This window comes from Eschrichtius robustus, chromosome 6 (genome assembly GCF_028021215.1).
Source record: "Eschrichtius robustus isolate mEscRob2 chromosome 6, mEscRob2.pri, whole genome shotgun sequence".
NCBI lineage: Eukaryota > Metazoa > Chordata > Mammalia > Artiodactyla > Eschrichtiidae > Eschrichtius > Eschrichtius robustus.
In genome coordinates this window covers 144,074,485-144,145,500 of record NC_090829.1, presented here as the reverse complement: position 1 = coordinate 144,145,500, position 71,016 = coordinate 144,074,485, and the positions used below count along the sequence as shown (strand labels likewise).

Genomic DNA, 71,016 nt, shown 5'->3' with positions numbered 1-71,016 from the left:
ATGTACAGTGATGGACGGTGCTTACTGCTGCTGTGTGATTAAGTCCACTCAAATTCCTTTTTTACACCAGTGATTCAGAACACATCGGATGAATAAAATAGATTTATTTGAAAACAATATTTAGAATTTGGATTATTAAGAGTATGTAAAACAAATAACACTAAGTTACTGGATTGTATTGCCTTTTGCAAGTGCAATATAAATCTATTTTTCATAAATCCCACAAAGTTATGAACTTTGACAAGTCACAGGATATGTTAAAGTCATAAACTGTATTATAACTGGGCTGTATTAGGTTTATTACCACAATAAAAACAGCTACTGAAATAAAATTATGAGCCATTTTACTCCGGGGATTCTTTTATTCATTTTTTGTGTGACCGCGATTTATGGAACAGGGTCTGGGTTCAAAACATTGCTCGGAGTAGGGCTTGGGCAGGAGCGGGGGCGAGTGGTGGACGCAGCACAGGGCGGGTAGCTCGTGTCCACCCCTACCATGTGACAGCGATGTGTACATGTGTCAGAGTAGCTCTAAGGCGCAGGGTGAAGGGGTGTGTGTGCAAGTGGGGCTGGAGAGGAAGGGGTGGGTGGTGGCCAAGGGGCTGTTGAGGGGTGGGCTGAGGATGGAGTAACCCACCTGGAGCTCAGGTGATTACCACCTGGACTCCTGGTGCCACTCCAGAATCTGGTTCCTACATCGTGGGCGCCTGGAGACGGTGTCGCTCCCAGCTGCTGTCCAAATAGACACCTCGGAGAGAGAGAAAATCACTCGAATACTGTAATCGCCCTAAAGACCCAAGGCACATTGCTCCATCAGGGGGCGCTAACCTCTCTGCACCTTCTCCAGAGGGCAGCTCGGAGCTGCAGCCTGCTTGGCCCAGGGTTAGCCCTGGGGGCTGTTACTGCAAGTCCTTACCCTAACAGGTGCCCCAATTTCTTTCTTTCTTTCTTATTTATTTATTTATTTATTTATTTATTTATTTATTTATTTATTTATTTATTTATTTATTTATTTATTTATTTATTTATTTATTTATTTATTTATTTATTTATTTATTTATTTATTTATTTATTTATTTATTTATTTATTTATTTATTTATTTATTTATTTATTTATTTATGGCTGTGCTGGGTCTTCGTTTCTGTGCGAGGGCTTTCTCCAGTTGCGGCAAGCGGGGGGCCACTCTTCATCGCGGTGCGCGGGCCTCTCACCGTCGCGGCCTCTCTTGCTGCGGAGCACAGGCTCCAGACGCGCAGGCTCAGCAATTGTGGCTCACGGGCCTAGTTGCTCCGCGGCACGTGGGATCTTCCCAGACCGGGGCTCGAACCCGTGTCCCCTGCATCGGCAGGCAGATTCTCAACCACTGCGCCACCAGGGAAGCCCCCAATTTCATTTTAAAAAATTAAAATATTTGATATCAGCTCCCTTGAGGTATACTTCATAGAAAATAAAGTACACCCGTTTTAAGTGAACAGTTCAATGAGCTTTGAGGAATGTACGCAACCATGTGACCCCCATTGCAGTGAACATGCAGACTATTCCTGTTACCCCAAAAAGGTTTCACGACCATTAGCAGTCAGTTTCCCCCTCACCCGGAGCCCCACACAGACACTGTTCTGCTTTCTGCCACCGTAGATTAGATTTATGCTTTCTAAAGTTTTATATAAATGGAATCAGGAGGTATATACCGATTTGGCTTTAGCTCAGCGTAATGTTTTCATTCACGTCATTGTGCGTGTCAGTGGTTCTTTCCCCTCTGCTGCTTGGCCAGTAGTATTTCACTGTATGTAACACTTTTGCAACTTTTTGCTTCTCTGTTCACATGTTGATGGACATTTGGGCTGTTTCCAGTTTGGGGCAATTTTGAATAAAGTATGGATTGAAGTCTTATCTTTTCCCATATGGATATTCAATTTTTTTCAGCACCGTTCGTTGAAAAGACTATCTTTTCTCCAATGGATTGCCTTATACCTTCGTGAAAAATCAGTTTTCCAAATGTGTGTGTGGGTAATTTCTGGACTAGCTATTTTGTTCCATTATTCTGTTTATCCAATTGGGTGCCAACAAACTATCTCAATTACCACAGCTTTATAGTACATCTTGAAATCAGGTAGCGTTAAGTCCCTCAACTTTGTTTTTCTCTTTCAAAGTTGTTTTGGATGTTCTAGGTCCTTCACATTTTCATGAGTCTTAGGATCATCTTGTCAATTTCTGCACACACATGCAAGAGCCCTGCTGGCAATTTGATCGGGATTGCTTTAAATCTACAGGACAAGTTGGGAAGAATTGACATTTTGCCAATGAATATGGCATATTTATCCATTTAGTTAGGTCTTCTAAAACTTCCCTGAGCACTGTTTTGCAGTTGCAGTACACAGACAGGTCTTGCATTGTTTTTTGTCAGATTTGTCTTGTGAATGAAGAATGTCCCCTGCCATACTAGTAAACAAAGGATGTTGTGGCCATCAAGCCGTCAGCCACTGCAGCCACCAGAGACTGTGCATCCTGAGGGGATTCAGGACGGAGAAAAGCAGGATGCTGGCCCTAGATAGTTAAGGTGCGTATCAAAGGAATGATTTCCATGAGCCCCGACTCTTGCATCTTCTCATACGTAGAAAAGTGCTAAATTTGATAACTTGAGATGTCTGGTTTCTTTAATTAACAGTAATCTTTTGATGTTCTGACTGCCTGGTTTTTGTTGCAGAAATTCCTATATACCCTTGATCCTCCCTGACCTCTTCAGAACCGTCCATCAGAGCTATCTGAGACCCCGTCCCCTGGGCTTAAGTCCTCAGTAAGTCTGCTGAATAAAACATAACTCTCAACTTTGAGGTTGTGCTTTTTTTTTTCAGTCAACAGTCTCTAAGTATTCCATTTTTTCTTAATGCTAAGTGATATTATTTTTAATTTTAACTACTTATTATTCTTTGCTAGTATGTAGAAATATAACTGATTTTTGATTATTGATCTTATATTCTTCAACCTTGCTAAACTCACTTATTAATTCTAAGAGATTTTTTGGTGGATTCCATTGGATTTTCTACACAGATGATTATTTCATCTATGAATAGAGTAAATCTTACTACTTCCTTTCTAATCTGAATGCCTTTTACTATTATTTTTCTTGCCATATTGAACTGGCTAGAATCTCCTGTCCCATGTTGCATATTGTTCCTGATCTTATGGGAAGAGCACTTAGTATTTCATCATCAAGTATTGTGACAGCTCTAGGGTTTTTCGTAGATGTCCTTTATCAAGTTGATAAATTCCCTTCTCAGTTTGCTCAGAGCTCTTGGCATATAAGGATGTTGGATTTTTGTTGAAAATTTGTTTCCTTCTCTATTGAGATGATCATACAGTTTTTCTTTTTAAGTTGTTCACATGGTGAGTTATAGATTTTTATTTTTGAATATTTGCAGTTTCTGGGATGAACCTCACTTGGTCAGGATATATCACCTTTTTATATATTGTTATATTTGATTTGCTAAAATTTTGTTAATACGTTTTGCAACTGTGTTTATGAGGGATATTTATTTGTAGTTTTCTGTTTTTGAAATGTCTTTCTCTAGTTTTTTTATCAAGGTAATGTGGCCTCATAGAATATGTTGGTAAGCATTCCCTTCTCTTCAATTTTCTGGAAGGGTTTGTTTAGAATTGGTATTATTTCTTCCTCATTGTTTGGTAGAATTCACCAGTGAAGTCTTCTGGACCTGTACTTTTCTTTGTGGAAAAGTTTTTAACTACAAATTCAGTTTTGTTATTAGATATAAGACTGTTCAGATTATTTTTTCTTGATTGAGCTTTGATAGTTTGCATCTTTAAGAAATTTTCTATTTAAGTTTTTGAAATTGTTGGCCCAAAATAGTTCATAATGTTGTCTTTTAATATCTGCCAACTCAGTAGTGATATCACCTCTCCTGATACTGGTAATTTGTCTTTTCTTGCTCTTTTTTTCCCTCTGGTTAGTCTGTTGGAGGCTTATACATTTTCTTGAATGTGTTCAAACAGCCAGCTTTTGGTTTCATTGATTCTATTAGTTTTCCTGTTTTCTATTTCATTGATAAATCCTTGGATCTTTATCATTTCCTTTCTTTTGCTTATGTTGGGTTTAATTTGCTCTTATATTGCTAGTTTTTAGGGTGGAAGCTAAGCCCATAGCTTTTAGACTTTACTTCTCTTCTAATAATGGCATTTAATGTGCTATAAATTTCTTTCCAAATTGTGCCTTAATGGCATCTAACAAGTTCTGATACCTTTATTCTCATTTTAACTCAGTTCAAAACTTTCCAATTACCCTTTTGATTTCATCTTTAATCCATGCATTATTTAGAGATGTGTTATTTAGTTTCCAAATATTCTAGATATTTTACTGTTATCAATTTCCATTTAATTCCTTTTTGGTAAGAAAACATACATTTAATGACTTGAGTACTTTTAAATTTACCAAGACTTGTTTTTTAGCCTAGAGTATGGTCTATCTTAGTAAATGGCCCACGCACACTTGAAAAAAATATGAACTCTGCTGTTGCTTGGTGGAGTGTTCTATAAATATTGATTAGGCCAAGTTGGTTGATAGTGTTGTCAAACTTCTATGTACTTACTTATTTTTGTCTACTTGTTTTTATCAATTATTGTGAGAGAGATTGAAATCCACGACTAGAATTGCAGATTTTTCCACAGTTGCAGTTCTATCAGTTTTTGCTTCGTGTTTTTGAAGCTCTGTTATTTGGAGCACAAATGTTTGGGGTTGCTATATTCTTTGGATGAGTTGACTCATTAATTATTATGATGAAATCACTTCTTTATCTCTGGCAATAACCTTTGCTCTGAAATGTTTAACATCAACATAGCCATTCCAGCTTTATTCTGAACGGAGTTAGCAGGGTATATCTTTCTCCATTCTTTTACTTCCAATAATTTTTAAAAATAGGCAAAAGAGGTTTCAAGTAGGTAGCATGCACTTAGGTCTTGATTATTTATCTTATCTGTTGACCTATGCTGTTTAATAGGTATGTTTAGACTACTGATATTTAATGGTATCATCGATAGGACTAGGTTTAAATACCAACTGTTATTTTATCACCCTCTCCCTCCTTTTTGTCTTCTTTTTGATTGTTTTTATGGTTCCCTTTATCTCTGTTCTTGGATTATTAGATATAAATCTTTGTCTTATTTTTTAGTAATTGTTTTAGGGTCTATAGCACACATATTTAGTTCTTCACACTCTGCTTTCAAGTGATAGTATACCAGTTCTTGTGTAGTGTAAGAACTCTATTTCATAATTTCTCTGTTCCCAGGCTATTGTTGCCCTATCTTTTAATTTACAAATATTACAAACCCCATCCTACATTGTTATTATTTTTGTTTATATAGCCCATGGTCTCTTAAAAATAACAATAAGAATAAATATTATATACTTATCCATGCAGTTAACATTGTAGATGCTCTTTATTCCTTTGTGTACATTCGGATTTCCATCTGTCATCATTTTCCTTCTGATGAAGAATTTTCTTAATATTTCTTGTAATGTGAGTTTGCTGGTGATAAATTTCTTTAGCTTTTTATACTTGAAAAAGTTTCTGTTTCACTTTTATTTTTGATGCACATTTTCCCTGGGTTTAGAACTTTATGTTGGCAGTTTTTTCCTTCAGTACTTAAAATGTTGCTCCACATTACTTGTATTGTTTCTGACAAAAAGTCTGCTGTTATTCTTAAATTTGTGTCTCTGTATGTTCTGTATATTTTTACTCTCTCTGCTTTTAAGATTTCTCCTAATTCCTGGTTTTGAACAATCTGATTATATTTTTTTCTCATGTAATTTTCATTCTATTTCTTGTGCTTGGAGTTTGTTGAGATTCTTGGCTGTGGGTTTGTAGTTTGCATCAGATTTAAAAACGTTTTGGCTATTGTTTTTCAAAAATATTTTTTCTTCCCCTGTCCCTTTCAGGGACTCCAGTTCTTCATGTACTAGCCTGCTCAATATTTTCCTACAGGTCACTGATGTTTTGTTTACTTCATTGTCAGTCATTTTTCTCTCTGTTTCAATTTGGTTAGTTTTTATTGTTATGTGCTCATATTCACCCATCTTTTCTTCTGCAGTTCTATCCAGTGTGTTTTTAGGTCTCAGTCATTATAGTTTTCATCTCAAGAAATTTGATTTAAGTAAGTGCTCTGCTGAATAATTGAAGTTTACCATCCACATGTCCCTGGAGCTCTCCCTGTGCCACTCTCTTGTCTGGTACTGGTGAATCCCTGCAGCCTTGTCTCTACAAACTCTCACCCCTCCTCACCTACTCAGGCAGTCTACTGGGCTTACCTAGGTTCTCCCTCTCTGTACTCTGACCTGGAAACCCTCTCTTCAGGCAGTAAGATGGACAATTGTTGCACTGCCCCTTGTCCAACATCTGAAAAAAACCTGTTTCATACATTTTTGATGAGCTTTCTAATTGTTCATGGTGAGAAGGCAAGTGCCATAGCAATTACTTCCAGGACCCAATTTCACTTTTGATACTGGATCTAAATGTTTCTAAACCTGTACCCATCTCTTCTCAGCTGGGCTCCATCACTTACAAGGTATTTGACTTGAGAAGCCACACCTTTTCGCTAATACTGAGATGGTATTACTCACTCCTCTTATAAAGTGTTAAAAGCATAAACTGAGAGAACAGAAAATGATTCAAGAAAATAAAAAGCATTCTGTAGAAGCTACTGTTATTTGGCATCTGGCTCTTTTCAGGAGCCATTTTTTGAACTGCTTTTCTCTTCTAAATTGCTCTAACTTTCTGATTACAACAAACTACTACTTTACCTTTTTGTATATAATTCTTTTAAATCCAAGTGAATAGAAAAATTGATTTAAATCAATTTTCTCAAGTTCTAGGTCCTGCTTCCCTCTCCGTTCACAATACCCCATGTAAATATCCCTTAAACACTCCACATCTATGCTCACAGGGCCCAAGTGGAGGAGGGAATCTAGAAAAAACCTGAATGGTTTTATTGGTAATCAAAGCTACAATATAAAAAATAACAGGGCTCCCAACACAAATTGAGATCACTGTGTTCTAGGCATTAAGCTAAATATTTTATGTAAAGAACATTGATTAGCTTCACCTCACAACAATCCTATGAAGGAGGTACTAACATATGTCCATTTTTTAGGTGAGAAAATAGAAGTTTAGAGAATTAAATGACTCCAGTTCACAAAGTAGGTGAGTGTCAAGTGTGGGCTTAACTCAGAGTTTTCTGACTTGAAACGTGTGCTCTTTTTAGCTCCTCTGCACCACAGCGACCTAATGACCAGATTGGGCCACTTCACATGCTCTGACGTCACCGCACCAATCACGGCTGCAAACAGTCCACAGAGGTTCCCCAGCTCCAGTGTCCTGCTCCATGCTCTATACAAGCCAGATGGAACAGGAAAATCAAGAAGCATAGACATGGCAAGATGATTTATGTCCTCCCCAGATGAGGTCCTGTCTGGGCCGTGCCTCTGCTTCCCTCCCTTGTCCCCTGGGCCTGCTGGCAGGGTGGCTGGTGGCCTGGATTGTTGCGGGGTGAGAGCCCAGGGTGAACGCTCCAGCCCCGGAGCAGGCCTGGCCCGGCTCATCCACCTCCCCAGCCCACAGATTCCAATGTGTCCTTCTTCCTGAGCCTCTACAGGCGACTGTCAGGTGTTATAACCAAGCCCCCGCCCCCTGCACTGCTCCTGAAAGATGAGTCCATCCACCCAGCAGGGCCCAGGACCAGGCTGGGTTTACATCCTGAGTCGAGAACCAGTCTGCTGTGAACAAGGACTGCTTGGTCCATTTTTCTTTCTTTATAATCCCTGGGCGGGGGACAGATTTACTCAGTTCACCAGGGTTCAATTTGGGGCCTGACTCTCTTTTTGAGCTTCATTTCATCTCTAGCTCATATGAAGTGACCAGTGTTTTCTCTCAGCCTCGTGGTTGGCCATCTTCCCGCTGCTTCTCAGGCCTCCTCGGTGGGGCTGGGCTGCAGAGCAAGAGGACACGACCGGGATGACGTTTATGTGACAGTGAATGGGCACTGGAGATGAAGGCAGACTTGATCAGGTGAGGTGGTCTCCTTGGGGCTCCCCAGACCCCCTCACGCCCCGACTATGTCCCATCGTTCGCTCACCCACGCATGTCCTGTGCACGGCAGGAGTTTCTGCGGGGCGGGGACTGAGTCTAAGTTTCTGTCTTCAGGGCCTCCAGCTGCCCATGTAGATGATGCCCATGTTCATCTCACATAAACTCTGAGGCTTCCGAGGAGGTCTTAAGGGCGGAAGAAAGCTTTCCCTCTAGTGGTAAAATATGGGATCACTTATCTTTTTTTTTTATTGAAGTATAGTTGATTTACAATGTTGTGTTAGTTTCAGGTGTACAGCAAAGTGATTCAGTTATACATATATTCTTTTCAGATTCTTTTCCATTATGGGTTATTACAAGATATTGAATATAGTTCCCCATGCTACACAGTGGGTCCTTGTTGTTTATCTATTTTATATATAGTAGTGTGTATCTGCTAATCCTAAACTCCTAATTTATCCCTCCACCCCTTTCCCCTTTGGTAACCATACGCTTGTTTTCTATGTCTGTGAGTCTCTTTCTGTTCTGTAAATAAGTTCATTTGTATCGTTTTTTTAGATTCCACATATAAGTGATAGCACATGATATTTGTCTTTCTCTGTCTGACTTACTTCACTTAGTATGATCATCTCCAGGTCCATCCATGTTGCTGCAAATGGCATTATTTCATTCTTTTTTGTGGCTGAGTAGTATTCCATTGTGTACATGCACCACATCTTCTTTGGGTTCACTTATCTTAAGGAATAAACAAAGGAAGAGAACTAGTTAGGAAGATGTTAGAGTAGTCAACTGGGACCTCAGAGGGTCAGGACGTGGGGATGGTGGCACATTTCTATCACAAACGCTGTGTCACCATCTCTGCTGTGTCCCTCTTCATCTTCTCATGGCACATGACATAATATATTTTCTTCAAGGCAGACAGCACCTCTTCACGTTCACTTCATGCAGACCCGCTGGTGACTGAGTCAAAATGCAGCTTCTGACCCAGCAGGTGAGTGAGGGGTCTGAGACTCTGCATTTCTAACACACTCCCAGGTGATGCCCATCCCACTGCATGTTTGAGAAGCAAGCTGATAGATGGCTTATTCAGGGTTCCTTGCTTTTCCTCAAAGGCTGGTTGTGTTTTCCCAGATAATAAGCTCTGGGACCCCCATTTTTAATAATGTCAACGTGAGCCAGGGTACAGGGTCCACCCTTCCGTCAGCACCCCGAGCAAGGAGAGCAAAATGGTCCAAGAATCACTGAAGGCAGTAAAAACGTGTACTTTCCAGAATCAACCACTAAAATCAGATGGGCTGCCTTTCTGGGAAGGGTTTTGGGGGAGAGCCTACCTGCAGCTCACTCAGAGCATTTCTCCTTTGGGATTTATGTGCTGTAGCTTCTTTGGAAAACACTTTGGCTCACTGCACTAGCAGATTCTCATCTTATTGTGAGTGGAACAGAATGAAAGGTAATGAGTTACTAGTTGAAAGAAACGCTTTTGGAGGGAGAAGGAGAAATCTGACATTTCCAGATCATTCATTTTTGGAATGATTTCTTCAAGAACGTCTTTGCTTCACTGAGAAGATCATGTGTGTGTATGTGTGTGTGTGTCTAATTCTTAGCTTTTTTGGGGGGCTTCAGCTTTAGAAGCAAATGGTATTCAACAGCTGGAAGTGGCATTTACTTGGAACCAAACAGGGATGAGAAGCTAAGGATTCTGGAAATTTTCTGCGGAGACTTGCAAAGACCTTTCGACACAGCTGAGTTCTTACTACCCTTTGATGTAGCATCCTGTAAAATCTGTGAAGTCTGTAAAAGTCAAGTTCAGCTTGGTAGTTTGCCACCTCCACCCCCCAGACTTTACTCAGTGCGTGGAGGGTGCAGGCTTTGTCTTGCCTTGGAGGAAGTGTGTGGTTTTCTCGTGTGTGTGGCGGCGCGGGTGGGGGGGGGGCAGCAGGTCAGGAGGGGGTGGAAGCAGGCGGTGTCCAGTTGAACAGGAAGATTGGGTACAGGCAAGCAGTGGGGCTCCCTCCAGGCAGGGTCCAGGCACCAGAGTCGCTGGTTGGACCCGGAACCCGGAAGAGACACAACCTTGGAGGGATCCTAGGAGCCAAACGTCTGTCCAGAGCCCAGCACACAGCATCTCACTTGATACCCCCTGGACCGGCTCTTCTGCCAAGTCTTTCCTCCCAGCCCAGGGCCATGGTCTCCTCACTCTCCTGATCTGGCCCCTCCTCCTGCCCTTCCCCCTCTTTATGAAAGAGGCTTGTTTTCTTTAGCAGGAAGTGGGCACCAGCCCGAAGCACATGGCTGCGATGGTGCCCGCAGGCCAGTCGAAGCCCCTCTCACTAAACCTGACCTCTCCCCACAGAGCAGTGGTGGGCTGGAGCCGGCTCACACCAGCTCAGGAGAGCGGCTTTTGAAATGCTCAGGCATTTTGTAAATCAACTGTTAAAACGCTGATGGCTCAGAATCAGGCACGGTGGGAGGAGCATTTGCATCGTGGAAATTGGCAAATGCCACAGACACCCCAGCTCAGCCCCCCAGTGCTCACTGCTAAGAGGGTGACATTTCCTCCAGAATACAGGGTAGGATGCTGTTACCCAACGCCAGGTCACAGTGGCGCACCCAAAACACACAGAAATGGTACCCGAGGTCACATGAGTAAAGGACAGAATTGGAGCTCAAACCCAGGTCTCCCAAACCCAATTTAATTCCTTTGGACAATGCTGGTGGTGACGTTGAATAATTAATGTCTCCTTCATTATTGGAAACTATTTCTTGCAATTCTATTAATTTTTTGTGTATCCATTGTCTGCTGGCCCTTGGGGTCTGGGGGAGGGAGGAAGTACGGGATAGGGATTGAGGAGAAGATTACTCTGATTTGGGACCATGCACTGTGTCCAGAGACTCTACAGCCATTGGGTGTTCATGGCAGACTTTCATATAGTATCACTTATACGTGGAATCTAAAAAAATGATACAAAGGAGCTTATTTACAAAACAAACAGACTTAGGAAACAAACTGATGGTTACCAAAGGGGAAAGGTGGGGGGTGGAATAAATTAGGAAGGTTGGGATTAACATACACAACTACTATATATAAAATAGATAAATCAACGAGGATCTACTGTATAGCACAGGGGACTCAATACTCCGTAACAACCTATATGGGAGAAGAATCTGAAAAAGAATAGATATATGTATATGTATAACTGAATCACTTTGCTGTACACCTGAAACTAACACAACATTGTAAATCAACTATACTCCAATATAAAGTAAAAATTAAAAAAAACAAAAACAAAAACGGACTTTCAAGTTCTAGAATTTGGTTGGGGGACTCGGTCAAATGGACTAAAAGACTAGAAACAAGGCTGGGTTGTCACCAGGTCTCGGCCACCAGGACAGAAAGACCCATTTGACAGAGCTCTCCCCCGTTGGTCTTGGCCACCCCTCAGTGCAGCCCCCCAGGCTCACACAGCTGTACACAGGTACCCGCGGGCTTCCTCTGTCCTGTAATGCACAAAGCCCTGCCCTTCAGAGCAACACAGGCTGCTCAGCTCAAGATAGGGACCTATTGGTTAAGGCATTTGTCTCCATAATAGCACGTGTACCCAGCAGGGGTTCCACCGGCAGGCCTGTGCGGGTCCTGGGGAGCCCGGGTGACTTCACGTGTCATCACCTGGGGACAGGGCTCTCGGCATCTCTGGGAAGGGGATACATCAGTGGTCCTCAGCTGGGGTGATTTTGCTCCCCCAGACACATTTGGCAATGTCCAGAGACGTTTCTGATTACCATAATGGGGAGGAGGGGTGCTTCTGGCATCTTACTGGGTCCAGACCAAGGATGCTGCTGGATGCCCACAATGCACAGGACAGCCCCCACAAGAAACAATTATCCCTCCCCAGTGTCAACAGTGCCGAGGTTGGGAAACCCTGGACCATGTAAACGGAGCAGGTTTGCAGGTGAATCACGGTCACAGAGGTGACCGGGTGCCACTCGCTGCCCAGGTCCTGGGCTTGCAGTGAACTTGGCACGTGGTTGCCGTTGCACCCTTTGAAATAAGCAATGTCTACACAAACAAGTGACAGCCAACAGCAGAGCGAGGCAGAGCATGGCTGAGGGCATCGGGGTCCCCGGGGTGCAGAGGGAAGAGGCTGGGTGGGCTGGGGGTCAGGTTATGCTTATAGTACTTTTAAATTTTGTACTTTCCCAGCTTGTACTTTTAAACTTTGTTTAAGGTGCTTTTTAAAGCAGATTTGAAAAATATTTTAGTTGAATTTATCTATTTTTCCTTTTATAGTTCCAGATTTCTGTGTCATGGTTACAAAGGCCTTCCCCCACCTCCCACTCTGAGATACTTTTAAAAAGTTCTCACATGGTGTCTTCTAGTACTTCTACAATTTCACTTTTTACATTTAAACCTTTGATTTTTTCTTTTCTTTTCTTTTCTTTTTTTTTTTGCAATGAGTGAGGAACGACTCCAACCTTCTCTTCTCCAGATGGCGACCCTACTGTCCCAACATCACTGACTTAATCATCTGCCCCCCCCACCCCGGTCATTCCATTACCCAGTTTAACATACCTAAGCGCCTATGTTTCAGGGCTGATTCCTGTCTTTCTATTTATACCTCTGATCGCTCTGCCTAAAATCCAGCGCTTCTGCCACACTGTTTTAACTACAGTAGCTTTATAATGGGTTTAATATCTGTTGGGGTTACTTCCCCTCTTTATCCCAACACTCCCTTTTGGATTTTGTTAGTTATTCCTCCTGGAAGTTTGTTTTTCCTCACGAACTTCAGAATCCACTCATTTCTCCCTCAAAAGTCATTTTCATGATTTGAATTTGATTGTGGTCACCCTGTGGCTGAATTTAGGAGATGGCATCCTTGTGATGTTGAGTCTTGCTTTCTATGGGGGAACATGGCGTGCCTTTCCAACCATTCCAGCCTTCTTCTGTGCCCCTCGGTGGTATGTTAAGTTCTCATGAGTCCTGTAAGTGCATTCCTAGGCGTTTCATGTTGTGCTGTCATGGTCATGCAAACGGGACATTCTCTGTGTCGTATCTCCTAAGGAAGTGGCCCTAAACAAAAGCTGTTGATGCTTGAACTTACCCATGAGCTCAGCCATGTTGCTGAATTCTCTTCCTGGGGTATGAGGATTTCAGTCCATTTCTTGGGGTTCCAGGCTTATGGTCCCAGCATCTGCAAGTACTGACAACTGGCTTTCGATGCATGGCCAGAGGGTGCAGGGTCTCTGCACGTGGGTGGGAGGGACACCTCTGTTCCCCACTTCCTCTGCCACAGCTCCTTGGACCGATCTGGGGGTCTGATGGAGTGGGAGGAGCCGTTAGGGCTGTTTGTAGGCCTTTGTGAGCCCCCGAGCCCAGGTGACAAAGGGACTTGGAGAGGATGAGACCCCCAGCCTGGCTCTGTGTAGGAGGTTCCGGGAGCGCGGGCCGTGACCCTAGGCGGGTGCCTTCCTCCAGACGGTAGGATGGCAAAGCCACTAGGGGCTCTTGAACTTGGGGGCTGAGAAAGGCAGTGTCCCACAGATCACTTCCCGAGCACCCATGCTCCCCAGAGGGCCCCCAGAAATAACTGGGGTGGGAAGAGGGGGTCAGCACAAATGTCCCCGGACCTCATTCTTCCCCAAGGCCAGGGAGGGAGGACCTTTAGGTGACCCAGGTTCCGGCCTTTACTCCTCACAAGACCTGCCCACAGGGAGTTAGATTTTTATGTTAACTGTTTGAAAATAAGTACAGAAAAAGTCGGGAGGGGTCGTGTATGGATCTGGATGCTTTAAACAGGCTCAGTTGATGGTAACATTTATTTTTATTTTATTTTATTTTTTAAAATTCCTGTGTTTGCAGTGGTCTTTTTTTTTTTTTTTTAATTTATTTAGTTATTTTATTTTTGGCTGTTTTGGGTCTTCGTTTCTGTGCGAGGGCTTTCTCTAGTTGCGGCAAGCGGGGGCCACTCTTCATCGCGGTGCACGGGCCTCTCACTATCGTGGCCTCTCTTGTTGCAGAGCACAGGATCCAGATGCGCAGGCTCAGTAGTTGGGGCGCACGGGCCCGGTTGCTCCGCAGCATGTGGGATCTTCCCAGACCAGGGCTCGAACCCGTATCCCCTGCACTGGCAGTCAGATTCTCAACCACTGCGCCACCAGGGAAGCCCCAATGGTAACATTTATTATGGGCCCTGTGCTGAGCTGCATGCCCTGGCCCGTAACCAGCCCTTCAGAAGTATCCATTTTTGGTGTTTGTATCAATGTTTTTTATGCTCTGTAGTAGTGTCTTGGGGCTGCCTTGACAAAGTGCCACAGGCTGGGCGGCTCAAAAAATAGTTGTTTATTTTAGTCTTATACTCTGGAGGTTCGAAGTCCAAGACTGAGGTGTGGGCAGGGCTGGTCCCTCTGAGGCCTCTCTCCTGGGCATGTAGATGGCCTTCTTCTCCCTGTGTCCTCACATGATTGTCCCTCTGTATGTCTGTGTTCTAATCTCCTCTTCTTATAAGGACTCCAGTCATCTTGGATTAGGGCCTACCCCAATGACCTCATTTTAGTTTTATCACCTCTTTAAAGACCCATCTCCAATAGAAGTCACATTCTGAAGTGCTGTGGGTTAGGACTTCAACTTATAAAATTTGGGGGGACATGATTCAACCCATAAAATTCAGCAACATGACTCATACCTAAAGCATCTCAAATTTGGTGCTAAAATAAGACTTGCTTCAGTGGAAAATCATGATGGCTCTTTCTTCTCAGAGAAACTTAGCAGTGTTTGCAGGGATGGGTGGCCCCAGACCTGTGGCTGAGGGCTTCTCCGTCACAGGCATGAGCTCAGGCTCCTCAATTCCTTCGCAGCCCAAGGCCAGCTCCTCCTCCCCCTTTCAGCCTCCTCTCATCTTCCGAAAGAGCCAAGTACTGGCCAGGAGCAACCCCAGTCATTGTGCCACAAAGTTCTTAAACAACGTTAACCTCCACCGTGTGGGGGGCAGCAGGCAAAACACGGTGGAGGGCTCCTTTCCAGGTTTGTTTTTTCAAGCTCACAGGTGAGGAAATCAAAGAGATAACGTGGGCGGGGTCGGAGGTGGGCGCCGGTGGGCACAGGACATCTATTTCCAGATGAGGTCAGCAGGGCTCAGACTAGGCTTGTAAACACCCGAGGACCAGCAGGGCCAAAGGAAAGAGGAAAGAGAGGAGTGCTCAGAAACCTTTCTTTCCTTCTTTTTTGGTTCCTTATTAGTTCATAGAGTTGAAAACTTACACCAAATAATGAAAAGCTTCCAAAGGCACCTCCATCCTTGCCCCTCCGCAGGACAGCTCTGTGCCCAAGGAAGCCCCGCACAGTGAGGGTCATTCTGGAAGCCGAGAATGACAGAAGTGGGCTTTTCTATCTTTGCAGCAGAAGTGGGGGGCTAGTCAGAAGAATTAGAGAATATAAAGAAAACAGTGTTTCTTGCACACTTGACTTCGAGCTCCGAGATTCAAACCCATCTTGTCATCCCGTGTAAACCCCCATCAGCAGCCCAGTGAAGAGGAGGTGGTTGTCTGCCCCCTTCATCACCCAGGGGCGTGAGACCCAGAAGCCTCCCCCCCGAGAGGGTGAACCCGGACATCTTGTGGACCACCCCAAAGCAGTGACCACTATGTAAACCCCATTTGCTTGATTGGTGAAGTTTTTATCATCATCGTGATTAAGAAGATCCATGTGGCACTGGGATATCCAGGAGCGAACCCAGAGGGATTGCGAGGTGGTGGTGTAGCACATCCAACCACGACTGTCCCCTCCCTCTGAGCACTTGGAGGACTTTTTCTTTTTCTTCAGCAAGGATGGGGTGAGAGGACACCGCTGGGGGCCCCCCATCGACTGCCTGGACCAGCTTCTTCAAAGTCAGAGCACCGTTGGATACACCATCTCTGGATACTTCACTGTGCCTGGTGGGCTTGGGGGTTCTCTGGTTTTTCCTTCCTGATAGTCAGGGCAGGACCCACTGCCTCCATTTGCAAAGCTCTCCTCCCCCCTCCACTTGATCAAAGGGAGAAAAAGAGAAGCTGAATAAGACCTGCACCAAGGGGGGATGTCACAAATCCTTACACACTGGCCTCTGTATAAGCAGCTGGAAGTGCTTAGAAGGATTGGGGGTGGGGTGGGCTGAAGACTGAGCGGCCCCAGAGATGTGCATATCGTAATCCCTGGACCTGTGACTACGTTACATCACATGGCAAAGGGGACTTTGCAGGTGCGATTAAGTTATGGGTCTTGAGATGGGGAGATATTCCCAGATTATTGGGATTATTGGGTGGGTTCAATGTAATCCCAGGGGAATTTACAAAAGGGAGACAGGAAGGTCAGAAGCAGAAGGCAATGTGACTGTAAGTAGAGGAACAGGGAGATCTGAAGAGGCACCACTGCTGCCTTTGAAGACAGAGGAAGGTGCCGTGAGCCAAGGAATGCAGGCGCCTCTAAAGCCTGGAGAAGCAGGGAAGCAGATTCTCCCCAGGGCCGCGGAAGGAAAGGAACCCGCTGGCCTATTTCAGAACTGCTGACCTGCAGGACTGTAACAGAGTAAACACGTGTGTGTTTAAAAAAGTTGTGTCTCTAATCAGCGCTGTGCGGTTACTTGTTACAGCAGCAACAGGAAACTAATACCTGGTCTGTGGTCACCAAGCCTGTTTCCCGGTTTTGATCTGGTAGGTGGTTTTCCTGCACCATTTTTTTAAAATTAATTAATTAATTTATTTATTTTTGGCTGTGTTGGGTCTTTGTTTCTGTGCGAGAGCTTTCTCTAGCTGTGGCAGGTGGGGGCCACTCCATCATGGCGCGCGGGCCTCTCACTATCGCGGCCTCTCTTGCTGTGGAGCACAGGCTCCAGACGCGCAGGCTCAGTAGTTGTGGCTCACGGGCTTAGTTGCTCCGCGGCATGTGGGATCCTCCCAGACCAGGGCTCGAACCCGTGTCCCCTGCATTGGCAGGCAGATTCGCAACCACTGCGCCACCAGGGAAGCCCTCTTGCACCATTTTATTCAATATTCCACCTCTTTTGGCCTATGTGGACATAGCCAAAGAGTGATTGAAACAGAAAAAGAAAAAAACAATTGGGGACTTGATGAATAAAGACATATAAAGTAAAGTAGAATTTTTTGTGGGGTCAGTGTCATGGTTCCTCATTCCCCTCCAAGCCACATGGCCAATGCACATGGTACAAGGTGGCATCCCCGCAGCTAAGCTCACAGGATGACGGTCTGCAGAGGGCAAACACTCTGGTATCTAAAAGTGCCTTTTGTGCTTCTACAAGTCATATTAGGGGAGACTATGATCTTTTCAAATAACAGTATCTTACAGCCACTGCGAAGTGTTTCCCCTCTTCATCATTGTGAATTATGCAAACATAGAGGTGGCTCTTAGTTGCCTGGGATCCAGTTACTCCAGTTAAACGCTGAGTTTGAGCCATGAGTCAGCGTCTTCACGGGAGGGTTCACCAACTCCCACTTTCCTTCCTCTTTGTTTTCTTCGCAGAAGCACATACCCAGAGAAGGGATCTGGAACAGAGTTAAATCACTTATTATTGTTTTATACCAGGTCCATGGATTTCAGACTTGTTCCAAAGCCAACAGCCTTGGAGGCTGGCGTGACATACCCATGATGCCTTGAACGCAGCACCAGCATCCAACACAGCAGCCCTCAGTGGGGGCTCCCCGCCCCTCCCACGGGCAGTGGGAAATGTCTGCAGACCTCACTCTTTGTCACAGCTGGGGGTGCTAAGGCATCTCAGGAGTAGAGGCCAGAGATGCTGCTAAACATCCCACAATGCACAGGACAGTCCCCATAGCACAGCACCGTCCTGCCCAAATGTCAACAATGTTGAGGCTGACAACCCCTTCTGTCTACCCTACTGCTTCAAGAGGGGCTTCCATTCTCGAATTCAGCAGCACAAAAAGATACAGGTATTGTGTTTTTAAACCCAAGAGTAAACGACAAAATGAAACTTGAGACCTCAATTCCCTGTAAAATAAATGGTTTGGAGCAGATCTTTGTTTTTAAGGCTTTGTTTGTTTACGTGTTCTGCTTTCCTTTTTTTCCCCTCTCTTTTCAATGTCCGGAAATTCCTTGGTTAGAAGAAACGTGCAAAAATTCCAACCTGGGGGGCAGGATCCAATTGGGGGCTGGTGTTGACTCTCTCCTTCTGTTTGTAGAGACTGGGGGGAGGGTTCGGGGATGAGTGTGATGGGGGTGGGCTCCTGAATGTCCGTTTTCAGCTGCTCCTGACTTTAAGGCCCATCCTTGGTTGGTAAAGACCTTGATGAATTTCTGATATTAACTGGCAAGTCTAGCTAACTTGGGGATGGGGTGGGGGGTGGACATCAAATCCTCAGTGTAAGAAAGTGGCGGGAGTTTGGAAGTTCAAGGCTGACGTCTCGAGAGAGGAGGCCAAGGGTCAGGGGAATGGGTGGGAATTTGGCCACAAAGACTAATGGGATTTTGGAACCGTGTCAACGTGCAATTGACATGCAATCTCAGTCAGCGTCTGGCGTGTGCAGCGCTGCTGTCTGCCTGGATGACGAGGACCCCCAGGGGGCCCCGGGGAGGGAAGGGATGCAAGAATAGGAGCGGCCACGTAGGAGTACGCGGGGACGGGAGACATGGCGATGTCAGCAGGAGCAAGGCCCTGCGTAGATTTAGGGGGCAGGGATGGGGGTGGGGTCTGAGCCCTGAGCTTCCCGCCTCCATTCACCTTGCCATCTGGATAAAAGCCACCTCTGCTTTGCCAGGTGGTGCTCCACAAGTTGGTCCAAAGTACCCGTTATCCTTCTCTACACATCCGTCACCTGCTTGCTTTTTCAGTATATGTTTATACGGCCCCGGCCCGGCACCAGGCACCCCAGCAGCTTTGACCAGCTCGTGTGTTCCGAGGCTGGATGACTCCAAAGGCAAGAGGGAGGGGCTCCCTTCTGTCCGTCAGCCCCCCAGTCCCCAGAGCAAGTCAGCCCAGCAATCGCCCTTTCTCTTCTTATCCAAATGTGTCACCCCCCACTGGACCAAGTGCTCAACTACGGAGTGACAAGGAATTATCATGTGACCTGATAATAAAAGTTCTCTGTCTTGTTTTTTATATTATGTTGGTAGCAAATGGCCACAGTTGCCATAATGAGAAAGATGACAAACCTCCCCCGTCAGCTCCCTGCCCAAGGCTGCCCTTTGCGTCAGAGCAGGCGGGCACGTTCTCAGGTGACAGGTGGGTCCCTGCTGCCCTGAGTTGTCAGGACTCTTGTCTTCGTTCTGAGAGGGGCGTGTGGTGACGCCGCATCGTCGGGCTGCCTGTTTCTGCGGCAGAAAGAGATACGAGGGGGCACGTACCTTCCTCACTAGCTGGGTGAAGTCTGTGCAGTCCCGGGGCGGCAGCCCAAGGAGTGGGCGGGTGCAGGAGTCCAGCGCCGAGCCGTGGCCCACGACCAGGATGACGCCCACTGTGGGAGGAAGGACACCCCGAGGTCAGAGCAGGCACAGAGAACGCCTCTTATTAGACGGGGAGGGGGGGCCCAAAGTTGTCGGGCAGAACAGGCTCGTGGTGCCCCGAGGCCTTGAGGGACCCCGGGTAGGAGGGAGGCGTGGTTGGTAAGAGCTGAACAACACTGGCAGTCGGCCTCTGGTTTGTGTAGAAGTTCTTCTGAGCCCGTCGCATCCTGTGCGGGGCTCAGGTGGCTGCACCTGCCCGCAAGCTCCAGGGATGCGAGGGCGCCGTGCGCTGAGCGGCCTCGTCCAGGCCTCGCCTGTGAGCCTGAGAAAGATCAGCTGCTCAATCCCAAAGGGGCCGCAGGTGACTCTCGCTTTACAGAAAGACCCCCAGAGTCCAGGGCCGAGTGAGTCTCCTGAAGGTGACAGGCGCGGGCAAGGCTGGGAGTCAGACCCGCGGGTGAGCCAGGGAGGCCCCGCGGCCGGACCCAGCCCACCACCTGAGGACGATATCAGAACCCGAGCTTCCCTGGAAAGCTGCGAGTCACAGGGTGATCTATTCATTTGCCCCTAATGTGGCTATAGATTCTCCGGTGTGACACCCAGAGCCAAGCCCCCACCTGCTTCTCCTGTGTTATTTCTGAGTAATTTCACACTCATTTCTTTGGCCTCCAAGGTCATGGTGAGGTTGCCGGACATGCAGGTTTGACCCCTGGCTTGTGCTCTCCAGCCGGGCTGCCTGGACACGGCGGCCTCCTAGACCCCCTGAGCTTCCAAGTCACATTGTGTCAGTGGAGGTGTATTTCAGATCGCACGGGAGGGTGAGGACCTAACAGGTAAAGCCTGTGAAGGGCCACCAGTGCCAGGGGATTGGCGGGTGTGAGATTTTACCCTCCAGCCCCGCTGGACTTTCCGTTGCTCTGTCCACTGATCCACACGCCCCTCGTCTTCCTGGCCTGCTCACGCCTTCCGCCTCCTCCTGGCCCAGCCTTTGCCTTCCAAACCCTACTCATTCCACCGCTCAGGTGCTGCATCCTGGGTGCCTCAGCCAATTGCCACAGCCATGGGTGGTTGGGTCTGCATCCCTGCAGCAGGCAGCAGCCACCTGTGTCACAGGCAGGGGTCAGTAGACCCCAGAGGTGAGGAAGCAATGGTTCTGCATCCGCTTCCAGAAGCCCTCAGGACCGTAGGGAGACGCTTGGAAGGAAGGTCATCCGTGGACACTGAATTTCAGCCTGGGTCAGGTGGACACAGGTGGGCCAGGGCGGGGCCTGGGTGCAGGAAAGGCCCTCATTTCATTCTGTCCTCTGATGGCCTGTGGCAATAACTGTGAGCAACGTGAGACTGATAATGAATCAAAGGCCACTAAGTTGTGGTTTCCAAAAGCACCTTCCCCAGGATGCCCATCAGTCAAAACAGGTCACATAGACCGGTCTCGTGGCCGGGTGTGCATGGGGTGCTGGACACAGCAAGGTTGAGGTCTCAGAGCACGTGCCCCACGGTGCACTGGGGACTCTGGGGGGAGGGCAGGGGCTCAGCTGTCCCTGAGGTCCTGGTCATCAGAGTCTTTGGTCCCCTGAGCTCCTTTGGACGAGGGATGGAAAGAACGATGGTGGGGCAAGTGGGCCGGGTGGTCCCTTATCAACTCCTTCTGAGCTCTTTTTCATGTTATTTAATATTCCTAATATTCCAGATGTTTGCGCCTTTTCCTCCAACAATATTCATACCCTTTGAGGGTAGAACGTGTGTCTTCTTTGCTTAGATTTTTCCCATGATGCTTTATTTGGTACCTGACACATTGCTGATGTTCAATACGCACTTGCTAACTTAAATCTCATAGGATTTGTTTTTCGAGTTTCACTATGGACATTTTGATATATACCCCAAAAGCGGGCCTGATGAATCCCCGTGTTCCCATCAGGGAGCTCCAACGGTTGTTGACATTTTGCCCATCTTGTATCATCTGTCTGCTACCCCACCCCCTTTTCTGTGAAGTATTTTTATTGTATTTTTACTGAAGTATAGTTTATGTACCATATTATACTGTATAAGTTACAATATTATATAAGGTGTACAATACAGTGATTCACAATTTTTAAAGGTTATACGCCATTTAGTTGCTATAAAATATTGGCTATGTTCCCTATGTTGTACAATATATCCTTGTAGCTTATTTTATACCTAATAGCTTGTACCTCTTAATCCCCGACCCCTATCTTGCCCCTCCCCGTTTCCTCTCCCCACTGGTACTCCTCGTTTGTTTTCAGTATCTGTGAGTCTGCCTCTTTTTTGTTTTATTCACTAGTTTGTTGTATTTTTTAGATTCCACATATAAGTAAAGTGTTTGTCTTTCTCTGTCTGACTAATTTCACTTGGCATAACGCCCTTCAAGTCCATCCATGTTGCTGCAAATGTCAAAATTTCATTCTTTTTTTATGGCTGAGTGATATTCCATTGTATATATGCACCACATCTTCTTAATCCAGTCATCGGTTGATGGACACTTAGCGAAGTATTTTAAAGCATATCCCAAACATCACGCCATTTCACAGGATGTACCTCGGTTTGCATCTCCAAAGGAGGACTTTTCATTCTTACACACAACCATGCTATTATCACACCTCACAAAATTAGCATTAATATTTCTTTTTTTTTTTAAAGATTGATTGATTGATTGGTTGATTGCTATGTTGGGTCTTCGTTTGTGTGCTAGAGCTTTCTCTAGTTGCGGCAAGCAGGGGCCACTCTTCATCGTGTTGCGCGGGCCTCTCACTATCGTGGCCTCTCTTGTTGCGGAGCACAGGCTCCAGACGCACAGGCTCAATAGTTGTGGCTCACGGACCTAGTTGCTCCGCGGCATGTGGGATCTTCCCAGACCAGGGCTCGAACCCGTGTCTCCTGCATTAGCAGGCAGATTCTCAACCACTGCGCCACCAGGGAAGCCCTAATATTTCTTAAATACCTCCATATTCAGATTCCAGATTTAAATTCCATGTTCAAATTTCTTTAATGGTCTCGACCATCAACTTAAACAGATGCTTTGTCCGAATTGTCATTTAAACATGACCCAACATTTGGCTGCTTGGTTCTTAGTTTCTTTTGTTTCCTAGGAAGTGGGCGTGGGTGGTCTGTGTCGACCCTTCTGTCTTGGATCCCATCAGCTCTTGGTTCCGGAATCAGGGGCCCCAGGGCCTGGGTCGGGGGGCGTGTGTCTATGCAGAGGCAGCGATGTAGCACTCCAGTGGCAGGGAAATGGGGCAGGGGAGGTTGGGGCACCCCTAGGTTCAAAAATCAATCATTTCCATCCTGGAGGTGAGAACCCAACCCCCAGGGAGGCTGGTACCCGAGGACGATGGGGCCACTTACCGTCCTGCGGGCGGGTGCTGACGATCTGTTCCATGCTCACCGCACACCTGTGCAAGTAATCCTCGTAGCGTTCGGCGGGCAGGAGGGAGGGGAGGGGGAAGGCCGGCCTGGAGGAGGGGGAGGGGAGCAGAAGGAGGGAGACGGCTCGCCTCTAGCCAGGGCTCACGGTCAGCAGCGAGCCTCCAGTTCTGTGCTCAAAACCAGCAAAGAGCTGGCGTTGGGCCTCCAGCGAGCCTTCTCCCTGAGCACCCGCACACAGGCTTGTGATGGCGCCGCCAGCCACGGGCAGCGGGAGATGCAGGTTCTCTGGCTGACGAACTCTAGCCAGACTGACTGACCCTCTTCTCAACGGGCCCGACCTGTGGGCTTCACATCCAACCTTGTGCACTCAGTTTAGCCAGAATCGCCCACCCGCGTATCTGACCACTCTGGATATCCGAGCAAACTCGGCTTCCCCTCCAACCCCAGGAGGCGTCTGATCCCCTGGACTGCCTGCAGCAAGGATCCTTTTAGGTTCCGTTTAGCAAGAATCACCCTGTTCTCTTAAGAATCTCCCATCGCCCCACCCTGCTCCTGGGAGGAAGAATCCCCACTTGGCCTTATATTCGGAGGGGAATCTGATCTTCCTTCCCTTCTACAAACCCCCCACTGCAGTGGTCCCTCTTGAATAAAGCCTTCCTTATTACCTTTAACAAGTGTCGTGAGTAATTTTTCTTTAACAAGAACGAGAAAACCCCAGCAGCAGACAACGTGAGGCGGCTCACCTATAATCCATGCTGACGTTGAAATCCGCCTCTCTCAGCTCTTCCAGGGTCATGAGGGTCGGGGTGGTTTTGCCAGTCTCCCATTTGGTCCATTCAAAGATTCCGGGCTCCACTCTTATCTTAATTTTCTTCTCCAGTTTGAGCTCTGGATTCAACAGAATACAAGTGTTTATCATCTTCGGTGTCTATTTTGGCTTTCTGTAAATAAGTCTCTTCCTAGGTCTAAATCAAACCTTTGGAAAAAAAATCTGACTTTTTTTTTTTTTGCTTGCTGAATATTGTCCTGTGATTAGGCACAGACGCACTATTTCTCAGACAAAAGCCACTGGGCAGTTGGAGGGTATGAGAGGAGTGATGAACTTCTGCTCATCAGGAAGGGCCAGAGTCTCTTGGGATCGGGGAGGTGCCACTGGCAGCGGCCTCCCTGGTGCTCATCCTGATGACCCGATGCAGCCCCATAGCACGCGGCCCCCCGGGCTCCTCCTTGGGTCAAGAAGGAGCCTGCACCTATGAGGACTTGGCTGGTCCAATGATCTGAGGAAAAGACGAGGGCAATCATGGAGCTTGTTAGCCACATGGAAGCGCCATCCTGGTAACCACTTACCCCAGACTGAGCTGAAGCGGAGGGTGGGTGGGAGTCACCTTCTGGAACATTCTATCTCTCACAACTTGCCCTTCCCTAGGATTTCTTTTTTAATGAGAAAAAACCTCCACTTTCTATTGTAAATTAAAAAAACTGGAAATGGAAGTCATGAATTCAGTAAAATCTAACTGGTGAAGTTGTTTTGGACAAAACTTCATATAATCATATTTGCATCTAAGTATACTTCATCTGTTTTGCCAAAAATAGTACATACGTTTGCTACAGAAAAGCACATTCCATAAACTGACATTTTTTTTTATACCTTCAGTAAGAGACCTGTAAACTAAGGCCACCTCATTTTGAGTGGGGGAAAAACAAGACCTTAATGTTTTTATTCGAAATGGAGAAAATGACATTAAACGGAAATGCTGGCAATCAAATCCATTCCCAAAATGTATTTCAGGCCCATGAAATGGGTTCCTTTGCAAAGCACATTTAGAAAAGAGAGTTAAGCCTGGCTGATGGGGCTCCTGGGCTCTCCCGCAGCCTGTGAGGAACTCGTGTCCACTGGGAATAGGTGACACGAAGAAAGAGTTTGGAGAGGGATGGATTGGGAGTTTGAGATTAGCAGATGCAAACTATTATATATAGGCTGGATAAACAAAAATGTCCTACTGTAGAGCGCAGGGAACTACATTCAATATCCTGTGATAAACCATAATGGAAAAAAATATGAAAAAGAGTATATATATGCATATAACTGAGTCACTTTGCTGTACAGCAGAAATTAACGCAACATTGTAATTCAACTGTACTTCAATAAAAAATAAATTGATAAAAGAAAAATAATACTCTACAAAATTTAAAAAAAAAAAAAAAAAAAGAGTCTGGAGAGTGTCCCAAATGGCGTTGGGCCCTCTTCCTGTTCTGTGGGTCACACTTTGGGAAATGGTCCATCTGGACATTCACTGACATGGTGGTGAGATAAAGCTTAGCATTCTGGAAAACAGGATGGTCATGTTTGAGGACATATGAAGAAGGCTGGGCATCCTGCTTTTCTTGATTAACACAGGGTTTATGAATTTATGTTCTTTAAACTGACTTCGTCCTCCTCCTCATCTGCATATAGAGTAAAAGTCAATGAGAGATCATGTTAAAGACATTGACATGATCATTGTCAGAAAACATTTTGGGGAGCTTTTATTTTAAATGCAAGAGACCCACGTAATAGAAGTCAGAGAAATTGGAACAGATATGTTCATAACGAGGAAACATGAATGATAACAAAAAGGGGATAAAGTTAACGAAAAATGTTTTTGAAGCTCTCAGTTATATTCGTTTAAGGCCAAAAGAATATTCCTTATCTTTTTTTTTTTCATATGTTGTGACAATGGCTGGGAGGCTGGGTGGGGAAAGGGAGCCTGAGAGCATCACTAGGAAAGGGCCTGGCGACTTGGAGGAAGTCACCGTCAGAGGCATCCACGTGCTGGCCTGGCTGGACACAGGCAATCTGCAGGTGTCACCCCCGCTCACCTGTGGGCTGCCAGCCTCAGATGGAGATTCAAGTGTTTTTTTAGGTTAGTGGAAAAGTATCAGCCTCTCGGATGGGTTAAAACAAAATAAGCTCAATTAAATGGCGGGTTTAAAGGCGGGTGGGGGGCACAGGAGAACCTGGGGTGAGCCTGTCACCTTTTATCCTGTATTTGTGCGTGTTTCTTGCTTTCTTCACATCTGATCGCTATAGTTGTTGGATTAATTACACATATATTGATCCTAAGCTATCCGGGCATAAAATGACTTCATATCTATTTTGCTTTCTTCTGTCCTATTTGTTAAGAGTTATCAAATGGAAACACTTAGAGCAAACACGGTGGGGTCCTGGGCCCCTCCCGGGTGTGCTTAGCAGCTGACATCATGCTTTAACCTGCCCTCGGCTCCATGGGTCCAGAGCCCAGAGCTGCAGGGAAGCAAAGCAATGAACATGCAAATCTCAGCAGCGGGGGAAACCACGGGCGTTTCTCAGTCTCAGGGACCCCAGAAACCGTGCGGGGGAGTCCGGGGTCCCCTGTTACGCTCGGATGAGAAATGACAAACGGAGGACGTCTGCAGGGCTGACGATGCACAGAGACGGCCTCCGAGTTTTAAATGTGTGGAAAGCGGACGGTGATGAAACGGGTTTCTACCCTCACAACTTAGCGAGTGGATCAAGAAACAGCACGTTAATGAGAAGGTAGGAAAGGACTGGATTGGCCACGAGCCCACACGGGTCCTGTGCAAGGATCAGGTCCATCCCCGGGAGGGATTCCCAGCTGCATGGCAGAATCGGGAAGGCACTTTGTCAGAGCTTCTCTGATCTACGTGGAGGAGATACTGGGGTGGTGCTTGGGCTGGCGGACCCGCCATCATTTCAACAGCTGCTCCCGTGAAGGTCTGCTCGCCGCCCTCTTTGTGACGCCGCGCCAGGCACGATGCTGTTATCTGCAAGACGGCTTGTCCAGCAGCAGCCTCTTTGCTCTTTCTCCCCCTCTTCCACTGATGTCCTTCCCCCCTGACCTTGAACTGGTAGGTCATTCGCAGCAGCTGCAACCCTCTCTAAGCTCAGTGCCATCCTCTTCTCTATCTCCAGCCAGCCTTCCTTTCTCTGTAGGCTCCTGTCCCTCGTATCTGATTCCAACCCTCCAGCCACCTCCCGGGATTTCACTCCACGGAGCTGACTCTTTGCTTGGTATCATTCGCCTCCCCCAGCCCCTAACTCCCTACCTTACACGGCTTAAAATCTCCACTCAATCCCCATGGCCCTCCCCCGTGCACCTTCAGCTCCTCGCACCCTTTCTTGCTTCATCATGCTTACTTCTCAAACCCGCCCGGGGTTAGCCCCAGTTCTGCCTGCTCCTCCTGGGCCACACCTGGGGGCAGCCCCAGCCCCGTTGATGGGTCTCCGTGTAAAGCCGTGCCCATGACCTCAAGTGGCCTTTGTGCTGCCCAATGGTCACCTTGTACTTCCCCGTCCCTGTCCTGGCCCCTCTCCCCAGTAAGCATGTCACACATTCAGTGCTGCCCTTTCTCATGCTCACCTGGTCACCTGACTTCCTGTGTCTCTGAGAAAGCAGAGGCAAGCCCCCTCCTCCACACGTGCCCACCTGCTGCACCTGTGTCCACACACTCTGCCCTCAGTCCCATCACTATGGAGGACCGGCCGTGCATGCATGGTGACCTAGGTCTTGTGTCCCCTTCCCCACACTGGGAGAGGCGGAACCAGGACCTCCAGGGCAGGCTGCCCATCTCTGGCAGGAACTTGCTTCTTCCTGTAGGTGGACGCTCGCTCAGAAGGGTCTGCCACTGGCTTCCCATCACACAGCAGCTTTTGATGGTGCTGAACAGCTCCCAGGAGCCGATTCGCTTGCCCAGGGAGTCCTGCATTTTGGACTTAAGAAGGGACCACAGCAGTTCTCAGCTCTCTGGGAACACCCTCACCCCCAGCTTTTTAAAAAACACATGGCAGAAGCAGGCCAAAGGCGAATTACAATCCTGACCTTCCAGAAATGCTAACTGGCTCAGTGCCTCCTAACAGTTCTCAAGGGCTGGTTCACAACTGTCTTGTGACTTTGTGTGGCCATTCATGGCCACCCACCCCAGTCTCACCTCTGCTCACTATCTTCTCCCCCCGGAGAAGAGTCATGAGGTCAAGGCCACATGAGAAGCTAGCTGCAGTTCTCACTGACCTTCCAGGATGTGTTTGGCTGTCTGCACACAGCGGAGGGCTGGGGAGGTGAAGACGGAGATGATCCTGATGCCACTGCCCAGCAGAGCTTCCCCTGGAAGACAGCAGGTGGAGAAGTGCCCTCTTCATAACTGTAGCTGCCCATGGTGGCAACTCCAACAGGTGGCTTACTACCCGTGGCAGGCAGGGTCTTAAGTGGCCCCAAGAATCCCCACCACCACCCCGTATACACACCCTGTATAATCCCCTGGTGTGTGGGTGGAAGCTGTGAATACGGTGAGCTAGCTCCCCTGTGACCAGGTTATGTTATAAGGCAGAAGGGAGATTATCGCAGGTGGGCCAGACCCATTCAGGTGAGCCCATTAAAAGCAGAGATTTCTCCAGCCAGTCACGGAAAAGAAGTCAGATAACATATACACACTACTATGTATAAAATAGACAACCAACAAGGTCCTTCTGCATAGCACAGGGAACTAGACTCAATATTTTGTAATAACCTATAAGGGAAAAGACTCTGATAAAGAACATCTATCTATCTATCTATCTAAAACTGAACCACTTTGCTGTATACCTGAAACTTATTTGATACTGTAAATCAACTATACTTTAATAAACAATTTTTTAAAAACCAAAGGTAGAGGGATTTGACATGCAATAAATTCTCTGGAATTTGCAAGGAATGTGGGTGGGCTCTAGGAATCCAGCAGGCCCTGTGCTGGCACCAGGCAAGGAAGTGAGGACTTCAGTCCTCCAACCACAAGGAACTGAATTCTCCCACCAGCCCAATGAATGTGGAACTGCTTCCAGGAGGCTCCAGGCGGGAAGTCAGCCCAGCCAGCAGCTTGAAATCAGAGTTGAGACCCTGAACAGAGAACCCAGCCATGCTGTGTTTGTGTTTCTGACCCACAGAACTGTGAGTTATCAAGTGGGTGCTGTTTCAAGTTCATGGTCATCTGCAGTAGTGGAAACTCAAGCCCCCTGAGGCTCATGGAAGGACAAGCATGTAAATCACATTTCTTCTTGCAAAATTAGAGGACCTGGTCTTTGGAAAAGAAGGAGATCTCTTCAGTACAAAATCTGCACGGTACCAACACCAGTGAGGTTTCCGTGGATGTTGTGATGGGCTGATTTCTGTTCCCTAAATTCATATGTTGGAGTCCTAACCCCATGCCTCACAGTGTGACCTTCTTTGAATGTAGGGTCTTTATAGAGGTGATCAAGTTAAGACGAGCAGTTTATGAGGACTGGTGCCCTCATATAAAGGGGAGATCTGGCCTCAAAGGGCACGTAGCAAGGGCTCAATACACGTGAGTGATAATCACTGCTACAACTATTGTTACTATTCCTACTAGAATGATCCTCAAACATACCTGCCATTCTGGACTGGAAAATTCCACAGGACGATAAAGGTGGATCGTTTTCAAAGTCTTTGATACCGCGGCTCCGTCTGGGCAGACTGCGAGGGAAGTTCAGGTCTGGCCGGTAGTATTTCCCTAAAGCATAAATAAGCACCAGATGCTCAGTTCCACTGAGTTAGTGCATATTTGTCCCACTAAACTCTTAAGATCAAGACCCACATTTGAAGCATGGTAATTATTTACATGGTGGTCAACTGTGTTTTTTCTTGAGCATGCTCTGTGATGTGGATTCAATTCCAGGAGGAAGTCCTACTCTCACCACCCATTCCCTCAAACACAGAAAACGTATGTTTCAGCCATAGGAACCATGAGACCTTCTTTGTCCTCTCAAAAACCCCCCCAAAGAGTCATTCATACAATTTTCCTGATTAAGAACCAAGACTGATTTCGCTTAACTTGATAAGAGTCTCAAATTGGTATTAATTAATTAGATGAAACTTAACCCATCCCCATAGCTTGAAGATGTCCCATTGCCTACGGGACAGAATACAGATAGTGGGAGAGGGTCCTGCATTGTGTATTATTAGTCAGCTGCTTGAGGCAGGACTGGACATCAGGGGACTCCACTGGGACTCCCCACCACCACCACCCATTCAGAGGCTCAGAGCACCTTGGTTCACTTTGAGTTTGACCTTGGGCTCGAAGATTGGACGATCTGGTGCAAATCCTGGCACCACCAGTTACTAGTTGTGTGTGTAGAGGCAACTGACTAATCTCCCTTATCAATAAAAATCGGGAAACAACAGAGTTGTCTGAACGAATCAGCAAGATAATGCTTGGAGCCCAGAGCCTGGCTCAGAGGTACTGGCCAATAGGGGCAGGTTTGATCTCATCCTCAGATTATCCATTTATCCCTGCGGATAAATGGACAATCACGCCACGCCACACCAAGCCCTCTCATCCTCCCAAGCGGCCCCCAAACCTCCTGGCTACAACAGATTCTAGCAGCCAACCTGCCTCTCCTGAGACCTGCCATACGTCACATGGCTGGCCTGTCACTTGCGCCTGAACATGCCACCCCAGCCTCCCAGAAGTTCACCAAGGGGAGGCAGGCAGTGGCTATTTGCATGCCTTGTGTTTTTAGGTTCCATGCAAGATATTTCTGGAAGCTACCTCCCTGGAATTTCCACTGGCAAAGACTTTGTTTGAACCGTAAGCTTTACAGACCTTTATTAAATGCCAAAGTGTTAGGTGTGTCCGCAGGGAAAGCTGGTATTTGTTTTTCATTCAAAGCGAAGGTCCGTCACTTGTGTCATATTCTCAAGGACATCTGTCATCCCCAAATGTGAAACTACTCCACTGAGGTCTTTTGCCCTCATTGATGCTTTATCTGTGATCACTTTGTGAGGCAGAGGGCAGAGCTCAGAAGAAGCCGAGGACCTGGGGGGTGGTTGGGTTCTGACGGGAGGACAGTCTGAGCGAATAGGGGTGCCCTGGGCCAGCGCCGCTGGGAAGTGAGGGGCCATAGAGGGTGTGGGTCCTTCGTGCAGAAGTGAGCAGAAACCAGGAGGGACGCCGGAATGCAAGGGGAGGCCAGCAGTGTCCCCAAATACCTGTCATTGTAATTGATCAAACACTGCAACTTGCAGAATTCAGACCAAGTAGACTGTCACAATGCAATTTACCAGGGCTTCCTTACCTGGTAAAAAGATCCATCAGCAGTTTCCTCTAAGCTGGGAATTTCCAGTGCCTTTAAAATATTTTCCCTTATAGGTGACTTGATCTTTTGTGTAGATGACCAAATATTTTCCCTCTTTTTATGAAGTCCAGTCACTCTTTTTGATGTTGGTTGTTTGGTCTGGTTCTCACACCACCACCACCATCATATGCATACTGACATGTGTGCCATTTCAGTCTGTAGTTTTAGTAATTGTTTTACTGCAAGAAGTGTCTTATAATTCTTTGAATGTCAATGCATCTTCAGAGCCACCTATTTCTTCCTTGAGCCTTTGTGCCTCTACTTGGTCTTGTTTTGTAGAGACAAGCGTAGCATTAGTTCTATGGGTTCTTGGAGATAGGTGTAGTCATGATGTCATTTGCTCAGGAATTTTCTTGTGCATTCAGGTCATCTGCCAATGCGTGCCCTATTCACTTCCCCCTTTCTTGGCCTGTTGGGGTCCTGGAGGGATCCCCAAGGGCTCAGCAAGTCCAGCCATTGTGAATGGATTTTATCACTAGGTTCATTCAATACTTTCATTTATATAATTATCCATGGCTTAGAAATAGTGGCACTCTGGGCTTTCCATTAGGGGATGTGTGTGATACAATTGTGGATCAGTACAGAGACTGTGGGTATTTTGTATCTACAAGCCCTGTTCTCAGTTCTTGGCATCCAGAGGGGTGAAGTTGGGGTAAGCACCCAACACGTTAAAAAATATGCCCTTCAGTTGAGTATAGCACGGCCAAACATTGTAGGGAAGCGACCACCACAGGGAAGACGACCTCAGAAAGATGCAGCTGTGAGATTGCAAGTTGGGTGTGTGAGGGTCAGTGACTGCGGCCAGAGTGACTTGCTCTCAAGGCAGTGCCGCACCCACTAACCAAGTGCCATGTGTGTGCTGCCAGGACACAGAGGGCTGTCCATGTGTCACTCCAGCAGACTTGTTTACTATTGAAAACCATTCCTCCATCTTCCCCAAAGCGTTTGAGGTAAGATACTTACAGATGCATACACGCTCACATGCACACATGTAATGCCTGTGGAGAGAGATGGAGCGTGTGTCCATCCCACATAAACAGTCTTTGCATGGTCATTCTGAAGAATGGTGCCCCAGGGGCTCTGGCTAAGAAAATTGAAATGTGATCTCATCTGTTAGCTCCGTCTAATTCCTGCGTCTGGATTCTGCCAGGACTGTACCTACCGTCGGAAGTGGAACATTGCTGCAGCCAGGACTTCCCGAAGATTTGGTCCACTCTCTCCCCGTGGCGCACCACCAGGACGCTTTTCCTCATTATGGTGGCCTGGAATGGTGGAAAGAAAGGCACGTGAGAGTTAACACCCACCTTATGAGACTTGTTCCAGCAGCTTCTCCCCCTCATCCAGTGGTGGCCTGGACACCACATCTCTTCCTTCCTTGCTCAGTAGCTACAGCCCGTTTTACCAGGACCATTATGATGAGAAGGGGCTAGGAATTGCAGGTGATCTCTGTAATTTCTTGCAACTTTTAATTTTCTGGGCACTATAGCACACATAGGAAATGAAAAGAAAGTGGAACGAATGACCCACATCATGGCACATCAGCTGTCTACTTTCTGTCTCTTCCAAGTCCTTATCCCTTGTCTTGGTCCATTCAGGCTGCTGTAATAAAATACCCTGGGTGGCTTATAAACAACAGAAATTTGTGTCTCACGGTTCCAGGGGCTGGAAGTCTCAGGGTGCCAGAGATCAGGCACCAGCACAGTTAGGTGAGGGCCCTCTTTTGGGCTAACATCTCACTGTGTCCTCACACGGTGGAGGGTAAGGGAGCTCTCTGGGGTCTTTTCCATAAGGTCACTAACCCCTTTCATGAGAGCTCCACCCGCATGACCTAAGCCCCACCTCCAAACACCATCACATTGATCAACAAGATTTCAACATAGGAATTTGGTGGGGGACACAAATAGTCACCCTTCCATAGTGACTTCTTAGGAAACGATCTGAATCTATCTAAATATAATAATATATACATTTATTACTTTATAATATGATATGTAATTGTAATTCAATTATATAATATAATTATAATCTTTATAATATACTATATTATAATATAATATCTATCATAATGCACTATATTATAATATATTATCTATTATAATATTATAGATTACATAATATCTATTGTATATAATAGATATATATAATAGATGTATGTATATACTATGTAGATATGTACAAATCTTCCTCAACGTAGGATGGGGTTACATCCCAATAAACCCATCATAAATTGAAAATATCTTAAGTAAAAAATGCATTTAATATCATTTGATATCCGCCCAATATCAGAGAGAGGATTGGACCACTTGTCACTTGTCTGGGAAAATTCAAAATTCAAGTATTCAGAATTCTACTGAATGCATATTGCTTTTGCACCATCGTAAAGTCAAACAACTGTAAGGCGAACCATTGTAAGTTGGGGACCATCTGTGTGTGTGTATCTATATCTATATATCTATATCTATAAAATCTATCTATTATCTACTATCTATCAATCATCTATCTATCTATTATCTATCTATCATCTATCTATCTATCTATCTATCTATCTATCTATCTATCTATCTATCTATCTATCTATCTATCTAATCTATCTATCATTTAACCATCCGTCCATCCATCCTCGTCTCCTCTGTTGCTGGCACTCGTTTTCCTCCGAGGGGGCCTCTGGGACCACCCCAGTGTTGGCGTGTTAAATGTGGTTCTCTGCTTAAATGTGAATCACCCTGTTCTCCAGGGTGCCAGGGCATGTGTTCATCTCTGGGCACCCAGGGGAGAAGCCCTGCATCTATCCCTTCTTTCTCCTTTCTTGCTGGCCCTTCTTTCCCATAGCTGGTGTTTTTCTGTTTGGCTGAGTGCTAGGGGAAAACAGCACTTTAGTTTACTTTATTTTGGGGAGAGAAAGGCATCGACAGGAGGTTATCAGGGTCCAGCCGTGGAAACAGCAAAGCTCTCTGGAGCTCTCCCCCTTTGCTTTGGGCAGGGGCTCAGACGGCCTTTGGGCCTCACAACTGCAGGGCTGACGTCCACCTTTGCTCTTGGGGAGGTCAGTGCTTTGGTGAATTAACCCAAGGGCTGCATTCCAGGCCGTGGCGTGGGGGGTCTTTGAGGAGGGGGCTCCTATGTGCGGGGTGGCTGGGGGTTTCCTCAGGGGAGCTGGGGCTGGCCCTTCTCGCTGTGCTGTGTCGGAGGGAGAGGTTGACCTCGAGAGGAAGCCTGAGCACGTTTTCTGCAAAAAGGATGGAGAGAATGAGGGAGAGCCGAGATGGACAGAGAGGTGAGAGTGACCTGCAGAGGCTGAGGGCGGAGCCGAAGTGGAGTCACCAGGACAGCTGTGTGGGGCACAGGCCTCCCCCGGGAGCCCCAGAGATGACAGAGAACCTCTCGAGGGAGGCACTGTGGCTGGGCCGGGACCCTGAAGGAGCTCGCCTCCCAGCCCCGGGGGCAGGGGCGGTGTTGCCCAGCGCCAGGCCCAGACCGTTCGGGGGACTCGACTCTGGAGCAGGATGGGAAATTCCACATCAACACAGGCCTGCTGCCTCTGGGGACTCGTGCCGTCAGGGTCTGGGGGCACGCGTGCCAGATGCTGGGACACAAGGTGCCGTCCACAGGTGCCCCATTTAGGGGGCCTCGGATCTCACTGGGGCCTCTGGACCAACATGGAAAGATGAGTCACAGATGGCAGAGGATGAGGGGCAGAGCTGACAGTGCCTGCCGCAGGAGGTGGGCTGGGGGGACTCCAGGGAAGACATGGGACTTGGTCATGCCTGGAGCCAAGGTCACCAGGGATGGACGGGCTAAGATTACCGGGGATGGTCAGGCCAAGGTCATCAGGGACGGTCAGAAGGGGGAGGACATCTGGACAGGAGACAGCTCCAGCCAGAGGTCTGCTTTGCCCTGACCACTCCTTTTCCTGAGGTGGACCCTTTCTCTCCCTCCCCATCTTTGGCCTCACATCCCTCTGAAGGTGGGCTTCGGGGTGAAAATGAGAGAGCTGATATTTTTGTATCCACTATTTTTTTCTTTTGACTGCTCTGCGCAGCTTGTGGGATCTTAGTTCCCCGACCAGGGATCGAACTCTTGCCCCCTGCATTGGAAGTGTGGAGTCTTAACCACTGGACCGCCAGGGAAGTCCCTGTATCTTTGCTATTGAGTAGGGTGAGGAAGAGGTGACGAGATGTGGCCCTCCTCAGTGTGAACTGCCATCACCAGACCCAGAATCACACTCTGGTTTCCTCCAAATCCTGGAGAGGAAAATGTAGGTATTTTTCACAGGTAAACACCCTGAGAGACACAGAGTTCATTTGAAACGTAGCCAGTGCTACTGAACATGCCCTTGGGATTGATTCTGCCGACAGAGGTGGGGCCTCGAGGGTCTGCACCTCTGGCTGCTCCCCCAGCACTTCTTCAAGTTCATCAAGAAGGACGAAGGGGCCCCAGCAGAGTCCCCGCCTGTTGGAAAGTGGTTGGGAATTGCTGAGAAGGGCAGACACCAGAAAGTAAGGTCTCAGGCAAACTGCATCTGCCTCACAAGTGCTCTTGGGTCCGGCACCACGGGCAGCCCCAGCCAGACCCTCCCAACCCCTTGTGGGGCCCGCCCACCCCCGGGGGATGCAGAATCTCCAGGTGCTTGACGCAGGGCTCTTCTCAGTGGACTTGACTACGTTCTGACGGGCGCCTGAAACGTGGTGTTTGTGAGCCGATGGGACGGTCAAGGTCTCCATATGTAGTTTCTCAGGGCCTTGGGGCCGAGTCTTCAAAATGGGCACATGGTCAAGGTGAAGTGAATACTGTGGTGGAGGGAGCCGATGTCTGGTTCAGGATGCAGACACCCACCTCCGGCAGCTCCAAGGGGAAGGTCGTCTTGCTGTCCTACATTTTTTTTTTAAATTGTTTATTTGGTTGCACTGTGTCTTAGTTGCAGCAGGTGGGCTTCTTAGTTGCGGCACGCGGGCTCCTTAGTTGTGGCATGCACGTGGGATCTAGTTCCCTGACCGAGGATCGAACCCCTGCCCCCTGCATTTGGAGCACGGAGTCCCAGCCACTGTGCCACCAGGGAAGTCCCGTTGCTGCCTTACGTTTTGAAGTGTGGCTGTGGGATTGCCTGCACTGACACCAGGACCCCTTTTCTATTCCATTCCCCCTGCCGAGGAGGGATCTTCCCAGTAGGTCACAGGACACACACGTGTTCCCAACCTGGATCTGCTCACTGATGGTCTCAAAGCACCATCACTGCCTTGGGCTGCGGTTTTGGATCGGGGGGCATTTTCTTCCCTGGAAGAGCACGGAGGGGTTGAACTTTGAAATCAGGAATATTTGCATCAGGAATATTATGATAAAGTGAAAGGTCTGCGGGGAATGGAATGGACCAACCCCTGGGTCCACACAACAGCAGGGCTGCATCAGATCTTTTGACAGAAGGTGCTGGATGCCTTTCCTGGGACTGCTGAAACAAAGCACCGACTGCGGGGGCTGAAAACAAACGAAGCTTATTCTCTTCCAGATCTGAAGGTTGGAAGTCCAAAATCAAGGTGTCGCAGGGCCAGGCCCCCTCAGAGGCTCTAGGGGAGGGTCCCTCCTGCCTCTTCCAGCTCCCGGTGGCCCCAGCATCCTTGACGTGTGGCCGTGTGGCTCCAGTCTCTGCCCCGAGGTCACATGGCTTCTCTCTGTGTGCCTTGTCTCCTCGTCTGTGAGCATCACATCCCCTGTTTCCTGTGGTTAGGTTTAGGGCCTGCAGGATAATCCAGGATAATCTCCCCATCAAGACCCTTATCTCAGTCCCACATGCAAAGACCATTTTCCTCACAAGAGGTGGCAGGAATTGGGACCTTACCTCTTTGGAGCCGTTCTTCAGCCCACTACGCGACCATAGCAAAACTATGGCCAGTTTTCCTTTCTCACTACCTGGATGGAGTGACCTCAGGCCAGGGGAGGTTCTGTATCGGGGACGGGTGTCAGGTTCTCGTCCATTTAAAGCACCAGCGGTCAGACAGAGGCCGAGCTGGGCTGAGCCTTGCAAGTCAGCTCCTCCCCTCGTTCAATCTGGAAAGGGGGGCTCGGCCTCAGGGAACCCATGGCCCCAGTCCAGGCCGGCTCCCCTCATTCCCAGAGAGTCTGGGGCGGGGACCCCATTTTCATCGGTCTGAGGCTGGCAGGCCTCTGGCTCCCAGTCCGAAGCTCCTCCACCCGGGCCGTTCACCTCCGAAGGCCCAGCTAAAGAGGTCACCCATTGTCCTCCCAGGCTCCCAGTGTCCCCTGCCCTGGGCTCAGCTCTTGTCTGAACTGGAGGCAAGCTCTGGGGGCCGGTGGGCTCTTGGGGAAGGAGCCAGCCGGCCGATGGCAGAGTTAGGGTGAGAGTGTGGCCTCCCAGGAGGGCTGGGTCCCTGTCCCTTACCTGCCCCGTGACCTAGTGCCATGATGACACGGGCCAGGCTCACAGTGTGTGCGTGTGTGCAGGGGTCACCCTCTGCCCGGGGTGGACGGAGCTGGGGGACCTGGGAGCAGAGAGATGGGCCCCTTGCTGGCCCACCCGGGTCTGAGCTCAGGGCAGCAGCGTCTGAGTGAAAGCTGCCCCGGAGGAGTCGAGTCTACCCGGAGTCGGCACAGAGTGGGGCTGTGAGCGGCTCATTTGACATCAGGGCCCCGTCACCTGTAGGGACTGCAGGCTACTGATGCTCCGGGTCATGGGCGGAGGCTGAGGGTCCCCGTTCCGTCTGCTGCTGGCTTCACCGTCCTTCCCGGAGCTCAGGTCGGGGGCTACACTGAAGGTGTACGTCCTGTGCGAGAGGAAAGAGGCCAGTGTCATGACGAGCCTGGGAAGCATCCGGTCATCACGTGATGGAGAGCATGCATGCGACACGACGGGTGGGTTGGGTCATCGTGAGGATGAAACGAAACAATGGTTCAGAATGACTCAGTGCCCAGCACATAGCAGCTCCTGAGCCAGTGGTGGTGGTTCATGTTCTCCATCACCACCTGCTACAGACTGAACTGTGTGCCCTCAGACGTATAGTCCTGGCCCCCAGCACCTCCGAATGGGACCCTACTTGGAGGTAGGACCTTTAAAGAGCTGGGCTTCCCTGGTGGCGCAGTGGTTGAGAATCTGCCTGCCAATGCAGGGGACACGGGTTCGAGCCCTAGTCTGGGAAGATCCCACATGCCGCTGAGCAACTGGGCCCGTGAGCCACGACTACTGAGCCTGCGCGTCTGGAGCCTGTGCTCCGCAACAAGAGAGGCCGCGATAGTGAGAGGCCCGCGCACTGCGATGAAGAGCGGCCCCCGCTTGCCGCAACTAGAGAAAGCCCTGGCACAGAAACGAAGACCCAACACAGCCATAAATAAATAAATAAATAAATTTATAAAGAGCTGATGAAGGTAAAATGAGGTCACTAGGGTAGGTGCTAATTCAATCTGACTGGGTCCTTTTGAGAAGAGGAGATCAGGACACGGGGACGACAATGTGGGGACACTGGGAGGAGACGGCCATCTACACACCCAGGAGAGAGGCCTCAGGAGGGACCAGCTTGAGCTTGGACTTCCAGCCTCCAGGGCTGCAAGAGAAGGGACACCTGCTGTTTAAGTCACCATGTCTGTGCTATCTCGTTACGAGGCCCGAGCAAACCAGTGCATCACCCTCTAAGAATCGCCTTCTGAAATAACCAAAGGTGTGAAGATGCTCGTGGTTGGGAACAGGGATAAGGGAGCAGAACAGACACATTAAACGCCATGGCAACACACAGGAAAGGCACAGATGCATTAATGGGCGTGTGGGTGACCACAGTGCCCGAGCAGGTGCAGGCGGAGAGGAAACTGCCGCTCAGGGGATCAAGAAAGGTGCCCCGGGTGGGCAGCCGTTTGGGAGCTCTGAGGACCACTGAGGGCGAAGGTCATGGCACACCAGAGCTGTGAGAACTCCAGAAGGTGAGCGGGTGCCGGTGCCGAGGTGAGGAAGAGGGGAGGGGCCCGAGGAGGAGTGAGAATGCGGAACCAAGAGCCGACGGTCATGGAAATCCTCCAAGAGCAAGAAAGGGCCAGGTTCCCAGGGGAAATTCTTTTTAGAAAGCGAAAGGTCATCTTTGTAAACTCTAGTTAAAAACAATTTACAAGCACCTCTGGTTCCCGTTCCCGTGGGATCTGAGCACCTGTCCTGGTGGTCGTAAAAGGAGGACTAGTTATACTGAAGCTGTCCTCACGAGGCCTGTTATAGCATGCGGGCTAGTTTCAAACAAGGCTGAGTGAAAAAGATACATACAATCAGAGGAGAGAAATGGACAGCAGCTAGAGAGGGAAATGGGAAAAAAAAGAGAGCTTGTGCTTGATTTTGTTTTTAAGATAACAGCATGTTTGCTTGCTGGTGGGAGCCATTGGGGAGGGCCTTGGGATGACAGATGATGCTGGCGTGATGCCCTTGGAGGGCATGGGATGCCCAGGAGGGATGGGATGCAACGCGCCATGAACAGGTGGCCTTGGCTAGGAGTTTGGACCGAGCATCACAGCGTGCTGGGGGGAGAAAGGCACGTGGGCCCAGAGGCTGCAGGCGACCAGAGCTGGTGGACACTCTTCCGGCGTTCACCTGTCCCGGTGGATAAGAGTGAGGAATGCAGTAGGTGGCCTCTGGGTTAGATGAAAAAATCAGACACAAATCAGCTGGTGGGCAGAGTGTCCAGGGATGCCTGGGCCTCCAGTTTACGGGGGAAGAGAAGGAGGCAGACGGTCCGCTCACGTGAGTGACTGGTAAGGGAACAACATCTTTATTACTATTTTCTGAAAAGCATGTTCTCATCTTGCTCTTTAGATTGTAGTATTCTTTATGATTTTTAACATACAGAAGGCTTACATTTTAAGCATTTAATAATCAGTATTAAAGACACATCTGTTAAGTCTCACCTTAAGATCCATTCCACTGCTTCTCTGCTTTCAAAGCTCTCCCCAGTCCAGAAATCAGAAATACAGTCATTTAAACTGCCTTCTATTTTAAAATGATTTTCTGTTTAATTCTTGACTCAGAATTAAATTGATATCAGTGTGTGCTGTGAGGTCATACAGAATACCTTTTATTTTACACCCATTTATTTTCCTATTTCTGATGCATTCATCAGATAGGAACCTCCTAATATACCAGGTCTCCTGCTCTGTTAGCTAGTCTGTTCCACGGATCTATTTTTTCTCTTTCCCTCAAGCCAGTACCATATTATAGATTTATAACATGCTTTTAATACCTGGTAGGGTAAATATCTCCTCTCATCACTTTTATTTTTCAAAGTGTTCTCAGCTCTTCTATTTATTCTCCCAGATAAACTTTTCAATCACTCAGTGAAGTTCCAACAAACGATCCCATTGGGATTTTCCCTGGAATTTCATTAAACCTGGAAATGGCTCTGGGAGGATTCATTTTGCTCCATCATGAACGTGGTGTGTTTCTACTTATTCGGCCCATTTGTAAATGTTTGCCTTTCTTTCCCACAGTGGCCCCAAGTCCCCCAGTTATCGTAAAGCTGATGGCTCCCAGGCCTCCATCCTGAGACCCTAACCGGGTCCTGAGCTGGGAGTGGCGTCATTTCTCCTGCATCTCAGGGGCCCACAGGCTCAGGCCACCTGCCTTTCACCATCACAACCGCACGCCCGGGACCCTCAGTGCCCACGCGGTGTTTCGATGTAGTCAACTCACTTCTGAAACTGTCTGCAAGTCGTACCTTCTCTTCCCATCTTGTTGCCTGTCCTGTCTTGAGCGGTAAATCCTACTGGCGGTGAGACAGGCTGGGACCTGGGACCTTTTGCTGGGACCTGGGACCCTTGGCTGCAGGGCTTGCACCTGGACACACCTCTCCTCCAGCAACAGAATACAAAGAAACTGTACAGGACTAAAAATAACTGCGTGCCTGCCCAGTTGGGTCAAATTCTGGACCCAAAAGATACAAAGAGACCAAAAAACCCAACTGCCACTTTTGAAGAGCCTGGAGCAAAAGCAGGGCACTGCGCGTGCCCCCTGCACACACCACCACCTAGGGGGTGGGCAGACCACCTAAGTCACCCCTCTGGCCTGATGCCTGGACACACCCCTGCCCTCACCCCATGTAAGGAGCCAGCTCAACCCCCCTCGGGGAGCGGGCAGGCAAGGGAACCTGTTGTTGGTTCCCACTCCCCCCTGTTGCAGCAGTGGTCCCAACAAAGCCCTGCCTGAATTTCTTGTCTGGCCTCTGATCAGTATCTATTGATTAAGGAAGCCAAGGACCCTGGTCAGTAACAGCGGGATCCAGGTCAAATAGATACACACAGCTCATAGTCTCACAGCGTCAGATGTCAGCACATTCGACGTCTCTAACTGGTCATAAATAGACAAGAACATGATCCCCATATTCAGACCATTGACATTTCCCTCTGCAAATGAGCACGCTCTCAGTATTTGCAGAGTCTCACCTTGACACAGGAAATGCTGGTGGGTTTCCCCTTCCTGAGGGCGAGGTGTGGCCCTCCCGCACCCTGCTCCTGGCCCACGGGGCAGATAGTGAAGCCTCGTTATCTATAAATAACATCTGTGAAGTTTACAGTTGGAGAGAAAAATTGAATTTTTTTTTTTTGCTACTCTTTCAAATGAAATACAACCTTGATTACCATGGGGATGTTGGTGATGAGAAGAGAAAGGAAAGAATGTAGCATTTTAATATTTCTGTTTTTCTCTTAAACTTCGGAGACCTACTTACTGCTTAACTTACACCATAGAAATAGATGTATTTAAATTCTCCCTGGCTTTTAAAAGGGGCACCGCTGCCGTCTGTGGGGTTGTGTGGACGGACTGTGTCTGCTAGGGATGCCATAGCGAGGTACCAGAGACGGGGCAGCTTAAGTAACAGATCCTTGTTCTCATACAGTCTGGGGGCTGAGTCCAAGATGGAGGTATGGGCGGGGTTAGTTCCTCCAGAGGGCCTCTCTCCTTGGTGTGTACACGGCCGTCTTCTCCCTGTGTCCTCACATGATCGTCCTTCTGTGTGTGTCTGCCCGGATCTCCTCTTCTTATAAGGACACCAGACAAATTGGATTAGGGCCCACCCTGTGATCTCATTTGACCTTGGTCACCTCTTCAAAGACCCATCTCTAAATACAATCACATTGTGAGGTGCTGGGGCTTCAGACATCAACGTATGAATCTGGGGGACACAACGCAGCCCATGACAATATCTCTATTATGTCTGAGCTACTTGCCAGGAACTTGCTCTGTGGTTTTGGAAAGTTACTGAGCATGTATTGCTCCAGGGTTGGTACTCTCATCTTGGCTCAAAGAGGACAAAGTGTTCTCTAAGCTCTGACATTCATGGCTCTTTGTTCGAGATTATGCTACGTGCATTCTTGTCTGTGGAGCATTGAACTCTGCTGTGATTCATGAGTATGCTCCATCAATATCACAGTGGTCACCTCTGATCTTTTTCTTCAAAGTAACAGGCAAATAACGTGGGGTCACTTTGTTGCAGAGACCCTGAACTATTGGCACAAAGGCTGAATTGTCGCATGGGTGATGGGTCACTGATGTAAGGCCAATAATCTTTCCTGCTTGGGTTGCACGTCCCAAGTGTGAATTCTGTGCTGACACTGTCAGAGATATTTATCCACTGCCTATAAACAACAGTTTGTCTGCCCACAGCTAAAGTGGCCTTGGGACGGTATCATCCGACGGCATTTCTGCTCAGCCGATTAGTAACGTGTCCAGACATTCTAGGGCCATTTTCTGAATTTAAAAGTTTGAACGTTTAATAAAGTATACTTTTGGCCATTTTAAAAGACTTAGCCAGGACAGCTGAGTCTGACAACAGTGCTGGTTCTCTGTCCTTCTGACCCATAATCGCATGTCACAGTTTGTCTCACTTCTTCCCCAGCACAGCTGGGGTGCTTCCAAAACACGGCCAATCAGACACCCCACAGCCCAGTCCAGTACTTAGTTTTCTCTTCTTTTGCTATAATTCTTGTTAATACTTATTAATTCCTAGGGGAAACTTGTTTCTAGAAGGAATAGCCCCAGAAATGTTCAGCTTAAAACCTGGAACCGTTATTTTGGTGACAGGTGACTAACAGATTAACTGTGAGGTGAAAGATGTAATAGCCACAAACTCATTTTCTCCAGAATCTTAGCTGCACAGTTCTAGAAACATCCAGTTTGCCGACTGCCTGGCGACGGTGATGCTCTCTCGTCCTGAGCAAGGATTGGAGGACTTGCTAAAGGACAGGGACCAGATGGGAGCCCACGCCACCTGGACCTCAGATGGTCAGTTGGGGTGGAACCAGCATCTGCTCCCTTGTTACTCCTTAAATGGTTCACTGGACCGGGCGATGGACTGAGCTGGTTCTAAAAGGAACCAAGTGCTTCCTTGATGGCGTGATGTCATCTGGCCCCTCCACCTCCCTGGGCCCAAGTGCGCTCAGCTCTCAGGGATGATGATCTACCTGATTATCTCTGCAGTCCCTCGTAGCACCAATGTCCTGTGACTTTGTTGTGGCCACTGGACACATGGCCATGCCCACACCCACAAAACCGTGCTTCCCCAGGACGACTGGTCTACCCACACCTGGGATGGCTGTGATCTTTTCGTGGAAGCCATATCCCTTTCCACGTTGGGTGTGGGAGAGCTCGGAGCCTGGGGCCCACAGCGTGCATGGTGTGCACAGAGCTTGGCCCTGGGTTTGTCTGACTTCTCTCCCTTTATTCTCTCTTTGACCCAATTTCCTTATATTCTTTTCTTTAAACTTAAAATCGATTAATTTAGATTTTGAATAAGTAATGCATTTCTATGGTTCACAAATTTAAAAATTATGCAGTGGTAGAGGGTGAAAAGTCTCCCTCCCATTCCTATTCCAGTCTCCCAACTCCCACCTTCAACCCTGCAGGTAGCCACTGTTAGAAGTTTATAGACATCTTCCCTTCCAGGGAACTTTTACGCATGAACGTGCGTATAAATACATATTGTGCATATATAAGTACAGATGATAATGTTTTAATGCATCTGTTCCCCACAGTTAGTACTATCCTATACACATTGTTCTGCAACTTCTCTTGGATTTTTTTATATCAGTACATAAAATACTTCCTCGTGATCATTTTTAAAAACCTCAAGTATTCTATTGTATGGATGTATCATAATTTATTTCACTGGCTTATCTTTAATTGAATTATCTCTTCTACGGTGCTTGTATGCTTCTATAATTTGTTATGTTCATAATAAGGAAGTGGTATTTTGTAGTCCTTTTGGGATTATGATCTCAGAAAAGTTTTGTAGAGTAATTGATGTTTTCTGAATGTTTTCAGTGGAAAACCACAAATCAACCAAGATATTTACCATATACCTGCAGGGATAATGTTGCCAGTATGGAGGAGGCAATTTTTACCAACAATGGAACTGTCTAGAAGCATACAAGCACCATGGCCACTGTTTCCAAAAAGTCGCTCTCAGACACTAAGTCTGAGAGAGGCGTCTGGGCTGCAGGGGCAGAGCGGCACTCACCTGTGCTTCACCCAGGTGTCACACTCGCTAGCTCGCTCCGTGTAGTTCTCGGGCAGGAAGCCCCGGCAGCCGGTCTGCTGCGAGATCCCAATCACCCAGCCCTCGCTGGCTTCCTCCTGCTGAGTGGGGTCCACGAAGATGTAGTCACCGGGACTGAGTGTGAGCTCATCCATGTTCTGGGGTTTGTACTGGAACCGGACCTTCAGGGTCTAGAATGGAGGAAAGTGTCTTCATGTCTCAAGCAAGGATGGGTTCTGTGTCTCCATGACACATCCAAGCCTCTGTCTGATGACAGTAGAATATGACAAAAGGATGTATACACTTGTTCAGGTATATTCAGAAATGAATTTTGGTATCTATCACCTGTCTCTCTAGTTATTATCTATTTATCTATCTATTTACCTATCTATCATCTATCTATTATCTCTCTATCATCTGTCTATACATATCAATCATCTATCTATCATCTATCTACCTATCTGTATCTATCAATCACCTATCTATCTAATCTATTATCTATCTATCTAACTCTTATCTACCTATCAATTTATCTATCTACCTATCTATCATCTATCTATCTCTATCATCTATCTACCTATTTTATCAATCTACCTATCTACCTACCTATTTATCTCTGTTTACTTATTTCTTATATGAAAATCTCAAAGCATAACCGGATGTTCACATCCGCCCCCCTTGGAGTGAGGTTATTTACAGCTTCTCCCACACCACAGAACACGGTGGATTCATTTATACTTGTTCCATGGGTCTGAAAGGAGCATAACAAGCTTTCTCTCTAAAGCAATCAATCCCATGGGGAGGGAGTCCTGAACCGAGGCTTCACTCAAATCATTATCTAAACAAATTAGCAAGCAGCACAATGTATTCATAAATCTTTGCAACCGTCCGTTTTTAATACCAGAAATGTTTCCACTTTTCCCCCAAATTTCTGTGTCTGCGACTCATATACAAAAGAATGTTAATTCCAAAATGCAGGCCACAGCATGATTTTAGGGAAGGGAGAGAAGTTCGCCCTTCTGCTGAAAAACCTCCATCCGAGGGCTCCTGGGGTCAGGGCTCCGTCAGGAGGGCAGCCGTTCACCTGTTCCCATGGCGAGTCCAGTCTAGCCGTCCGCCTGCGTTCGCTCACCTGGTAGTGTACAAAGCGCATGTCCCGGGAGTACAGTGCGGCCGTCCACTGGCAGCCGTGGCCGGGGTGGACGGCTCTGGCCAGCTGCTCCAGCGTCCTCTGGTGGTGGGGATAGAACTTGTGGGCCAGGGTGAGATGCAGCTGCTTGGTGCAGGGCTTCACCGTGCAGTCTGTGAAATCAGGCAAACGGGGCACCTTGACCCAGATGTCCGCACTGCACGCCCGGGTCTCCGCATCCGGGGTGGCCATGAGCCCGGGTTGGAGGTGCAAACGCCTTTACACACGCACCTCCTGCCTCTACCCATTCCCCTCCCCACACCAGCGCTCCCCCGACAAGACAAGGAGTTGGCCCAGACGGGCCACCACACAGAGGTCACCTCTTTAAGGAGGTAGCTGGGTACTTGAAGATTGTACGAAGAAGCAGGAAAGCAGAGGGTATAGAGACACAGGTTTTGTGTGTGTGGGGGGGGGTGTTTGTGGCCCATCAATTTGCAAGTTAATTGCCCCAACAATTGATTCCAATCTCCTTCATCCCCTGGGGTGTGCATGTCACACAGTGGCCTGCACGGGTGGGCTCACGCTGCAGTCAATGGCTTTTTGTTCAGTTGCAGAGTCTCTGGAAGAAAATGCCCTAAGCAATGCGATTCCATCAGACGTCACAGTGCCTCTAATATTCTGCTGACTTTGGTGAAGCAGGAAGCCCTTGGAGTGGCCAAGGCCCTGGTCTTTTTGAGTGACCTCTGCCTTCATGGCCCCAGCCCTCCTGGACCTCATCCCAGGGCCCTCAGGTCAGTGGGCAGCAGCGTCCCCGAAGCAGCCAGGATCCGATTTCAGCCGGGTCACAAAGCAGCTTTGTTCTGGGGAGGCGGCGATTAATGGAACTACACAGACTCTGGAATCTGATAGACCTGACTTTAGACCCAGCTGCCCCGTTTGGCAGCTGACTTTGGGGACCGTCTTGGTCTGACTCAGCTTCAGTTTCGACACCAACAACTTGAGGATTGGACAGACTGTCCTGGGAAACCGGCCTCTCAACTGTAAGGTCCCCGGGAAACTTTCAGTAAATCTTAGTTACCTGCTACCTTTCTCACGAGCAACACTTAGCAACACACAGGATCCGTCTTCCCCCTGAAAAACGTCAAGGGTGATGCACCCACTTCCTGGAGCCCAGACTGGGCAACCCCGTCGATGTCTCCCATCCTCTATCTGAGCCTTTGGTAGCAAAAGAGAAACCGGCGAGGTCTCCAGGCCCTGAGCTGCGGGGGTGAGGAGCTCAAAGCAAGAGAGCATGTGGGTGGCGGGGAAATTCCTTTTCTCGGGTGTTCCAGACGAGGTGGGGGGACGGCCTTGCCGTGGATGAGTCAGCGTGGCCTGGGAAAGGCCCGCTGAGGTCGTCATCAGAGAGATCACCGAGTCACCTGATCTGAATGGGCGCTTGTCTTTTTCTCTGTGTGGCCCATGTCCCTGGGGACCGTGAGCTGGCCAGGAACGCGCTTGCTGGCTGAGCTGTGACTGGTCCCTCCCGACCCATCAGGGTCAGGCCCAGGGTGCTGGCCGTGGAGGGCAGGGAGGAGTCTGCTGAGGGGTGGGCGATGGATGTGAGGTCAAAGCCGGTTTCCCAGGGTGCGGAGCGGGTCAGCACAAAGCCCAGGAGGCACGGAGCAGGACATGGCTGGACTCCAGTGCCAGCTCCACCACCCACTGGCTTGGGGACTCTGTTGGTTTCCTGGGCTGTTGTCACAAATGGCCACACCCTGGGTGGCCCAGAACAACAGAAATTTGTTCTCATGCGTCTGGAGGCTGGAAGTCCAAAACCAAGGTGTTGCAGGGCAGCGCCCCCCGCTGAAGGCTCCCGGAGAGGGTCCCTCCCTGCCTCCTCCAGCTCCTGTGGCCCCAGCATTCCTTTGCTTTTGGCCGCATCCCTTCAATGTCTGCCTCCGTGGTCACATGGCCTCTCCTCTGTGTCACCTCGTCATACAAGGACACCAGTCACTGGACTTAGGGCCTGTCCTACTCCAGTGTGACCTCAACTAATTACATCTACAGAGACCCTATTTCCAAATAAGGTCCTTTTCTGAGGTTTTGGTGGATGTGAATTTTAGGGGACACTTTTCAACCCATGACAGTGACCTTGGGCAGACACTTTACCCTGCACAGCCCTCGGTCACTCTATTTCAAAAATAAGGGGTCATTAAGAGCCACTTTTTGGGGGCATGGGAGTAAGTGAGGTGCTAGGCCTGCTCGGAGGCAAGCGGCCGATACACTGCATCAGGACAAGAGCCATGTCCGTTGTCCTTTTAGAGACAAGGAGATTCAAGAGCCATGCCCTGAACTCACGTTTACATAAAGGAGGCAATCCGCAAGGACATGGGGTAAGGTTATCATTATCTAGCAAATATGATCCCAGACTTGACAAGCGAGCCTCCAAATGGAAATCTGGGACTAAGGAAATTATTCATGTGACCGGCATCTGCATTCATACATGTCTGCAGGGGGCAGGGAGGGGTCCCGCTACCAGGGTGCCGTGGCCTCTTCGAGTTTCAGACTCAGCAAAGCACAGCAGTGTGGAGCACCTCTGAGTACCAGGACCACGGGGGAAGTTCCCCAAACAGCCCAAACTGTTTAAAGGGCGAGACCCCCCAGCCATTTGCAGAGAAAGAAGACGACTCAGGGGTCAGAGGACATGATTCAGGTCACACCACCAACCAGAGATGAGGGAAAATTCACACCTGAGGTCAAGTCTGGAATTCTTCTCACTAAACCCCAGCCGGAGCCTCAGTCTCCAGACCGGGGCTGGTGTCTGAGGAAAGTGAATTTGGCTGATTCTCAAAGTAAGTCTAGATAATTTTCCCCCCAAGAGGCCAAGGAGACAAGACTACGCTCATACCTAAAACATTAAAATGAATCAGCTAGGACTTGTGTTTTACATACAGCACTGGCCTGGTGAGGAGGGATGCCCCTGGTGGGCGTGGGGTTGGGGGAGGTGCCCTAGCCTACAATCCCCTGTCATCATGTGGCCACACACTGTCCCTCCTGGGACAGTTTCCCAGCAGCTGGAACACGGCTGAGTGTTTTGAAAAACCACATTGGTGCAGACAAGGCTATTCCCACTTAGAGAAGAGCCCTGTGCTAGTTCTGAGTCTTTCTATTCGCTCACTCTTTTTTGTTTTTAATTAATTTTTATTGGAGTACAATTGATGTACAATGTTGTGTTAGTTTCTGCTGTACAGCAAAGTGAATCAGTTATACGTATACATATACCCACTCTTTTTTAGATTCTATTCCCGTACAGGTTATTACAGAGTATTGAGTAGATTTCCCTGTGCTATACAGCAGATTCTTATTAGTTATCTATTTTGTGTATAGTAGTGTGTCTATGTCAGTCCCAATCTCCCAATTTATCCCTCGCACCCCTTTCCTCCTTGGTAACCGTAAGTTTGTTTTCTACATCTGTGACTCTACTTCTGTTTTGTAAATAGGTTCATCTGTACCATTTTTTTTATTCCATGTATAAGCGATATCATATGGTATTTGTCTTTCTCTGTCTGACTTAGCTCACATTTTTGAAGGACATCCTGGCCCATTACGGAGGTTCTAGCTAATTGTTCAGCCTCAGGTTAAGGCCATGTCATAGTTGCTGGCTGTAAGGGCCAGGTGGGTGTGGAAGTGACCTGGTGAGGGTGCAGACAACCCTGCGCCCGGCCAGCCAGGCCAGCGCGACCACCCCGCAGGACGACCGTCGCTGCATCGGGGAAACAGCCTCACTCTTGCTGCCCTGGGGTCTGCCCGTCGCATCTGAGTGTGGCGAGCTCAGCCCCAGGCACAAAGGGACCACTTTCTATTAACCGGGCCCTGCGTGTGCTTCTGCCTGGGGCTGCCTACCTGCTAAAATGGAAGCTTCCGTGGCGAACATCACAGCAAATTCCTGGATGATATCTGCGGGGCTGTCGTTCACAAAGAAGCCCAGGTAGCTGACGGAAGAATGGAGAACCAGAGGCACAGCCGAGGGGAAGGCGCCCAGGGTCCTATCCCCGGCTCTCTTCAGTGCTTCATACAGACACTCCACCTTCTGGTCCTCGCACTGAGGGACAGAGACAGGACAGTCACCTGTTACCTTAACTAATAACAATCAGGCAGCCTCGGGAGCCTCTTTTCTGGTCACGATGCTGTAACATAATTAACCTGGTCCTGGTGTTTGGGGTGATGGATCCGTTCTGTAGCTGGCCCCCAGTTTCTTATAGAATTCAGGTCAAGTTCTCTTTGGAATAGAATAGCCTTTGAATGCCCAGGTCAAAAATCCCTTGTCCCTCTAAATGTGTGCCTCGCCCCACGCTGAGTTGACCCAACCCTGCATCCCATCCTGAACCCCCTCCTCCAGTCCTGTGGCCCACAGCTGGGCTCAGGGCTGCATTATTGGCTTCTGGAGGTTTCCCGTAGACACCAAGGCGGCCCCGGGGTGCACTGCTCAGAACCTACCCTACTGAGGAGGGTTGTAGCCTACCCCTCGGCTGCTGACCTTCAGACCCGGCAGCAGGCCACACGCTCGGCCAGTGATCGAGCCGTCCTTGCCCCCAGCAGGGTCTCCTCTGACGTGGTCTTGGCTCACAAGCTCCCCCTCAACCCTGCTGTCACCCACTCACCTGCCCTCTGGCCACACAGCTCTTGGCTCCTTGCTCAGTGAGAAAGACTCCATGCACCCGTGTGGGACCCCAGTGGAGGCCTGACAGAGCCACCCCCTTCGGGGAGCCGGCCAAATCCTCCTCTCCCCAGCAGCTGGCTCCCTCTGGGCTTCCCACAGCCCTCTTTATTCTCTGAGTTGTGAACCTTATCATCGTTGCTAATGCGCACCCTCAGCTCCCCTGCTAACCAGGAGCGCCCTAAATTCACCCCGTCTGTGGTATCTTTGCAGTCCTCGTAGGGCCTGGAAAGCACGTGGTGCCTGGAGGGCACTCACCTCACGTAATCTGGGAGCATGGAGTCACGTTATACACCGACCTGTAGATGACGGCACTAGTTGGTGGCTGAGCATTCCTACTTTACAGAATCAAAGGCAAAGAGTGAATCCCTATTACACTCTTCTGCTGGAAAGGGGCATGCAGCCACCAGGGCAGGGTGGGACGTGGGGGGGGAAGCGTGAGGGGGCAGCTACCTCGAGAGAAGGGAAATGTGTGTGTGTGTATCTACGTGTATGGTGTGTCTGTGTCATGCTGTGTGTGTCTCTGTGTATCTGTGTGTATATCTGTGTGTGTGACATGGTGTCTGTGTGTGGTGTGTCTGTGTGTGATGCTGTGTGTGTCTCTGTGTATGTGTGTATGTGTGCACAAATGGACATGCCTCGACAGGCTGGGAGGAGGAGTTGGAGGCCCCGGTCAGCTCTCTGGCTGTCAGGACCAGGCGTGTCCATTTCTAAGGTCATGTTCGTTGCTGGCTTCACTGCCTCTCCTTTCCCTGATGAGCTCCTAGGACAAGCCAGGAAGGAGCCTGTCACAAATGCCATCAATGTGCAAGTAGGGTGACCAACTCACCCTGGTTTGCCTGGGACTTTCTTGGTTTCAGCACCTGGGAATCCCTCCCCACTGGCCCTGGCAAATGAGGATGATTGTCAAGGGCTTTGGAAGATGCTGCTTCTTCTGGGCATCTTCTGGAAGCCTTCCTGCACAGGTTTGCGTCCCCCTTTCCGTGCAGCGCAAAGGAGCCTGGGACAGAGGGCTCCTTGGGCCCTGGTGGGACCCTTAGAGTTTGCTGGCAGTAGAGCCGGGGTGGGGCCAGGGTGTGCCCTCCGTACTTTTCTCTGGTCGGGAGCCACAGTGGTGTCTGCCCCTCCTTCCCTCATTCTCATGCCTCCCTCTTGTCTTTTGAGCATCCCAGGTCCTTCTCACCTCCCAGGACCCCATCCTGGGAGCTGAAGCTGGCTCTCTGAACATCTTTCGAATCAGGGGGCTGGTCCCCCAGGCAGGGAGAAGTCCTACATCTGTGGCTGGCCAACCCGTTCTTCAATTGATCCATCACGCATCTGTGAAGCACCCACTCTGTTTGAGGCATGGTGCTGGTCTCTGGGGGCAATGGTAAGTGAATTATCCTCCTTCACTTGAGCGGTTCAGTCCAGTGAGGGATGCAGAACTGCACCAGACACATGGCCATGCAACAGGGAAATAGTGCCATTAGACTTAGAAACAAGAGGATGGTGGGAGCACAAAGGGCAGCAACCTCTTCTGCCTGGGGAGCTGGGGAAGACTCAAAAAGGGAGGGGATAAATGAGTTGGGTTCTGAAGGATGAATAGAAGTTGACCAGACAAAGATGAGGAGGAAAGTAAAGGATATCTCACACAAAGAATCCAGGTAACACCACCATTGTGGACCACCCTGTGAAAGTAAACCCCTCAATTTTGCCCCATCACCACCTAGTTATGGCAGAAAATGACTCAGCTGCTGTGTTAATGAGCATTAAAAACTCCTTGGACTGACTCACCGTGAAGAAGTCACAGAGCGTTATGTGAGGGAAGACCTCATGGGCTCTGTTCTTTGCGCACTGACGCCTGCTCTCTCTCCAGAACTCTTGAAGTTTGTCCAGCAGGGGTCCCGTGGGACAGAGGAAAAGGGCGTACTCCTGGGGGATGGGGTCGTCGAGAGAAGGGTCATTGCAATGGCAGTGCAGCCTGCAACAGAGAACGGGACACTTTTACCTGGCGTCGTGGCCAAAAGAGTCTTTCCCCACGGAGGACACAGGACAGTGGTGACAGCAACTCAGAACAGCAGGCCGTGCAGAGCAGAGGTGTCCGTGCCCGGGCGGGACTTGCCGACCACGGGGCTGAGTGTGGCCGCAGAGCAGGTCAGCGTCCAGCCAGGTCTCAGATCCTGGCTAGTCTGATTCCCAGGCCAAAGAGCCAGAAAAGGAGAGAAAGGTGACAGAAACACTCAAAACCTGGTCTTCTAATGGCCTTTGTGGGCCAGGCATCTCCTTAGGGTTGAAAATTTTGTGGAAAAAAACTCACACTTTAATTTCATCTCCAACTTCAAATTAAGTGTAAAAATCAAAGCCACAAGGAACTAGACAGAACTTAGGTGGCTACTATATTTTCTTTCAATTCAGAAAGTTATTTTAAATACTAAAAAAAGAAATACTAGGAAAAATGACATAGAGCCCCCAATTCAAGTTCATTCTCACCAATAATAAAAAAAAATTGAGACAACCACGAGACGTTTATTTTCTCACTTGTCAAATTAACAGAATGTCTTTGAGAGGGTAAAAGTTATGCTTAATTGTGTCAAAGGTGCGTGAGACTTAAGAATGAATTTCTGCAAACTTGACACATAGCAATTTGCTAAGATGTGTCAATAGCCTTAAAATACCCATTCCATTTGAACTAATAATTCCACTTCCAGCAATTTATCCGAAGCAGAAAGCAAAAAGTATAGATAAGACTGCATATAACATATTTATTGTACGGTTATTTATAATAGGAAAGAAGGAAAAAATGAGAAAAAAGATAATAACTTTATCATGCAGTCATTGGAAATTATGGATTTGAATAATTTTTGATGACTCAGAGAAGTGCTTGTGACATAATATTGAATTCAAGAATCAGGGTACAACCACTGGAGAAAACATAAGATATACACAAATACCTTCTCCTTAATAAAAAAAATACCAATAGAGGAAGCTATACCCCTTCCATTGTAGCTCACTTCCCCTTTTCTAGAGGAAACCTCAAGTCTTAATCTGCTCTGTTTTCTTCTAGACATTTAGGTAACAAATCCACAGATAGCACTTGTGTGTGTTTTATATAAATCATAAGCTATTGTTCAAATTATTCTGCAACTTGCATTTTTTACTCAAACCTGTGTTTTTGTAATCTCTCCACATTAATGCACATACATCTGGGGAAGTTTGTCAGAACGAACCTTCTAAGGGCTGTATAACAGTGCATCACCTACGTAGGTAATATCTCATCCACCCATGCCATTGATGGACATTTAAATTGTTTTCTTTTCTTAAAATTTCATAGAACTGTGATCAAGATCTTTGTACATGTCCTTTTAGGTCCTCTGTGTTTCTCCAGGGAATGTACTTGGACATGAACGTCTGGGCGGCAGCTACACATTTTCAGTGTGGATATTCACCGCTATTGCAGCTGAGAAAGTGAGAGACCGCCTTCCCCTCATCCTCACCAACACTTGAAGCCGCCTTTTGTTGTTAACGGCATCCTAATTTGCAGCCCCCCGCCCCCGATTAGGAATGAGGTTGGGCCCACTCTCACAGAATCTAGGTCGCCCACCACCTCCCTGTTCTTCGGTGGGTCTGCTGGGCTTTCTGGCTGAGTCACCACTAGCACGACCCTCAGGGCAGTGGGTCTGGTTTTTAATTCCAATTCTGCAATCGACTTTAGGGTTAGCCTAGCCCGGAGGGTCCCGGGTGCTTCCCTTTGTCCTGTACAGGGCTGGCATTTTTGCCCTTGGCCTAGAGTTTTTGGAGGTGGAGGGGGTTCCCACTGAGGACACGCTGAGCCCTCAGAGACCTGGTGCCAGTGTCTGCCATCCTGCTCTGGGGAGGGCACCCCAGCCTGGCGGGACCTGGGATTTTTGTTTGATTTTCACTGCAGCTATTCCGGGGCGGAGCATGAGGGGACTTCCCACCAGGGGCAGAATGAGGGCATCATGCCACACGCGGTCGGGACTGAGTTTTAGAGAACAGGGTGTCCTCTTTGATTCCCAGGGCAGGAAACCGAGGCCCGTAGCAGCGGGAGGCTGGCAGAGCCGCAGAGCTGAGGGCTGGCTGAGCCTCCTGGAACCCGGAGCTCCCCACAGCCCCCAGGCACCTGGCACCCTGAGGGGCAACGTGCGAGGCCTTGGGGGGCATTCAGCACCACCTGCAAGTTCTCGCCCCATCAGTGGTGGAGAGAGTGGCAACCTCGCCTTCATATCAGCAAAAATGGCTCTCCCTTATTTACTCAACAAATCACGTGGATATTGTTCTTCACTGACAGGCACATTTGGATTAAGTCAGACTTTTAAGTGAAGAAAACGTTGTTCAAAGTTCTCTCTCTTTTGTTTTCCGTTTTAACCGGGGCCCCTTTATTCCTTTCCCTGGGGGCTGGGTGGGTGGCATGGAGCTTCTCCGCCCCCCGGAGTGTCCTGGGCACTTCCAGCGCCCACCCTGCAGAGACCTCACCGCACCCACCAGTCTGACGCCTCTGCCGCCGTCTTCCTTCCAGTGGCCGCCAACGCCTTGAGCCTGTGGGGAGGGAGAAGGCGAGGAGCTCTCAGAACCTGCCTTCTGTTCTTTGGAAAAGGTCAGAGAGACAGGCGTGTCCCTGCAACACATGGGACCTTAGGGGGTCCCCCCCAGGGGCTGGACGGCCAGACCTCACAGCGGGATGCAGCGCCCAGGTCTCCGCCCTCCGCGTGGCACCACTGCGGTTTTGGAAACGCAGACGCCCTGCATCTCAGCCCAGCATTTTCCTTCCCTGGCCCCCACCCCCAGTCCCTGGCATGGAGTCCAAGGGCTCCTGTCCTGAGGTCCACCCACACCCGAATCCCGCGTCCCCATCCCTCCCCAACGCACTTGCTCCCAAGACAGGTGGACCCGCTCTTGGACCCTCGAGTCGGCTGTGCAGGGCCATGTCCCAGGCTTGCACACGTGCCTCCCTGCCAAGATTAGGCCCGGTGCCAACATGCCCTGGGGGAAATGGCACTGGGTCTTCCAGGCTCGGCTCAGATGTTCCTCTTCCAGGAAGCCCTCCGCAAACCACCCAAGCAGGATGCCCGTGCAGCTCCCCTGCACTTCCCCACCGCACACATGGCCACCTTGCCCCTCATCTCAATGGACTTGAGTCCATCTCCCTGATCAACTGGACCACGAGGTCCCTGGGCCTAACCAAGTCTTACTCATCCTTGAAACTGGGATGAATGTACACTGAATGGAATTTAACTGCAGGGGACTGAACTGGACAGAATGGAGTTTGGTGAAGGTAATTCATCCAGGAATTCAGCCTGGAAGTAGCCGGAGTTGACCAGGCACCCAAGATAGCCAGTGCCCAGCCCTGCTGTTTAAGAGGATACTGGCGGGGATGAGTCTGCCTGGAGAAGTTAACAGGAGCCTTACCTGGGTGCTCTCGCCTAAGGGAGACGTTCAAAACACGTTTCTCCACCTCCAGCGCACAGCTGTTTAAACTGGAAGGAATTTTGAGTATGTCCCCAATGGTGGCTTCGGTCACGTAATAAAGCGTGAGTGTTACAAGCACCGGGAGTGGGGTTCCAGCCCTGCCCCTCCAGAATCTGCCCTCTCCGGCCTCGGTGTCCCCGTCTGCCCCTGATGGACGGTGCCCGGCCCACGGCAAGCACCCTGCACACGCCTGGTTCTGTTCCCGTCTCACAGACCCCCGGTTCACTATGAGCATAACATGACAACAAAGTCCTGATTTGGGTTGGGGAGGAAAGGGGTCCAGCCTCAGTCATTCCACGCAGTTGGGCAAGAGTTTGTCATCTGTTTAAGGAGAGATTGCCTCCTCCCAAATCCGAGGTTACCTAGGGGGACTTACGATGTATTTCCCACATGAATAAACACGTGAAAAGCACCAGATCCAAGAACACTGTGGAAGCTGCAACCTGATGTCGGTCTCAAGCTCACTGTTCTGGGGGACCCCGTCCTCTCCCGGAGGGTAACCTTCAAGGTGGAGTCGTCTCTGTGTGGCCCTTCTCCTTGGATAAGTAGGATTATGTCCACCCTGCTCGGGGAGTTCCTTAACCATTTCGCCCCATTATCAGACATTCAAGAGAGTCCCCCCTAAGGACAAGGGGGATTCCCTGCATATTTAGAACTACATTCTTGTGTATTTTAAGAAGTCCCAGCATCAGAGACCCACCCGGCTTTGAAGCTTTCAAATTCGAGTCTAAAAAGCTGTCTCAGATTCCCTGAGCTGCCCACAGAGTGGGTACAGCCAGGTCCCTCCAAACCCTGCTTCCAATTTTCACAAATTTCAAGGTCCCTCCATCACCTGCCAGCAGAGTTTGTCTTTAAAAGGCAAAGATCGTGTCATTTATAAAAGCAGAAAAGGCCTCATTTTGAGCCGGTCTCTGGCTCTGCATGGTGCACCCCTTGACAGGAAGTAAGCGCTCTGAGCCACCTGCAGTTTTGTGGCCACAGAGGGGCCAGCTCAGGGTCCAGGGCACACGGCCAGGCAGGGCGGTACTCACGCGGTGTGTGCCGGGAAGCCCATGCTCAGGAGGGGGTCCAGGAGCGAGGTGGTGCTGCGGCCCTTGAGCTTGTTGGAAACCTTGGCATAGATCTGAGTCTCACCCGCTGCCATCGCTTCCTGATGCCGACTGAAGCAGATAAAGCAGGGAGGGAGAGGCAGGGGAGGCTGGGGCTGAGAAGAGAAACCTCAAGCCCTTTTTGATCTTTCTGACAAAAGCTAATATCCTGTTTGCATGAGCTATTGGTTTTCAGAATTCTCTTTGCAGAGTGTGGTTGTAAGGTCCACCAAGCCCCTTCCACAGTGGGGTTTGGGGTCCACAGGTCCAACCGAGTACCTGCATGGGATCGGCCTTAGCTCTGACTTGGGCTGTATTTGGGAGCGAGTTGGCCTGGGAGGGAGGGGGCAGGGTGTGGGAGGGGAAGCCGGTGTGGGGTTAACCCCGAGCCACTGGATCTTAGCTTCCTTACCTGCAAGACACTGCATCTAGTGTCCCTGCTAGCTCTAAAAGTTTTGGCTCTTTTAGTTATTCATTGACTTTTTTTTTTTAATTTAAAAAACTTTTAAAGTTTAATATGCATGCAGAAAAGCTGATGAATCCTACATGTACAGCTCAATACATTTTCATAAAGTGAGCTCACTAACCTAATCCTCCAAGACCAGCAATAAAACAAAGGTCCTCAACCAGGGGAATTTTGGCCCCCATCCCCAGGGACCACTGGCAATGTTTGGAGACACTGTTGGTTGTCACAGCTGGAGGAGGGGGTGTTTGCTACCTGCACCCAGTGGGTTGAGGCCAGGAATGACGTAGCATACATGACAGCAAAGAAGGGTCCAGACCAAGATGTCAACAGTGCCAAGGTTGAGAAACCCTGTTCTAGAACATCACCAGAACCTCAGAAACCCCCTGGCCCCCAGCGTCATTCCCCCAGCCTCCTAGTTTTCTCCTCCCTACCCCAAAATGTAGCTGCTGTGCTCACTTGTATATTAATTTTGCTCATCTTTGAATCTGACATAAACAGAACCGTATAGCATGTACTCTTTCACGTCTGATTCCTTCTGCCCAAAATTATGAGTGTGAAATTTATCCACGTTATTGAGTGTAGCCATGGTTCGCTGTATTGCTGTGAACTATCAGATAAATGCACCATAATTTATTTCTCTAGTTCTCAGTTGATGTACATTTGGGGGGTTTTCAGTTTTGCTGCTGCACACATTCTTGTATATGTGTTTGAGTGCCCCATGCATGCATTTCTGTTAGGCACCCGTCTAGGTGTGGGATAGGGAGGTCATAGGACATGTGCATCCTTCATTAGAAACTGCCAAGCAATTTTATAAAGCAGTTGTACCAACTTGCCCCCTCGCCAGCAGTGGACGAAAGTTCCTGCTGTTCTACATCCTTGCCCACACTTGATGTTATCAGTCTTTCAGCCAGTCTGGGGGTGTGTCGTTGTATCTCACTCTGGTTCTAACTTGCATTTCCCCAAATGTCAGTGACGCTGAGCACCATGAGACAGGCTATTGACCATCTGAACTTCCTCTTTGGGGATGGGCCTCTTCTAGTTGTCTGCCATTTTTAAATTGGATTGTTTGTGCTTGCTTATCAATTTGTGGAAACTCTAGAGATGAGTCTTTTGTTGGATGCCTTTACAGGTAATTTCTTCCAGGCTTTGGTTTGCTTTTTTAATCTCTTAGTAATGTCTCTGGGCGAAACAAAAGTTCTTAATTTGAATAAAAATTAATTTAGCAATCTTTTCTTTTAGGGTTAGAACTTCCTACATCTTATTTAAGAAATCGTTGTTAATCCAACATTGATGAAGATAGTCTCCTATGTTTTCTTCTTGGAGCTTTACCATGTTTGTGGTTCATATTTAGCTCTATGATCCCCTTGAATTAATTCTCTATACGGTGGGAGGTAGGTGTAAAATTTCATTTATTTCCCTATACCTTTATTCATTGAAAAGACCATCCTCTGCCCAGTGAATTGCAGTAGAATGCTTATTGTAAGTCAGTTGACTGAATATGTATTAGTCTGTTTCTGACTCTGTTATGTTTTCCTGTTTGATTTGTTCATTTTTGTGTCCACACTACACTATTTTAATTACTATAATGCTAAGGCCTCTGATTTGTGTCTTCTACTTCAAGATTGTCTTGCTCTTCTGGGCCCTTTGATTTTTCATATAAATTTAAAAATCAGGTTGCCATAGTGAGCCATTGGAGAGTGCAGAAAGACCCTCATATGTAGCCAAACTGATTCTCAACAAAGGGATCAATGTAATTCATGGGGGAAGGGGTAATATTTTCAACAACTAGTGCTGGAAAACTGCATATTGATATGGGAAAAATATGAACCTCAACCCTTTCTCCACATCATGCCCCCAAATTAACCCAAAATGTATGATAAACCTAAATGTAAAAGCTAAAACTATGAAACTTCTAAAAGGAAAAGACTTTGCTATGTTGGAGTTTGCAAAGTTTTCTTACTACATAAAAAGCATGAATCGTACAAGAAGAAAATTGATAAATAGGACTTCATCAAAATTGAAAACATCTGCTCTTGAAAAGACATCATAAAGAAAATACAAAGGCCAGGCACAGACTGGGAGAGAATATCATCATATACACACCTGACAAAGGACTTATATCCAGAATATAGAGAGAATATAATATAATATACAGCAAGTCCCCTACATACGAGCGAGTTCCGTTCCGAGAGCACGTTCGTAAGTCCGATTTGTTAGTAAGCCCAACAAAGTTAGCCTAGGTACTCGACTAACACAATCGGCTATATACTGCTGCTTTTACACTTGCTTCCAGACATCCTGGGCTGGAAATAAAGACACTGTACTGCTGTACTCTATACAGTACTGTACAGTAAAGTACACAAAAGCACAACCACTAGTAGAGGATGCACGCACGTGACAATGTACGCTAGACACGTGAACTAACTTACGTGATTGGACATGCGAACGCACGTTTGCATCTTTGACAGTTCACAACTTGAAGATTCATATGTAGGAGACTTACTGTAATTGCATATGTATCTATTGTGTGTATTTATATTATTATAATCAATAATAAGAAAACAAACAATCCAGTTTAAAGATAGTCATAAGATCTAAATGGACACTTAACAATAGAAGATACATGAATGGCTAATGAGGCTGTGAAAAGACATTCAATATCATTAGTCATCGGGGAAATGTAAATTAAAACCACAACGTGATACCACAACACATTTACTAGAAGAGCTAAAATTGAAAAGACAGACAATACCAAGTTTTGACAAGACTGTGGAATAACTGGAACTCTCATAACGTTGTTGGTGGGAATACAAATTTGTCCAACCAGTTTGGAAAACATTTTGACAGTTTCTTATAGTTAAACATACATTTGCTATATGACCAATCCATTCTTAGCAATCTGCCACAGAGAAATGAAGATGTATGTCCACAGTAAGACTTGTATATGAATGTCCATGATGGCTTTATTCACAAGAGACCCAAACTATAAAGAGTCCAAATGTCCATCAGCTGGAGAATGGATACACAAATTATGGTACATTCAATCAATGGGATAACATTCATCAATAATAAGGAACACACCGCTGATTCATGCAACAGCATGGATGAATTTAAAAGAACATTTTGTTGGCTGAAAGAAGCCAGACACAAGATCATGCATACTATATGATTTTATTTAAATGAAATCCTAAAAACGGTAAAACTAATCTATAGAAACAGAAAGCAGATAACGTGGTTGACCAAGACTAGTGTATGCAGGGGTTTGGGGGGATAATGGAAATGTCCTATTTCCTGATTTGGTGGTGACTATATGGGTGCATAGATGGTCAAGACTGACTGAACTAACCACTTAGGATGGGTGCATTTTATAGTGTGTAAACTAAACCTCAATAAAATTGATTTTAAAAAAGGAAAGGGAAGGAATCCAGAGGAAAATAAAAAGCAGTATGCCAATTTCCACCAATAAAAAGGCCTGCTGGGATTTTGTTGGAGATTTCGTTGACTCCATAGATCAATTTCAACAATGTTGAGTCTTTCATTTCATGAGTATGGTATATCTCTCTATTTATTTAATTTCTTGTAGTAATGCTTTGTAGTTTTCAGGGTCTTGTACTTCTGTCATTAAGTTTATTCCTACATGTTGTATGTTTTTGATGCCATGGTTTAAAAATAATTTCAGTTTCCATTTGTTTGCTGCCAGTGTATAGAAATACAATTGATTTTTACGTATTGACATCACATCCAATAATCTGGCTGAGATCACTTATTAGTTCTAATATTTGGTAGATGCTTTTGGATTTTCTATGTACACAATTATGTAATCTTCAAATAATGACACTTTCCCCCTCGCTTTCTAATATTTATCAACCTTATTTCCTCTTCTTGCCATATTGTCTGGCAAAGACCTCCAATGCCATGTTGAATAAAAGTGGCTTTTTGGTAGATACTCTTTATCAAATAAAAGAAATTCCTTTTCACTCCTAGTTTACTGAAGTGTTTTAAAATTTCATTAATGGATATTAAATTTTATCTTATGCTTCTTCTGCGTCTATTGAGGCGATCATGTTGTTTTCCTTCTTTATTCAATGAATGAGGTAACTTCCACCAATTGACTTTTGAATGTTAAATCGATCTTGTTTTCCAAAGATAAAACCTCCTTGTCTATAATATGTTATCCTTTTTATATATCGCTGGAATCAATTTGTTAATGTTTTGTTTAAAATCTTTGCATCAATATTTGCAAGTTAGCTTGGCCTTTTGTTTTCCCTTCTTGTAATTTCCTTGTCAGGTTTTGGTATCGGCAGTGATCAACTCATTCTGACTTACCTGTGACTTTCTTGGTCTTAGCACTGAAAGTTCCCATCCTAGGAAAACCCTCTCAGTCCCAGGAAAACAAGGACAGTTGGTCACCCTAGCATCAGCCTTATTCTGGCCTCATAGATGTGTTGGGAAGTGTTAAATCTTTCTAAATTCTCTGAGCTTTTGTAAGTTTAGTATAATTTCTTTCTTAAATATTTGAAAAGATTTATCAGTGAAGTCATCTGAGCCTAGAATTTTCTTTTTGGGGAAGTTTTAAACTATGGATTTACTTTATTTAAGCGATATAGGACTATTTTTCTTGTATGTGTTTGATTAAATTGTTTTTCAAGGAATTTGACCATCTTATGTAAGTTGCCAAATTCCCAGGCACTTCCAATTCTGTTACATAGTTTCTGTATCCAGATTGTTATCCTAAAAAATAAAAGTCAGTTATTTTACCAGCAAAAATGGGTTTATTTGAGAATAACAGAGAATTGCAATTCAGGACAAGCAAGTCACAGTAAAACCAACAGGCAAGTCTAATAAACAAAGGAGAGGAACGTTATTTTATAGTAAAAAGGAGGAAGCTGGGAGGGCTTATTTTGAACTAAGTCCATTGGATAAAAGTGAGAGTTCAGGGTGATGATGGTTTTTCACTGGCTGAGTTACCGGGGTGGTCAATTTCTTGTAGGAGATGTAATGTGCATCTTTTCCTGTTGGGGCTGCATAGTTTGTGATTCTTTCCTTTTGGTGATCCTTCTGCTGGGGTCTGTAATTGACAATTCTTCCTGTAATTGACACTTCTTCATGTAATTGATGTCTACCTGTGTGTCTGTGAGAACTCCCACTTCTGGCCTTCCAATTCCATTTTAGTGAGGTTTCCCTCTTAATTTTCACAAGGTTTTACAATATTGGTTTTATTATTCTTAGATATTTGATTATTATTGATGCACTGTAAAGTATATCTTTTAAAAATTTCATCTTCCTACTCTCTGTTGCTGGTAAATCAAAATACTGTTGATTTCACATTATTTTACACTCAACTTACATCCACAAGTCTTACTTGACTTACTTATTAATTCTAAAAGTTTATCTTTAGAATTTTAAAGATATTCTTTGTGCAGAAATAATTTTGTCCATGAATAATACTAGCTTTATTTCTTTTTTTTTTAACCAGTACATATTCTTTTCTTTTAAAAATTCTCCCTTCCTTCCTTCCTTCCCTCCTTCTTCCCTTCCTTCCTTTATTCCTTTCTTTTTCTTTCGTCTTTTTTCTTTTTTCCTTTTTTTTTTCCTTTCTTTTTCCTCCTCCTCCTCCTCCTTCTTCTTTCAGTTTTATTGCACTGGTTTGGACACCAAATATTGAATACATATGACATATACCTATATAGTGCATCTCCTTATATTTTTGTCCACCTCAGAGGAAAAAGTTTCAATATTTCACCTTTAAATGTGAAAAGTAAAAATTATATTTTAAAGTAATATCTTTTTCCTTTGAGAATTTCAAAAGATGATATAATTTCAAAATCAAATGAATTATAGATCTTAAATTTGAATGTCTGAAAATAGGCAAAGCTTGTTACCCAAAGGGAAAAAAGTAGATCTGGGGTCTGCAATAGAGCCTCTCCTCAAACATACTTTTCTCTTCTAATAGTAAACCACTTTTTGAACAATGGTGCTTATAACACATTAAAATGTAAATTTCTTTTTTATTTTTTTAAATATCTTATCTGTGTAAACCAGGAAGTGCCCTATCTAGCTTAATTCCTTTCTCTTAGACTGAAAAGTTATCTTCAAAGGCCAACAGTGAAAAGATTAAAGCTTCCTGATCAACGATTTCTACTGTGGCTGACCCCCAAAGCCTCCCTTCACTCGCTAAAGGAATCAAGGTGGAAACAGACCACACCTGCAACTCAAGCTGTGTGAAGATGGTCACTAAGGCTTCACAGCTTCTAGAGGAGTCCTCAGGGGAGGATGCCCCTTCTCATACCTTCAAACCGAGACCTCTGAAGACATTAGCTTGGTGAATATCAGATGCCAGGCCTACGTATGCTGATTTCTGTCTCCTTAACATTTTATTTTGAGTTTGGTGGAATTGAATTGTAGGTAACCTTTCTGAAAAGCTACTTGATGGTGGTAGAAGTCCAGCTACCCTCATGGGTTCTTTCCCTAATACCCCCTGGTGAATTGGCTCAATCTTTGACTTCATCTGACACACATGCCGACATGTGGACACATGGTAATATGACCTCGTGGTTGCTTTTGGTTTTCTGCATGTCTACTCGGTATTGTCCATCCACCTAGGTTTACAATCAGCTCGTATACACGGAGGCCCATCATACACTCACCATTGTGCTGGACACCCAAAGAGTACATTCTAGACTCTGTCCTTTGAGAGCTGTACCACACTTGGCAGCGCCAGCTATGACACTCAGGTAAAAGCAAAGAAAGGATTAAGTTCTAAGTTTCCTGTCGCTGTCTTTGAGAGCAAATACTCCTTCAGGGAATGGGGAGGGTAGTTAGGACAGATGTAAAGAAGGGATGCATGGGCTTGAGGGACACCTGGTGTTAAATACAAAAGACACTGAGAGATATGTGGGCAGGTGCTCGGAGGTGGGAAAACAAGACTGAAGTAAATCACGATTGGCTGAATATAGCTCTTTGGCTACTGTTGCCATTGGCAAATCCCACCAATACGACCTTCAAAATCAATCCCAAACCCTGCCCTTGATCTCCACCTGCACCACCAGCACCCTGGTCGCAGTCGTGGTGGCCCAGGGTTTCAGTAGCCTCCTCCTGGTTCTCTGTACACACAAACCTGCCCCTATACTTGGTGCACACAGGTAGATCCCCACCACACCCGGGGATCTACCGCATCAGCTCCTCCGCCCTTTCCCTCACGTGGATGCCAAACCAGAGTCCTTCCAGGAGCCCGGGCTCTCCAAGCTCTGCCCATTGGCCTCTCCAGGCACATAGGCTTTCCTGAGTTTCTCCAACACTCCTAACTCATCCTCTCCACTGGGCCTTTGGCATTGATGGTCCCATACTTGGAGCAAGCTCCCCTCTTAGCTGGAGACAGGCTGGGACCTGGGACCCTTTGCTGCAGTGCTTGCACCTGGACAAACGTCTCCTAGAGAAACAAAATGCAAAGAAACTATAAAGGACTAAAAATAACTTCGCGCATGCACAGTTAGGGCAAATTCTGGACAACAAGATTCAAAAAATACAAAAAGACCAAAAAAAAAAAAAACAAAAAACAACCCCAACTGCCACTTCTGAAGAGCCGGGAGCAAAAGCAGGGCACTGTGCATGCCCCCTGCACTCGACACCACCAAAGGGGTGGGCAGACCACCTAAGTCACCCCTCTGGCCTGATCCCTGGACACACCCCTACCCTCACCCCGTATCAGGAACCAGCTCAACCCCCCTTGGGGAGCGATCAGGGGGACCTGTTACTTGCTTTTGCTCCTTCCTCGGCTGGAGGAGCCCCAGTACAGCCTTGCCTGAATTTCTTGTCTGGCCTCTTATCAATTTCTATTGGTTAAGGAGGCCAAGAAGCCTGGTCAGTATCAAGCTCACAAGACCCACTTTATCACATCATCAAGGGCTCTACTAAAACATCACTTCCTTCCTGGAGGCCTTCCTCCACCACACTGTCCCATCATTATCTAAACCTCTCCCAGCCTCATCTCTTCCTAGTGTTTGTCATCACCTGAGGCCACAGGTGAGCGCTTTGTCCCCTCTGCCACCTGCTCTGAGTCTAGATGGCTGGCTCATGGCAGATGGCCCATCAATATTTGCTGAATCAATGAATGCACGATTCTCACCTAGCTCACACTCACCCTGGCCTTCCAAAGGGGCCCCTAGTCCCCTGCCCACAGCAGCAGGGCTCTGTGCTTTCCCTGATAACACATCTTTAAGCCGTATTGTGTGCAGAAGCCTCTTGGGACGCAGAGGACTCTGCAGAGTGGCGCGAGCAAGGTGTCTCTGTAGAGTGCTGGCTGCGGGTCCCCTGTCTTTTGTCTGCAGAGCGTTGCAAGTCTAAACCTGAGCTCAGGCACACGGGGGGCTAGAAAGCCCCACCAAAGCGTTTCCCTGCCCTGCTGGGTGAGCTTGCTCAGCACCGGGCAGGACCTGCCTGTTCTTTTAAATAAAAGGAGTGCCTGTGTCCCACAGCCTCTCTTATGAGAAGTTTCTGAAAAGGTTTGCTTACCTTACTTAACTAATTAAAGGCGAGCCACATTTTCCCCTCTCTGGTCTCTGCAGTCAACCACCAGTGGCTACTTGATAGTCACTGCCAGGTAGGGTTACCCAGAGGCCCGTGATCAAGCCATTTGCGCGATGATTGAGTCGACAAGGCTGAGTGCCTCGGTGGAAATATTTCCCGGTTGGACTATCCTGTTGGCAGCCTGCTTACCATCACGCTTGCTTTTATAATGAGAAAGGAAATTGTTTCTGCTTTTAGTGATGGCGGCTCCAGAAATGGTGAGTGAAGTGGGCGGGGCGGTGGAGGGGAGAGAAGCCGCTTCTAAAAGATGACTTCTCAACATTTCTGGATGTGAAACCTCCCAACCATGACCTGCTGGGAAGGGATTCCCTTACCTAGGATCCCTGTTTCAGAAAGCATTTTGCTGTTGATTCTTATTCTTGTTCTAAAGCTAGGCTGTGGAATTTGCCACAGGCTGATAGTAAGCAGCAGCTACGAGCAAGAATCAAGGTAAAAAATGCTGAATGTGAATTATTAGTTTCCTAAGCTATTCTTCAAAGCTACTCTTGCAATGGAAATGAAATAAACGTTCTTAGCGCATAACTCTTGCTTAGATTTTCCCATGACCACGTGAAACAGCATGAAGACAGAGATTGTTTTAAGTGGCTTAATAGTTCCCTTTTGAATTTCAAACATTACAAGTAAATGGAGAGAAAATAACAATGGGTGATCTAAGTATCCATGTTTATATGACTGTTGGAATGTCTAGGTTTTAGCACTTTGCAGAAGCAGCTTCCTGGGGTGCTCATGCCTGATTCCTCAGAGAGTGAGCTGGAATTTAGTTGGGAACATTTGGACTGTTTCCTTGCTCCCTCTGCCCCTCTTTTGAGTTATTGGAAATGACTTCCAAAGGCTTCTGACCTGTCCGGCATCGTGATAGGTGGAATTCTGTTGGAGGAAACAGATCCCCCGTGTAGCTTTTGGGTGAGCCTGCAGTCCCCAGCCACTCCTCCCTTTGCGAGGTAAGGGGGGCACTGGGCACCCAGAGGGCGAGGATACTTTCATCCTTAATTAGGTCAAGCCTGTGCGAGCCAGGAAAAGGTTGTGTTTACGGGAAGCTCCAAATACTGTGGGTGAGCGTCCCTTCCTTGGTGCTATCTGCATTTTGGGGGCACGGACATTATGTGAGTATCCAGACTTCTTATAGTATGGGAGGTGTATCACCTGCACAGGCAAAGGGTCAAGTTTAAGTGGGACAAAAGAGAGAAGGAAAGTGTTTGAAAGTAATTTATCTTCTGAAAAATAATGGTAACTAACTTCTAAATGGTAAAAGGGCATATCTCTAGAGACATGCTATTCAATTGATTTGAAGATTGGTTGAACAAATAATGGGAAAGTCGTACGTTTGGCAGAATTACATTCGTAGTTTCGCTCACTCTAGACGTTTCTCTGTTATCTGCTGTGGCTCAGAAAAAAAAAAAAAAAAAAGCATTCTCCGCGGACAAATAGTTTTGATTTATTGGCACTGAATGCTCTTTATGTGGATTGTCAGATTTCAAAGATTTCACACGACAAAGATTCGTCTGATGCTAAAACTATACATAGGGAAGCAAACGCTCTCTATTCTTTCCTGCGAAGGAGGTGGAGGTGGAGCCTGGTCTCCGAGGTCCTGAAATAGTCACCATGGGGGAAAATGACCCACCTGCTGCCGAAGCCCCCTTCTCCTTCAGGTCGCTTTTCGGCCTTGACGATTTGAAAATAAGTCCTGTTGCACCAGGTAGGTGGCACCAGGTATCATTTCTGCCCCACCTCCCCTCCCCCATAGAGATGATCGATGTGGCTGAGTGTTCCCCTGGAGAAATGTCTCCCCAGGAGCCCCCACACCCACAGGCCGCTTCCTCGTGTTTGCAGAATCCTGGAGAGAAGGGGCGTTAGGGGGGCCATCACTTTGTTCAGCCTCTTGCCAACTCCCAGGAGACAGGTGCTGGAATTCTCTGGATGGAGGTTTTCAGAAATCGAGGCTCCAGCTGCCCCTGGGTGTTAGGGGTCAGATCCTGGCCAGGAAATCTCTGAGCCCTCCAGGAATTCCTGACAATCAGTGGTCCCCAGCCCCTCCAGAAAACTTAAAATAAGCTGGTTGCCCTAACGGTATCAGATGCCTAGATTAAAATTCAACAGCAGGTGACTGAGTTGCTCCTAGCAACTAAAGGAAGGAAAGCTGGTTTTGGAAATGGGTCATAAATGCTTGGAGAAATGGCGGACTCCTTCATGCCTGGATAGGATCTTTTTGGCAAAGACCCTATCAGGACCTGTCACAGGAAGCTGTGGCTCCCTGGTCCCGGCTGCAGTCAGGAAGACTGAGCCCAGGGGCTGGGCAGAGGGACATTTGGGGCCCCTGGCTAGGGTTCCAGAAAGCACGGCATGGGGGCCGCACTAACGATTCCTTTTAAACCACCTTGACAACTGATGTGGACTGATGGGAGGTGGGAGAAGAGGTTTCAAGTAAGGGAAAAGATACACAATTTACAAATGCTTTTCAAAAGTTAGCATCAGTGGAAATGAAAGAAAAAACACCCTGCAGTTACCTAACCACCCAAACTTAGCTAGTTTTTACATCTTCTTTATTCTCTCCGTGTCCTTGCCCATAAGTATACACTCACAGGCAGTGCAGATGCAGACAGGCGTTTTTCCATGTGCTTTTTCGTTTTTTAAATGCCCTTTTTTATAGGGTCAGGTAGGTGTGTAATTTACATAGCCATTTTTGTCATCATTTGACATATAATTATTTCTAATATTTTATAATATAAATCATAACACGAATAGCACTATACATATTCTTTTCTGCTAATTTTTGATCATTTCGTCATCATTAATTCCTAGTCATGGGAAGGAATAAAAACTTTTTTAAACTTTTCTTTTTAAATAAACCAATGCATTGTTTATGATAGAAATTTAGAAAATACAGTTAATCAAAGTTTATTTAAGATGACCCGCAATTTTACTCTTACTCAGAGATAAACCTATTAGCACTTTATTATTTATTTCTTGCCTTTTTCCTATCAACATATCTGTATTTCTCTTTGGAAGTGAAATATGAAGGTAGACCCCAGAGATATTTTGGGTTTGGTTCCAGACCACTGCAATAAGCAAATATTGCAATAAAATGATTCACACTAATTTTTTTAGTTTCCCCATACATATAAAAGTCATTTATTCAACAGCATAGTCTATTCAGTGTGCAATAGCCTTATGCCCCAAAACAATGTACATACCCTAATTAAAAAATTAAGTTTTAACTTAGTTAAACAATTAACTTCATTGCTAAAAAATGCTAGCCTTTATCTGACTACACAGTGTTGCTACAAACCTTCAATTTACGAAAACTGCAATATCAGCAAAGCGTGATAAAATGAGGTCTGCCTGTACTATTTGTATGATTTTGAAGCTTTTTTTTTTTAACTTAAAAATATCATGTTCATCTTTCCATGACATTAAATAATTAAATAGCTTTTAAGGGTTGGCAAACTATGGCCCCTGGGCCAAATCTGGCCCACTGTCTGTTTTTATAAATAAAGTTTTATTGGAACACAGACATACCCATTTATTCACATTTTGTCTGGCTGCTTTCAGGCCATAGCTGCAGAGTTGAGAAGTTGTGACAGGGACCACTTACGGCCCATAAAGTTTAAAACATTTACTATCGGGTCCTTCACAGAAAAACGTTGCCGACCCCTCTCCTCTATCATTTTAGATATTTCTATACCATTTGTTATTTCACCACCTCCCTTCTGTTGGTCCCTTAGGCTGTTTCCATATGTCCGTGCATCAATATTATCAAGGTCACTCCTTTAAGTGTCCTTTACATAGAGATTTGTGTACATCTATGATGACTTTTTAGGATAAATTCCTAGAAGTGGAATTAATAGGTCAAAAATTCTATCCATTTTTTAGCTTTTTGGTACATATTTCCAATTTGACTGTCAAAAAGTTTACACAATTTATACTCTTATTGACTGTTAAGTGGAGATCCATTTCCTTTCACTTTGGACTGCAGTGGGAATAGTAGTAGTAGTTGTAATAATAACACATTGCAAAGGTGATATGTAATTATGTCTAATTTGTGGTGTTTTTTTAGTTTCTGGAGGGGTTGAAGGTTTTTTGTGTGTGTGCTTGTTTATCATTTGCATTCCTTCTTTGAAGAGATGCTATACCTTTTGCTTTTTATTCCAAGCAAGCCCTCAAAGACAGGGCAAGGAGGAGGGGGTCCACGGTGGGACCACAGGGCACGCGGCCGAGGAGCCGTAAAGTGGCAAATGTGAGCTGATACAAAGGTGCTAACTGAAGGACAATCTTTGGATCTACAACTGGGGCTCACTTCCTAAATCTCACTCTTAGGATACAGAACAGCTAGAATGATGAGAAGTCATTCTGGGGTTCCTGCTGAGTTTTAAAGTGTGACTGGAGAGCCGGCATCTCAGTAGGGAGAGTGACTGATTGGGGCAGGCTTCCGGAGGTGGGGGAGGTGGAGGGGAGGGGTCCGCTTTGCTGACTCTAAATTGGTCATCCTGAAAGGAACTGGTCTCTGGCCTTGAGATAAAACCACGTTCATTATCCCGAAACCATCCATCCATCCATCCATCCATCCATCCATCCATCCATCCATCCATTCCTTCAATCTAATAAAATTTACTGAGGACTGTGGAATGGCCAGTGCTGTTCTAGGTGTTGAGAGCGCAGCCTGGAACAAGCCGCCGGCTCCTCCATCCAAGGCTAAACAAGGACCGTGCAGATGGTCCCTCCGCCCCGCTCCACACTCACGGCACAGAGTCTGATGTGAATCTCCTATCCCCCCATTCTTCCCTTTCTGCTCCTGCTTTTTCCTTCTTTACTCTTTTCTCCTTTTCCTCCCATTTCATCACTTTCTTTTTTTCCATTTTTGTTTTCCAATTCACTTCTGTTTTGGGCAACCGGGAAGGGTACTGACCATTTTATAATCGCAGTCTTTATAGCCAGAGGATGAAGTTGTGGGTTTCCAAAGACAGACAGGGAGCCTCTTTTTGGCTCTTCCATGGGAGA

General features: G+C 47.3%; 2 protein-coding genes and 1 non-coding gene across 6 annotated transcripts in view; 2 read left to right on the top strand and 1 right to left on the bottom strand.

Moving 5' to 3' along the window:
* Positions 1–17,484: 17,484 nt before the first annotated feature.
* Positions 17,485–57,025, bottom strand: UBASH3A (ubiquitin associated and SH3 domain containing A). 2 transcript variants are annotated; one of them, XM_068545794.1, is made up of 14 exons: positions 56,913–57,025; positions 54,898–54,951; positions 52,189–52,375; positions 49,602–49,800; positions 45,720–45,889; positions 44,570–44,778; positions 37,732–37,858; positions 32,248–32,347; positions 29,339–29,461; positions 27,970–28,062; positions 23,665–23,809; positions 22,901–23,007; positions 19,439–19,548; positions 17,485–17,622 (listed from the first exon to the last, which is right to left on the bottom strand). In XM_068545794.1, exons 1-14 carry the CDS (start codon positions 57,023–57,025, stop codon positions 17,485–17,487), a joined length of 1,875 nt encoding a protein of 624 aa, XP_068401895.1. The 2 variants fall into 2 exon arrangements, with proteins under 2 accessions (XP_068401895.1, XP_068401896.1); XM_068545795.1 differs by lacking the exons at positions 19,439–19,548; positions 22,901–23,007 and having other exon boundaries at positions 17,559–17,622.
* Positions 39,189–39,312, top strand: LOC137766865 (small nucleolar RNA SNORA61). Its single transcript, XR_011074398.1, has one exon. It is a non-coding gene; the product is annotated as a small nucleolar RNA SNORA61 (small nucleolar RNA).
* A 9,175-nt stretch (positions 57,026–66,200) lies between the features above and the next one.
* The window catches only part of TMPRSS3 (transmembrane serine protease 3), a 20,671-nt gene continuing 15,855 nt past the window's right edge, over positions 66,201–71,016 (top strand). The window contains exons 1-2 of one of the 3 annotated variants that reach the window (XM_068545790.1): positions 66,201–66,227; positions 67,582–67,717. In XM_068545790.1, the coding sequence (XP_068401891.1) occupies positions 66,201–66,227; positions 67,582–67,717 (163 nt within the window). Of the gene's footprint in view, positions 66,228–66,995; positions 67,125–67,578; positions 67,718–71,016 lie in introns of those variants that run through there. The other 2 variants (XM_068545793.1, XM_068545792.1) reach the window with 2 other exon arrangements.

Excerpts from the sequence above, each read along its gene's own strand:
- UBASH3A (XM_068545794.1), bottom strand. The coding sequence starts at position 57,025 with ATGGCAGCGGGTGAGACTCAGATCTATGCCAAGGTTTCCAACAAGCTC. Across the intron at positions 29,462-32,247 it reads GCAATGTTCCACTTCCGACG|GGAAATACTACCGGCCAGAC; the intron begins GTAGGTACAGTC and ends TTTATGCTTTAG. Across the intron at positions 28,063-29,338 it reads TTTCCAGTCCAGAATGGCAG|GGGAAGCTCTGCTGGGCAGT; the intron begins GTATGTTTGAGG and ends GCTGTCTTCCAG.